General features: G+C 40.4%; 1 protein-coding gene across 1 annotated transcript; it reads right to left on the bottom strand.

Annotated features, from left to right (window-relative positions):
- Positions 1-22,423: 22,423 nt before the first annotated feature.
- sdc4 (syndecan 4) lies at positions 22,424-40,022 on the bottom strand. Its single transcript, XM_085776768.1, has 5 exons — positions 39,716-40,022; positions 25,441-25,627; positions 25,282-25,325; positions 24,977-25,175; positions 22,424-24,842 (listed from the first exon to the last, which is right to left on the bottom strand). The coding sequence occupies exons 1-5, from the start codon at positions 39,767-39,769 to the stop codon at positions 24,691-24,693; spliced, it is 636 nt and encodes a 211-aa protein (XP_085632894.1). The 5' UTR covers positions 39,770-40,022; the 3' UTR covers positions 22,424-24,690.
- Positions 40,023-59,667: the final 19,645 nt, after the last annotated feature.

Genomic DNA, 59,667 nt, shown 5'->3' with positions numbered 1-59,667 from the left:
CTCTGCCCTGGTTCACAGCCCTCTGAAGGAGGTGTTCGGGGGGTGACAGAGGACACGGTGATTTGGGGCTCCTGCCTCTAAACGCTTCCACATGCTTCCGCTTTAACGTCTGCTGGTGGTTGGACATGTGAGAACCAAAGTCTGTGGGAAACCAGTCCTGGACAAGTTTGACCCTGTGGTGCCACCACAGTATCTGTGTATTAAACACGTTTGTGGCTGGCAGTGAAAGACAAATGGACAAAATTATAGCAACAAAAACTGTAACTGACATAATTTTGGTACAATTTGTGTTTTTGGTCAAACTGTGTAAACCTGACAAGTTAAACTGTGAATCAAGAATGTGAAACTAGCCTGAATCAGTGCAAGGTGAAGATGCGTTCAGGGGCTGGAGGTAAAAAACATAAACACACTGTTTTAATGATGGACTCTAAATCTGTTGTGACGGAGACTTGTTGACCTCGACTACTGAATGCCCCACCTCCCATAAGTCAATGCTGACGGGAAGACGCTCATTACCCAGACCTCTGTCCATGCAATGTGTCAGTGTCAAGACCACACACACAGCATTAGGCAAATCATCAAACAGGTACATAAAAAACATGTCTTCATTATAACTCAACTTAATTCATAATTTTAACTAAAATAAATTCATTATTTATAAGTAGGAGTGTGACTCTAATGTACCTGGTAGCAGTGCTGGGCATGTTACTGAAGATTTGTAATTGGTCACACTCTCTTATTAGGCTACATATCTCTCAAAAAGTTATTTAATAATTTCACAAATTATGGCTTCATGAAAGCAATGAACAACATCTTCTCTTTGGTTTTGTTATTAATGATCACACAGGCTATTGATTTGTTTCTGTGGCTCAGTGTGGGACAAGATGACTGTTCATCTATCGTTGCACCTGTTACCAGTGGAACAATAAAACACATACATAACACAGTATACTAACAGGGTTTGTCCTCAGGTGGTCACAAATGTCTCTACCATATTTAATGTAAATTAAGACACAAGTTATTGAGAAAAGTGCAGATTAGACTGTTTCTAATTAAATAAATGTATCCCCAGTTGTAAAAAATCCAGCCTCTGTTCAATGATTTAGGCTCTGATAAACTTTTTTAAACTCTGGTCTCAGATCTGTGTTTCATCCTGTGTTTTATAAGCTCAGAGCTGTTTCTGGGCCTCAGATCTGCTGCTCACACAGGAACTGAGCGGACGCGCCCTTTAATCCACGGCCTCATTAGAAGTAAATATTATGATGGAAGCTGCCAGGAATCAGACAGACTCCTGCTGTGCTGTGAATGGATCCAGTGTGTGGTCGCTCTGTTCTCCTTCTTTTCTTATGAGAGCAGAGGAATGTTTTATTTAATGAGTTAATTCAACTCTTTAGCCTCTGAAATGACCGTCCTGAGAAACTTGCGATGTCAACTAACGTCTTTAGCTAATGGACAAAACACATTGGACTTTTTTGTAGTGTTTCAAATTTTTTCATGCGCAAGCGAACACACGAAACACAAGAAATGTATCAGTAATTAAAATAAGCATTAGCTACAATTGCGTGTGTTTGTTCAGGTGTAAATATTACAAACCATCATTGGCTCATATGAAATATTTTACTGTCCACTCCCAGTTCAGGGGTTGCATCAGTCTCCATGAAGGCATTGCCTCCAGAGACCATGTGGACTGAGACATGTGGATGAGACATCTGGTCTACACAGGCCGAGTCCACATTACTCATTCTGAAAAGTGATTGATCGCTGACATGCGATGAATCCTGTGAGGATGGGCGATGCTGTAAAATCTCTTTTATAGTCATATACCATGTCACAGAGGTGTGGACTTGGTCTTAACAAAATATAAAAAAGAAGGTGTAACACTGATGATTCGAGGATTCACTGACTGACACTGATTATTTGCATTCATTCCCAGAGAGAAGACGCCTTTCCCCCAAGAGTCCATTAGTTAAACTCACTCACTCACTAGTTAAATCACTGAAAACTATGTTGCTGAAGTTAAGGGGAAAGTTAACTAAAATGTAATTAATGTTACCTCTTAAGGGAACTTGTTTAGGACTCCAAATTCAAAGTTTCAAACTTTGGACTTTCCTGTCTTTACTTGGGACTTTAGAGCAAAGATTTGAGACTTAACTGAGACTTGCAAAATTATAATTTTGTCCTATGTTAGTATGATACCAACAAAAAATTATTCAAATACAATTTATAATTTTGCCACAGGTTAGCAATCAGTAAGTGTTGCCAATGAGACTGATAACCAACACATTCACAACAACTACTCTGAAATGAGTCCATCATAAGAGAAACTGAAACATGTACTGATCCTATTGATGCTACAATCAGAATTAAAGAATTAGATGCAGTATCTGTGGTAATGGTATTTAGGATTGACTCACTAATGTTCATGGCAAAGACCTGAATGTGAATCTGACATAACTGTACAATTAAATTAGTTGTCTCTGCTGTGAAGGGACAACAATTAGTACGACATACTACAATCATAAAGATCTCACTCATTTGTCTTATTCTACACAAGCATGAACAGGAGACACACAATGAGACTCTCTCACAGTTTGACCCAGTTGGGAGGAATTTGCTGTATTCAGGGGAAAAGCAAGGAAAGGTCTTCCACACGTCACCAATGTCTGAAGCCACTTCCTGTCGGTGCGGCTGGATTTTCTCCCTGGCACTGGCGGCTGTTTGCTCAGGCTCTGAGGAGGGTTTCAACGGGCTCTTTAAAGAGGCAGGTCTGCATGAGGTGGGAGCATGGAGCTCAGAGATCAGACTAATCCTCGTCCTCTCACCACCTGAAGCTTCCACTGAAATACTGTACATGTGGAGTTAAGAGCAGGGCAGAGAGCAAGCTGAGCTGTTTCAATGTTTCTCTGTGATTTACCTTCGAGCTGCATTTCAGCAGATTTCACTGCACAATACAGAAACCAGTTAATTTTAAAACCTGGAAAAAATTACGACACAAGAAATAGTAGAAATAGAAACAAACTTTAAAACAGTCATTTACAAGGGGAGGGGGTGACAGAGCTGTTTACTTGTCAGGAAACCTCATTTCTGAATCTGTCACTGCTCCTCATGATGTTCTACTTTTTTCCATGAGTTGCTTTCCTGCAGGTGGATGATGTCTCACTGCTGAACAGGCTGAACCTCTCAGTGTCAGCGTCTGAAGCTTTTAGTTTGTTTTTCTGTTTAGTCACACGGAGTCAACACTGCAAACTCCATCGACCTCCACTGCGCAACTGGAAGTGAAGGAACAATGAGAGACACACTGTTAAATTTCACTCATTATCTACTCACCCTCATGTCGACTAAGGGCTGGGAGAAGTTTCAGAGTCCTCCGTGCCTTCTCTGGGTTACAGCGGGGCTCCGTGCAGCACTGCATGGCCATATGACGGTTGCGAATGGGCCTCACTTTTCTTCGTCCAAAAAGACACACCAAAAAACCATCCAAATACCTCCATAGTGCTCGTCTGTAATGTCCCTTTTGTATTGAAGCCCCATCATGAGAAATTGTTCCGAAAAAAATTAAATAAGTCTATATTTCAAGCTTGTTTGTAGCGGAAGCTCCCAGTGTTGCTCTGCCGGAATCTTGCGCGATTTGCGGAGCCGTGAACTGGGTGTCAATGCAAATCGCGCGATATTTGCACTGACACAGGAAGAGCAGTGAACTGAGACACTGGGAGCTTCCACTACAAACAAGCTTGAAATATAGACTTATTTAATTTTTTTCTGAACAATTTCTCATGTCGGGGCTTCAATACAAGAGGGACATTACAGACGAGCAGTATGGAGGTATTTGGATGTTTTTTTGGTGTGTCTTTTTGGACAAAGAAAAGTGAGGCCCATTCGCAACCGTCATATGGACATGCAGTGCTGCGCCGAACCCCGCTGTAACTCAGAGAAGGCACGGAGGACTGTGAAACTTCTCCCAGCCCTTAGTCGACATGAGGGTGAGTAGATAATGAGTGAAATTTGAATTTTGGGTGAACTATCCCTTTAAATTGTCCTTTTATTTTCAGTTTTATAAATTAATGTGTCTTTTTGTCACAGTAAATGTCCATTCAAAGACAGCTCATCGTTTGTGACTTCTAAAAACGACCGTAGACCTTTGAAATATGTTTCACATACTGTACGTTTTGTTAAATGTTTCCATCAATTGTCAAATCAGACAAATCTGTGACTTTCATTAAGGTAATGGTGCTTTTTTTTGGTGGCCTATCAATGAAGTCATATCTCGTATGCAAATGCACCAAATAGGCTAAAGTTTTAAGAAGTCTACCACATATCCAGAGATCTGAGAAATCCTGTTTTCACTGAACCGCATCGGTGACTCACTGAATTTTGAAACTTGAACCTGAATTCCTGAAATTTCTGAATTTCCATCCTGAACTGTGTTTTCACTGGATTTAATCGCCTGCTCCATTTGTTATGGAGAAGAGGAGACATCTGTGGATGATATGGCTGACGATAAAAACAACTCGAGAAGAAATCAGTCAAAACAAAGTGACTTTAAATGTGAAACTGTTTTATTCTGTTTTTACTGAAGAAATAAAACTGAGGCTGACTATAATAGTGGTGGAGAAGACAACAACTCCCATGATCCCACACTAGTACGTAATGACATCACCCAACACCCTCTACACCGTGTTTTGACTGAAAGACCCCTGGAGGCTGAAGTTACAGTCTGAGAGAGCAAAATACACAACATTCAACACACACAGACACACAGTGTCCAACTTCTTGGCAGTGATGACTGCTGCTAAACTGGACTAAGCTTTTATAAAGACCTCCACCCACAATTACACAGACACGCACACACATAGACACACACAAACGCTAAGATCCATGCAGTTCCGTGTTCACACATAACACACGATGACAGGGAGGGAGGGAGTCATGTTACTTTGACTCCATACATGAAGTATGCTGACTTTACCGCTTGATGTCTCCCCTGAGGGCGGGGACTCCTGAACAGCCTTTAGTCAGCTTTCGCGTTGATCCCACCCTCCCTAAAACGAGCCCGGGGGGCAGGGTGCTGGATTTACTGTACCTTCAAACACATGGAGCTGGTTTAGTTTGACTCGTACAGAAAATAAAACGTCTGAATCCTTCTCCACAAAACAACATCTCAGAGTCTCGATGGTTTGTCAAATCACCTCCACTGATTAACAATATCGTCATTAGTAAAGTAATTTAGTCCTGATGTCAGGATGAGTGTGTATTTCTGTATTTCTGTGTATCTTTCGGTTAAAACATAACAACAAGAGTCATATTCGTAGAAATAGACAGTTCCACATCTTTAAACATCTTCACTGGTTTTACACATACAAACATAAGAGACGTGATGCCAAGCTGCTCAGATGAGCTTAATCTGAGCACTTTATAAGGCAGAGAGCACATCACAATGTTCCATTCATTATTACAACTGAAAAGAGAAAACAAAAAAGAAAAATGAGGAGGAAAAAACGAATATATAATCCATAAGGACACATTGCAAAGACAAAAACAAACCTTTAACAGTTCTCTGTGTAGGTGTCTAATTTGAAAAATTAGATGACAAAGTATCGCTGAACCTCTGAGGAATATACCAAACTGTAACAGAGATGCTCGACAGATAGGAATTTATTGTAGTTATTTCACTTGGAAAATCATTTACAAAATAGAACAGTTTGGGTGAAATGATGTTTTAAATAATGTTTTTTTTTTAAAACTTAATAATGAAATATTAAAAATCTTGAAAAACATTATCTTTTTTTTTTTTTTTTACCTATTACTTTGATAAGCCAATGATGGTAACTTTTATGTTGTTGCTCCCCATTGAAAACAAATGTAAATGAAAATAATGTTAATTGTAACAGTGTGAATGAGAATTGAAATATTGCTCCCCTGTGTGTCCTAGACCACAACAATGTGAAAAAATAACATGATATAAAATATTGATCAGACACAGTTTAAAAATATCTATAGAGGAACTTTTAGGGAAACATTTTATACACCTGACCTTTACTCAGTTGTGCATGGCACAACACATAGCATAGCACACACAATACGTATAGTATTGTTTTGGTGAGAACGAGGGTGTAGCTGTGTATCAGGGTGTGTGTGTGTGTGTGTGTGTGTGTGTGTGTGTGTGACTGTGTGTGTTTGGCAGGTCACACCACTATGTAACAAGACCCTCCCAGGGCTCAGGCTGATCTGGAGTCTGAACAATGCAGGAGGTGTAACGCGTCCATGTTGTTGTTTAACAGCCTGCTCCGGTGCCTCAGTGAAATGATGATATGATCCTTATGAACCAGCTCACATGGACTTACTCTCAGCTGGACCTCACAGTTTCAGGTGCGAGATGAATGAGAGCCCTTCGGGAATTCAAAGAAGAGCCATACTATAGGCAAAAATAAAAACTTAAAATATTAATTTACAATGATTAATTTAAATTGGACAGTTCCTTGAAATTATTAATTCACCTGTTCACCTGTAAAAGTAGGCCTAAAGTTCATGAGCACCAAAAACTGCAGCCACACAAGCTGATTGTAAGCTTGTACGTTAAGTTAGCATCAACAGCTGTTTACAACCAGTCATGAGAAACGTTGTGAGTTCAGCATCAAATTTCTTCCTTTGTCCCCAGAGGTTGAAATCAACCCTATTGTCTTCTTTTCTTTCACTGATGTTAGCATGCTAACCAGCCAGCCCCGGCCTGGTCAGCCACCACATCGCTTTCACTGAGTCATCAGAAGCTACCTCGAATGAAAATAAATCCCGAATTTGATGCTAACATTAGCTACATAGTAATAAGAAAAGCAGCTCCCTTAAATCATCAAGTTTATGACAGGACTCCACTGTATCAGTCTGAGCTAAGTACTTTATCTGCTTTCATCTATTATGTGTCTTCTATCTGTTTGTACCATTACTCACTACACCAAAGAGACAGAGAGAGACTCCATCATTGCCATTCAGGAAATTCCAGGCATTCTTCAGTAATTCCTCCTGTCATTGCCTCTGTCTCTCTCTCTCTCTTTCTCTCTCTCCAGTTCCTGCTCTCTCACACTCACGCTCTCTTTTCATCCCCTCCTCCCTGTCAACACTGCGTCTGTCTTCCACCTCTCACCCTTGACCTCTGGCCCTCAGCCAGACTTAATAACAGGAAGCGATCGGCTCTCTGCTGCTGCAGTGGGAGGAGAGTGTGTGTGGGGGGGGGGGGGGTAAGGATAGCGACATCGCTGCTCAGCAACTCGACAGGTTTATGACCCTGTGTGATGATGCTGGACTGAAGTCTTAATACCTTAGTTTGGTAATAAGTTTAACATCTGATCAGTTCAACTATTCACAACACAAGGCGATGAGTTAATCTGGGATTTTACATTTTGTCTCCAGTTTTTGGAAAAAGCGAATTCACTTTGTCTTGTGATACTTAAATCCAGAATTTTAATTTTATTCTTAGTAGGCTAATATCTTTTAATCTTCAATCTTTAATTTCTAATGGCTTAAAAGTTTTAATTTAATTAAAGACAGGAGGAGCCCCAGAGCTTCAGTTCAGTATGAGGAGTAAGTCTGTTCCATAAGACAAAGGTGATGAGAGAGGGGTCAGGAGGTCATGTGACAGGCTGGTTAGATCTGAATCATCACCGTCTTGAACCCATACAATCACATGATTTGTTGCCTGGAGTGTCACTTAAACTCAGCATTTAAGGCAAGATCATTTAAAACTCAAAACACAACAGAAGCCACACAAAAAGTGAAGACTAATGCAAACAGTTCATATTGTAATAATAAATATCTGAATCATGTATAACAGGCAGCCGTCTTCAGAGCTGAAATACCTCAACTGGGTCAGTCACATTTTTTTGTGTCCTCAGAGACTCTGATGTTGTGTTGTGAGGTTTTGCAGCATGGATGTTGTTTCGTGGATGAGGTTGTTTTGAATTTGAAACACATTTGTTTTTTTTGCATGTGTGAGTTGCAGTGAGTCAAGCTCTCATGCAGGGCCTCTGTGACACATCGCTATTCTGGACAATACCCGAGTATCATCACCAATCTCACCACCTGTTTAGTTCATGGAGAATTTGCGCTGTTGCTTATCAGTAAGCTGCTATATGGCAAAGTTGTTTGAAAGTGGCTTGTTGTTCTGGGGTATGATTTTCACTTTGGGTGTGAGAGGTCCTGGGTTCGAATGCCGGATGAGCTCATCATTAGTGATGTTTTTTATTATCCTAAAATGTGCCCCAATGAGTAGCTATGCAGATAGTGTTATCAAAAGAAACCTCTACAGACTCAGGTCATGTCTTCTATGTTGTGTTGCCTGACACAGATGGCTGATAGTATTTTAGTTCTTAGCTTTAGTTCCTTTTTCCTTTTTTTTTTGAATACACTGTTCTTCTCTTTGTATATTTTCTAGGGCTGTCAGAGTTAACGCGTTAATCGCGATTAGATTAATTAAAAAAATTAACGCGATTAAATTTTTTAATCGCGGTTAATCGCGGCCCATTTTGTCCTCTGTGGAGGACTGGAGTGTGGGACCTCCAGTCCAGTAGGTGGCGGTAAGGCACCTTCAAGTTGGTTGCTACACAAATATACACAGTCTAACATATATCCACAGCTCTATCCATTGATTTTTTGACGGCTTTGTTGTCAACAAATGCACATGGCCAGGCAGAGGTGTAGCAAAGTAAAGGGCAATTTCCACTGGATGCAATTCGTTTCAATTCTGTGTGAGTTTCATGCATCATGTGTTATGATTATGTACTAGGCCTGCTAGGTCTGGTCTAAAAGTTGTTTGTCTAGAGATTATAACACTTTGGAGGGTTGAAAGTCCAAAGCGCCATATATAATATTTTTAATAGAGATTAATCGTGAGTTAACTATGGAAAAAATGCGATTAATCGCGATTAAAAAAATTAATCGTTTGACAGCCCTAATATTTTCTACTATTGATTCTGTATGTTATTGTTTTTATTTGGAGAGAAGCCACACCAAAGTTCAAGTGTATAATGACTATAAAGTTCATTCATTCATTCCAGTTCGGTCTCACCCTGTTGTCTTTGCTGCAGCAGGTGTCTGGACTGTGACTCTGTGACTGTGGTTGCTTTTCAGCTCAGATGAAGAACTGGTTCATGTGCTGCTGCACCAAACTCACCACAACCTTGCAGAGGCCAGAGATGTTCGACTCACTGTGCGGCTTGACCAGTAACTGGAGATATAGAAAACGTGAGCGGCGTGTTAGTTCATCCAGGAGTTAGAGTCTTTCCAGCTGCCGATGTTTATAGCCACACCCTGATTGGTGATGTCACCAATGTCACCACAGATGTTTTGCTTCTTCCAGGGAAAAATTAAACAACATTGTGTTAGCACTGAGGACGGAGATGAACAACTGATCTTTTTATATGTACGATAATTTCTCTATTTAAATGAAACAATATCAGTGTGTGCGTGCGTGCGAATGTCAGTGTTATTCATGCTTACATGTTTGTCTAGCACACTGGAGAAAAAATGTTGAAGAGGGAGGATGGGGTGAGTGTGTGGGCTGAGCAAGTCCAAAGTTCAGGTGGGTGTGACATTCAACCCCCCACCACCTCCTCCCATTAGTCAGTGACTGACTCAGTGAGGTGGAGAGAGGAGGAGGAGGAGGAGGAGGAGGAGTTACGGGAAAGAGGTGGATGAGACAAAAGAGACGATGAAGTGGAAAAGAACTGAAAAAAAAAACATGACAGCTCCACAGACCAAAACGGATGTTCATTATTATTAAAAGTTAAACATCTGAAACTTTAAACTCAGCAACAAACTAATTACTCCTGCTTTTAAAAAATAACTATATAAAATAAACATATTTTAGCTGACTGATCATCCAGTGTTAATAAAGTCTGACTATATGATTTTCTTTCACAGTTTGTTGGTTAAAGCACATGTTAGTTTATCAGTAAGAACGAGGACAATTATTCAACACTGTCTTCAGTTTCGGTTGAAACTTTGTTTTTTATAATGATGGATGAAAAAATCAACTTCCACGACCAAAGGTGTAATAAAGCAGAAGAAGAAGAAGAGGCAGATGTGGAGTAACTCAGGTGTAACAGAAGAAGACAAACACTGGTGCTTTCACCGTCGCAGCAGACGCCTCATCATTCTTTCCACTGTCGTGAAGCTCAACCGCTGAAGAGCCCGTTACTACAGAAACACCTTCACACACACACACACACACACACAGATTGGCACACGCTCTGTCTCAGACAATCACGTGCGCACGCACATCTTCTTATATAGGCTACACACTTTCACTAAACACACACACACACACTAACAGAGAGGTCGTCCTACTCTCGTCCTTTTAATCAGCTCAGCAGCTTTACCGTCTCAGAGAAGTCGTCCAAGTGTCTTTGTCTGAGTGTGTGTGTATGTGTACCATAGGCTACAGGTGTGTACCTACCTACCTACCCACACTACATACGTAACACTTTTATTACCACATGCCTACACTACTACACATACAATACTACACTTCTACATCTACTACACATTCCTGCACTTCTACTAACTATACGTCTATGGAGCCTTCAGACTGCAGCTTTTCTTGTGTCTACACCTGGAGTGAGAAACTTGACAGCTTCATTCACTCATCTCTTGAGTTCAAAGACTAGTCTGAACCATAAAAGTCTTTGTCACTGAAGCTCCACAGCTCCATAAAGGCCGATATCACTGAGACTCCACAGCCGGAGGCGCAGTGGAGCTAGAGCTCACACAGGTATGTAGCTCTGCAGCTCTGCCACTCAGAAACTGGGTTAACTGCCTGCCTGACTGACTGTGCACTCGTCCCTCCAGCAGCTTTTTTGTTTGAGTAGATGCTAAAATTTCAAACGCTTTACAGGTGTCCTGTCATCAAAATACCTGACTTTGTTCAGAGGGGACGTGTGAGAGCTGATGGGGATTTTATGAAGGCTCTGGTTTATGTAAACAGGTGGAGGCATATGTCATTGTGGCAGACATTTTTTGGGTTAATGAAAGAAACGTCAATAAACATCTAATCTATAAAAGGAGAAAAATCTTGCTTAAAAATTTAAAAAAAACATTTAAAAGCTCAATGGTAGGCTACTTTAAAGCAGAAGTAAGCGATCTGGTTGTTTTGGCTAACTTCTTGTCAGCCGATGGAGTTAGCAGTCCCCGCCCTCGTCATGGATCTATTGGTCCTCGTCCCTACGTCACCACATTCACACGCATCCCTTGGCTGCACACACAGAGAGGACCGCCCCTTCATGCCGTTCTCTCTCCTCATTGGATAAAGGTTGTAGGATACAAGGAAAGTTTTCTCCTCGGCTTACAGCAGAGCAGAGTGACTGACAGACCCGTGTTTCAGACCAAACACTCTATGTAAGTGATTGCTGTCGGAAGATATAACTATTTAAGACTTATATTAACACAAAAATTCCGCTTACTTCTGCTTTAAAGAAATGCCCGACACAAAAAAAAGAAGCTTAGTTTAGTTTCAAAGTGCAACTCTAGAAATTCCCCCCAACTTAATAACTCTAAATTTCACTGTTGACACAAGAGACATTGTGGTAAGCTAAGATCATTAGGCTACCTCCCAGGTTTCAGGTCATGTCTAACTAAAGCAGCTAATTTCCCAGAATGTGGGACTATGCCTTTAATCAAAGCATCTTCCCATCTTTTATGTTTAGTTGTTTCCCCCTCTCGTTATTTTCTCTCCCCTGTCTCTTCCCACATTTGTCTCAATTCTCTCCCTCCAAGTGTCACTCTGTAAACTCTCTGAACACTGATGATAAGAACTGAAACACAAACAAAAGTAAAGTCAGGTGCCTTCGTAACATGTAGCCCTTTTGTCCTTGAATCAAGTGTGTGTGTGCGTGTGTGTGTGTTGGTGGGTTATGGGAAACACACACCGCAGCTGCCGGCCTCCCTGACGACCAGCCATCAAACAAAAAAAATTCTTTTCAAAACCAACCTCAGGAACCAGCGGAGAGATGATTAAATTCTCCATGCGAGGAGTTCAAAAGCAATAAAAAATGAAATGAAAACACGGGCGGTGTGCGACACAAAGGCCTCATTGTCGGAGGGCAGAGGAATGTGTGTGTGTGTGTGTGTGTGTGTGTGTGTGTAGCTGTGGGCAGAGGCCGGGGAGGAATTTGAGTTTTTGCATGGAGACAAAAGGCAGCCTATGACAAGGAGAGAGGAGAGAAAGGGAGGCAGAGCGAGGATGAGGCACAGAGAGGGAGAGAGAGACACACACAGACATTTTCATTCATCTGTCTCTGTGCTAACACTTTAGGTAGTGACATGTTTGCATCTGCCACAAGACAGACTTGATTATTTCTTCTACCTGCCTACTATCTACCTGTTGTAACATTAGAAGAGAACGACTCAGACTGTACAGTATTTTAACCTGAGGCCTCTTTATTTGGGCTAAGAGTAAATTACATAAAGTGCTTAAGTCCAGCTTTCAACACATCCTACTTGAAAGCGATACTTGAGTAAAAGTATTTTACCAGAAAATGACTTTAGTACAAGTTAAAGGAGAACTATGCAAGTCACTCGCTTTTCCGCTGTTTTGGTTACGCTCCTCTCGCCCATGTGCATCTGTTTACAATGAAGCCGGCGGAAAATCAATGAATGGAGCAGTGGATAACGTTACATAACATATACGATGTTACGGCGTGTGTGTTTGTGTAGTCAAAAACAAAAGATTACGGGTTACGGAGCAATTCAAGGAAATGAATTCAATGAAGTAAAGTATAGATACTTAAGTAACTAAGTATTTGTACTTTGTTACACTACAACACTGCCAATAATGCACTTTAACTATAACTGGCAAGCCACAGCTTCGCACATCACATTGTCAATCTAACTTAATGTTGAATTTTCTTCCAACTAAAAATAAAGGCATGACATATTTTAAATTTTTATTAAGAAACTACTTGGTTAACATTAGACAAAATAATCTGCAGTGTACAAATCAGATTAACCGCAATAAGATGTGAAAAGCTATGGTTGGACTTTAACGCTGATTTAAGCTTGTTAACCTTCCACGGACCGATTCTGCTTTTCAACAGGAAACTGTCTAAACTTGGTGGTTGGTTGACTTTCATCAAGGTAAAAAATAATTTCTTCTTTCCATTTTGGGTAAAAAACAAAGTTCTCCTCTTAATTCATGGGGTTCTCCTCCATGATTGTTGGGCATGGACTTCCAGGCCATTTTGTTTATTTAATAGACTTTTTCATCTGCCCTTGGAGTCAACGTGTAGAAAACACAGGCAGTGCCAGTGAGATCAGAAGAGAAAGAAAAACAAATCTACATCTACGGAAACAGAAGTTTGATAAACTGATTGTCATTACCCATTAAGTGGTGAGTGGATTAAATAAAGTTTTGAGTTGAAAAGAAAGATAAATGAAGATCTGAGGGTTGATGTTAAAAGGGCAGTGATCCAGTAATGTATATAAACATAAACACACTTTATCCACAGCTCTCTCTCTCTCTCTCACACACACACACACACACACACACACACACACACACACACACACACACAATGAGAACCTCATTTCCCGTAATCCCTTGTCACCTGACCTCTGACCTCTGTGAGGGCGCTGACAGATTTAAGACCACCAATTTCCTACGTGTCTGTGATCTGCTTTGTGAACGAGGCTCAGTCAAACCCTGTGTGCACACATTTGAAAAACAATTATACAATTATACAATTATACAACTATAACAATACACATGCTCACATTATTTAATATGAGAGCAGTCTGATGTATTGAAAGTGTCAATGAAAAGGACTCAGATGTATATTAAATCAGATTAATGATCATGTGTTCTCTAATTATTCTTCAGACAGGAACTTGATAATCCAGAATCAGGTAGAATATGAATATGATAAGATCACGCTGACCCTACGGCCTTCAACCTTTGGCCACCATCTAATCAGTTCATCCTTGAGTCCAAATGAATGTATGTGCTGAATCTAATTTAATTCCATCAAAGTGTTAATGAGATATTGTGTCCAAGAGAATGGGACAGCAGTGCGTGTCCTGTTATTGAGGCAGAAAACAACAAAAGCTTGAATCTGCTTTGAATTCATTGCTGCTAAAGTGTGACTGGACGACCTGTTCGGTGCAGTAAATAGTTATTTCCTTTATGATTTACACTGAAAGTTTCCTGATCTAAAGAAGAAAAATACAATAAAAGTGTTCATGTTGTGATTAGGTTTCATAGCTATGCAGATGATACACCGCTGGATCCGTCTGTCAAACTCTTTAACAGCAGCAAAATAATCTCTCTACACAGCTATGGTGGTGACATAAAAATCATAGTTTGTCCCAGAATTTACTTAAAATTCAACCTCGACAAGACTGATCCCCCTGTTAGCAATTATATCTAGATCCGTTGTGATAATAAAAAAATAAAGTGCCCCAGCCGAGTCCATCACTTTTTACAGGTATTAATCCTTTTAGGTTTGTGCAGGGTATGTATTGTCGAATTGATGAAGTTGTTTTCTGAATAAGAAACATGTTTGGGTCGACAGAGAAAGAGAGAGAGAGAGACTTTTGCCTCCACAAAGACATTAATTCATTAAACCTTGCAGGAGGAGTACTCTGGGGTGAAGTGTCAAGAAACACAAACACGATAAAATCATGAAAGTGACAAAACAAAATTTCAACATCTGGAAGTGAAGTGTGACATGTTGTTCCATGAGATGAGGAAAAGCTAATAATAAAACCCAAGACAAGATCATTTGATGTCAGTGAGTGGATCGACTTAGCTGATGCAAACCAGCATCAGTTATCAGTAGAAGCACCAGAGTGCGATAACGGCAGTGTGACAACCTCAGTTTTCCCCTAACACAAAAATGTGGCCGTCACTTGACAGGCTGTTACCTTTACCTGCAACCGTCACTTCCTCCATCGTCCCCGCAGTCAAATCAACAGCAGGAAGGAGGAAGTCACTCAGTCAAATTGATGCCAGGTACATTCAGATGCTGCTGAGGTCAAATGGCTTTTTACTGTCAACGAACGTCCCCAACACGACTCAACACGTCTGATCAGGAGCACCGGGTTCATTTGTAGGTGTCAGAGAGAGAGGAGGTGGGGGTGAAGGTGTGTTTACGCTGAGCTGATGCAAATCTCGGAGATGGACCTGAAAAGACTCGGTGTGAGCTGGGGTGAACACACAACTGTTTGCAAAGACGATAAGCTCTTAACATCTATCAGCTGCTGGTGCGGTATTCAAAACACTGAAAATCTAAATTAGGAACCTTAATTCTTTTTTATCTGTTTCTATTGTTATTTCATTCTGTTTGCTCACTGCTCTGAACTGTTTCTTACTGAATTTACCTCTTTATTTGTTTTAAGTCTTATTCTGTGTACATTTTATATTGGTACTTGTACCTCCTCTGTATTACTTTCATCTGCTTTAATTGTTCACATCACCTCACTGTGTTTCTTTCTGGTCTCACTCTTTGTTGTTGGGTTCATATGGGTTAATTTTGCCTGCCATTGTTCTTGTTTAGTTTAGCTTTTATGACAAAGCACCTTGTAAACCCTTATCTTTAAACCCACTATATGAATAAATAAATCATCATTGTTATTAAATAAGTGAAGTTAGAAGTTACTAAATCTGAAACCAGTATAAATCCACTGGTGAACTGTCAAACACTGAAAAGCTCTGAACTGAACGAGCTCCAGGTAATGATGTGAAGAACTTTGACTCACCTGAGTCTCTGCCCTGTTGAACGCCACATCACAGTTCATTGGAAGTCGTATGTCAATGATCGATGTGACTTTACTCACAAACAGTCTTTGGCAGAGTCACACACTGGTTGTTACACAATCAGTATTAATTAGCTGCAGCTGGTATCATCTACCACCACTGATTTATTCACTGTAACAGCAGGTGTGAGGTTCAGCAAGAGCTTCTATGTAATCATGGTGCACCCACAGACTCTGACTAGGAGCAGTTGTACGCTGCTAAACATTTAATAATCTCATGTGCGAGTGATTTTGCTTTTTTCACCGTATATAAACCCTATTTTTACTTAAACACTTCACCAGTGTATTTATTATCTTTTTTTGTTTGTGTGTGTGCGTGCGTGCCTATTGCATTTCAGATGCTCCTAATTTTGTTTTGTTTCATATTATTTGCTTTTTTTTAAAGTTTCAGTGACAATGAAGGAATCTTGAATGTTGGGTTATCACAGCTTTTTTGGTTTGTTTGCTTGTTTTTGTTTTGTTAAAAAAGAAGCTGCCACCTATATAATGTCTGTTTTGGTCTTTTCAAATTTAAAGCAGAAGTAAGCGATCCGGCGTTTTGGCTTATGCTGCATTCCAGGCAGGCTTTTGAAACCGTAAGTTACGGCTTCAAGTCACGACTTACGACTTTGTAGCGTTCCAGGCAACCCGCAACTCATGTTTTTCCGACCTGTTACCTGTGAAAGTCACTATAACGGCCACTCGTAACTTCCGACCCGTGAACTCGTACCAGATCGAACTGGTACGACTTCACAGGTCGGAAAAACACGAGTTACGGGTTGCCTTGAACGCACCATAACTTCTTGTCAGCCAACGGAGTTAGCAGCCCCCGCCCTCGTCATGGATCTATTGGTAGGGACGAGGGCACACACAACCCTTCATGCCGTTCTCTCTCCTCATTGGATAAAACTTGTAGGATACAAGAAAAGTTTTCTCCTCGGCTCAGAGCAGAGCAGAGGGACTGAGAGACCCGTGTTTCGGTCCAAACACTGTAAGTGATTGCTGTCGGAAGATAGAACTATTTAAGACTTATATTAACACAAAAATATCGCTTACTCCTGCTTTAAAGAAATGCCCAGGACAGACAAAAAAAAAGAAGCTTAGTTTAGTTTCAAAGTGACAACTCACTAAATGAGCAAAATAATAAGTTGTTAGTTTATTCAAGAGTAATATTGACTCTGTCTTTGTTTGTTGAACATATTTAGGACTAAACCTCAAACCGAAGTTGAACTTTATGTGACAGATTTAATTGATTGCAGTGATTCAGTCGAATTTAATTGATGCAGCTGGTGTGATGAGGCCTTTAGGGAACAGTTAGCACTAACCCCACCCAACTCAGTCTGCAGGGAAGAGAAGTTCAAAGCAAAAAATAATAATAATTTGATGTGAGTTTTTTTCTATATATTTCTGTTTGAATTAAGCCCCTGGAGCTGAGGTGCAGGGTCACAACAGACTGTGTTTCCCTTTCTATAGAAGCAGCAGCAGCAGAGATGGAGACAGATAAAGAGGCAGATGGTGAAAGGGTCTTTTGCAATCACTGGTTCCCCAGACTGAGATGCTCAGTGGATAAAAGGAAGAGCTCATAGAAAAACTATTCTGCCTGGTGCAACATGTTCTGGAAATTCCCATAAATGTTCCTAATGACATGATGAAGGTGTGTGTGTGTGCGTGTGTGTGTGTGTGGTGAGAATATGTGCATAGTGTAAGCCAAAGATTGTCAAAACAAACCCAGATAAGAGAAGAATGTTGACTTCATGTGTGGAGAGTTGACAAGTTCAAAACAACAAACACAGACACAGACACACACACACACACATACACAAGTTGAGTCTGAATTATTTCAGCTAGTATTTAGCAATAGGTTGTCATATGTTGACCCCGCGACTTTTCATCCATTTGATATTAACAATTTTGAGTGAAAATTCTTTTGACACATGTTGTTTGGTTTTAGAATTCATTCATATTCCCTTCTTTTGATGGTATCTTTCATTATCAGGTTAAAATTTAAGTTTGTCAAATTTTGAAAATCCGGGAGCTGTGAATGTTAAACTAAAAAGGGTTCCTTGTAAACTGCAATAACCATACAAGATAGAAGAAATGCAATGGAAAATGGAAATGGAAAACTTGCCCCTGGGTGTTGGATTTAACAGGTAAAGCAATAAACAAACAAACAAGCAAACAAAAAACAAACAATAAATACATGAATACATATAATAAGTATTAAAAAGTCATATTCTTACTTACATTCAACAAATGTTGGTTAAAAAAATGTTTTCTTTATAGGTAAAATGAAGTGTTAATAGATAACATTTACAGTTTTTTTCAATTGCTAACAAGCTGTGGTCTAAACTGAAGTCACATTTTCAAAACTCCCTAACACAGTCTGCATGGGGAATTTCTGTTGCAGGAACATTTGAAATCAAAAATAATTGATGGAATAAATGAAAATATTATGCAACTCCAAACACAGGTGAGGTTAGTTTCCAGCTCAAAACCGATCCAGGTGATCTGTGTTTGGCCTCATTAGAAAAAAAAAGGGGGGACCAGAGTTGTGTTGTGTTGTTGTTGTTGTTGTTTTTACTTACATTATTCTACCTCTGGAGATTTTGCATTTTTTTGTTTACAGTAAACTTTTTATTTTTTGTAAGGTCCCTTAGTACCTATGCAAGGGCACAGAGAAAATACTTTTTTTGACGTAAATTGCCGCATTCCTGATTCATTCTTGTTGCAATATATTATCTAGAACACTCAAAGTGCAAAGATATTGCAGTATTTATTTTATAATAAAACTGATGTACTGATTTTGAAAAAAAAAAAAAACATTCAAACTTCCAAGATCAAATTTATTTTAAGTAGGCTAATGTTCTTTGTTGTTAGCGTTTTGTAGTACAGCGTGCTAAGAGTGACAGTGTTTGTTTCCAAAGTGATACTATGTGCTAGTGTTGTGGTTGAATGAGCTTATTTTGAGACATGTATGAAGTGTTTTGTTGGTGAGGCACCGTTTTGGGGAAGAGATGAACTGTTTAGCTGAGATGCCTGATGGAAATGCTGGCTGTGTTAAGAATTTTGAACATGTGACTTCAGTTTCGACCACTGCTTGTTAGCAATCGAAAAAAACTGTAAAACAAAAATTAAATGCAAAGTGCTGATAATTTAAAGTAGGGGTTTATAATCAAATTATAGGCTATAGGTCAAATTATTTTAAAAAGTCATAGCGTATCTCATTGCATTGCATGTGCAGCCTCATAGAGCTGCTAACATGACTTGAGACTTTTAGCTGCTTTAAATTTAGTGTGGAATATTTTGATTGAATTGATCCCCTGGATACTTTAGCTCGGCATTGACCACAAATCTTTTTCTTCACTTCATTTAAACTGAACTTTCTCAGGTCCTCAGATAACTGGAAGACACTTTGATCCCCACAATGTTACTATCTTCTCGTCTTATTCTAGTCAGCAGCCGACAGCAGCATGGCGGACGTGAGTTGGTGGAGCTGCATGAAAGAGAATCAGAAAATAAGAAAGACGAAGAAGTTTAGATAAATGTTTTTTTTCTTCACCTTTGTCTGTGTTTTATTCTGACCAAACAACATAGTGAAGTGTGTTTTTCTTTCTCTGCCCCTTTGACCTGTGTTATTCAACCTTTGTTTGCCTGTGTTTGAAATGGGAGTAAAAGATGATGATGTATGAGCAGTGTTTGTGATGGAGTGTGTGTGTGTGTGTGTGCATGTGTGTGCATGTGTGTGCGTGTGCTGTACTCATCAGTGTTTTGGCGTCACCTGTGAGTGTGTTTTCCCTGCAGCTCCGAGCCCGACAGGCAGCAGCTTGTCTGTTGGCTCTGTATGAATGTCAACAACACACACACACACACACACACACACACACACACGCTGCTTTTAACTTTACACTCATGGAGGCATCACACTGTTAAGTTAGAGTTTGTGTTTTCAAAAATGTAAGGTCATCTCCTATCCCTGTCACCTGTTTTAAAGCAGCAGTATGTAACTATTTTACCTTGATGATAAAATCCAAAATCATTTTGATGTTTCATGATTCAACAGGGACACAGCACCTCTGGCTCGGCTGGTATTGTAATTTTCACGTTGTAACTGTAACTGTGACTTTGCGTGCCCGCCCAGCACCCTCTTGACAGAACATTCTCTTCACCAGTGACCCGTTTTCAGGTTTTAAATGCATACAAGTAGCCTACCACATAAATTTGTTTATAGCATCAAGGCTTTTTGACTTTGTCAGGAACCTCTATCTAAACAAAAACAAAAAACACACAACTCACAACTTGTATTTATAAGGGAATTACACTCTGCAAAGATAGAGGGACCTGGATGCCAAAAGGTTTCCTAAACTGGAATAAAACTGATCTTTAATCCTGTAGACAGCTCTAGAAATACTGTGTTTCTGTCACCTCATGTGAAATTCCGGACCAAAGATCTCAGTGGCATTTTCTAATTCTCTCATTGTACAAAGCTATTTTCATACATGTTTTTATGACCTGGTCATTCTCTTTAGAAACCTATAACTTTCAGGACTGATTTCTTTGTTGTGTTCTCTTGTGCAGAGAGGTCAGAGGTCAGAGTTGGTTTCAGAGCGGCGACCCCGAAGGGAACAGGGATTCAATATCATCCTCAAGAGACTGTTTCATATCACGTGTGTTTGTGTGTGTATGTGTGTCTGTGTGTAATCCAAAACCACTGTGATAACTTGACTTGATAACCTCCCTCCGAGCTTCGTCTATCTCAACTTTCCTCTTCTGAGACTCACAGCTGATGCGTCTTCACTGTTTCACCACGTCCAGCTCCATCTTCTCGTCCATCCTTTGTCCATGACAACAAAAGGCAGACAAAGAAGACACAGGTAAGAGATGATGGAAATAATACAATACCTAGTTTAAAAATGGGCACAAGATATTATTTATATAGTGCTGATTCCCAACAAAAGTAAAGTAAAGGCTTTACTGAAATAGATCGGGTCTAGACTGTCTTTTGATAACAGTATTTACAGAGGGCGAACAGTTCCCATAATACTCTTCAACTGTGGCAGTAAACACTAACATGAAGCAGGATATCAAAATGTAGGCTGAGCAAATTTTTGATACAACAGAATCGAAACAAAGATAGCTAAGCATCAGCAATTTCAGTGAGCGAATTAGCACGCAGTATACTATATATATATGACTAATCTATTAACGCTTGGTATACATTGCAAACATGTTTTAACATGTTAGCATCATGATGCTGACACTCTATTGATTTCTGATCATTTGATGATTTTACCATCTGTAATTAACCTGCTTTCACCTGCAGGACAGACCATCAGGAAACTGAGCCGTGACTCTAATCCAGAGTCGAGAGTTAAAGCTGAGATGTTTGAGATACATGAGCCTGCATGTGTTTACTCCTCAGTCCTCACTCTCCTGCAGCTGGATTAGGTTACTCTTCCACTTCCTTTTCTTACTGTTAAAGTAGGAAAACAAACAAACAGCCACTGCTGTGACTCAGAGTGAGACAGTAACAGCATTGTTACTGTCAGCATTGTCTGTGTGAGAAAATGTGATGTAATGTGATGTTTCTCCTCATGAAATTACTGGTTAATGTGACTTCTAAACTATAGAAGAGGCAGCACGGAAAATAAAAGAACAGGACAAAGACAGCATTTTAAAATGTTAATGTGCATAAAAATAGCTTTATTTCCGAAAAATCAGAACCTGCATGCAGAAGCCAATGATTCATTGGCTTCTTCACTCCATTGGTGATTCACATGTGATGTTTGTGACATTAAGCAGCAGAACATACGAATCTCTCCCATGTTCACCAGCCAGACCTGGGCCGACCACCCGTTCCATATCCAACACGCTGGAAGGAAACATGTAGCAGTGTGTCCATGATTAAATGTTTGTTTTTGTGGGAGGTGAAGGACAAGATGTTTCTCTCTCACGTGAATTTTTCCAAAAACACAAATGCTCATTTGTGTTTATCGCCCTCCCTTTTGGCTACAAAGCAACAAAATCCTACGAGTAACCGTCCCAGGTCTGCGACTGACAACATGGCTCATCGGTACCACATCCCCTGAACAACGAGATGAACACCAACCACATAAGCAATCCTTCTACAAACAAAACAAACAAAATAAAAGAAAAAAAAAACATAAATACAAAAGCAAAAAACAAAAAAAAAGTCTAAAAGATAAGAGAAACTCTTATCACTTAAGTTTCAAAACTATTTGCTTCTGAAAATCTCAAACTAGTGTATATAAAACTTTTAAAATCACATATACAACAGCTTAAAAAGGGGGAAACACCCCAACCTGAAAGAAGGCAATAAAATAATTTGACAGTTAAATTAATACAAAAAAAAAAGAAACAAGTTGATCTACTGGAGATAAAAAATAAAAACAAAAACACTGGAGAACAATGAGAGGAGGTGAGTTAGTATTAGCATTGGTAGTATCAAAACTCATTTACATTTACAGTAAATCACAGAACGTTACTGCTCAGGGGGAAAACAAAAATAAAACAAGAAAAAAAAAAAGACAATTTGGCATTTAAATATTTGGTAGATATTGTTTGTTGCCAGGATGTGGCTAAGTACCAAGTTAATATTTATTCTTTTTTTTTTTAGTTTTTTTAATGTTTATTTTCTTATGTAATGACTATATACAAATCCTTGGTAGACCAGTCTGTGTGCTTCCAGCTTCAGCTAAGAAATGTGAGCATTGAACCTTTTTCATCATGGCTTCAGCGATTTGCTCAAAGACCTCAGAGTGAGAATAAAATATCAAACTAACAGCAACTTGTTGGTGTAGCTTATTGAGAAAGCATCAGCCCCTCAAATTAAAAAAAAAAAAAAAAAAAAAAAAGGAACTACCAGTTTCTCAGATCAAAGAGCTTAACGTTTCTCATCACTGGATAAGTGATCGATAGAATTTATTGGATCCATGATTGATGAATAAAATGTTTCTAGAATATGAGAGAGAAGCTTCACTGATGGAAAGAGGCCGAGTTAAAGGAGCAGGCCCAGGTTTGTTTGCAGAGGAGGAGGCCGATACCAGGCCAACTGAGGCTACAGTTAGCCTAGCTTAGCACAATGACTGGAAAGAGGTGGAAACTTCTGGTCTGGTTCTGACTCGTTTTCTTTTCAAAGTCTGCAGTGAGTGTAAAAAATAATATTATGTTGGAAACCACTGTATGTAAAACTGTAAAATGATTGTAAATCCAGTGTGTTGTTAACAGCTGCATTAACGTCGTACTGAGGTATTGTAAATTCACTGTGATGTAAAGTTATTCTAAAGGTCATGTGCAGTGTTTTTGTCTTTAACCATCATTAACACAGAGACAGTAGCATCAGGAGGTGCTGGTCCGTTCCGGGCAGAGCCAGGGTAGCAGTTTCCACCCGCTTCCAGTGTTTGTGCTAAGCTAAGCTAAGTAGCAGCTGGCTGTAGCTTCAATTTGATCTAACTCAGTTAAAAAAAACAAACAAGAGAATGAGAATGTGTGTTTCCTTTTAAACCAGAGTGTTGGTGTGAAAGAGCAGCTCGGCATGGTGTCGAGTCTTCACTGCCTTCACAGATGACTAAGCTGTGTGTGTGTGTATGAGGAATGTAGGTGTGTCACCCTGCAGGAGCTTGCTGGTTCGCCTTCACCATAATAACAGAAAACAAGCCCCAGAGGCACGGTGGTAATTATTACAGTGGTAAAACATCTTCCTTTTTGAACTTCTCTTCCAACCTGGCAACGCTGCATTCACCTGCATGACCCGGGTCATACAGTATTTGCAAATTTTTTTCCGGATTAGTTTAGCTTAGTTATCTGGTGCTACGTGCCAGATGGGGTGGGACTTTCCCTCCTTGAGGAGATAAAGAATATGCCAGACGCTTTAAAGGAAAAGTCTGCTTTTTTCTTTGTTTTTTTTGTTTTTTTAAAAAAGGTTGTTTTAATGAAGTTTGAAGAACATGAGCTGAATCATTTGTCAGTGCTCACTCAGCCATTTGTGCAGATTTTCATTAAAAACAAAAAACAAACCTAGTTTGGCCCTCTCTTATGTTTTAGGATGAAAATAAAATCAGTTCTAATGGATGACAGCATCAAACCAGCTTTCTGAAAACTCTTTTCTTTCTTTAATAGAAAAAACTGAAATGTCTTAAATCTCTCTGCATTACAAGGAGTTTGTTTAAAAAAAAAAAAAAAAAATTAAAAATCAAATATAAATGTTCACTTAACAGTCATTTTCTTCAGTCGTGTGAAAGGCTTCAGTCCAAAAGAAAAAAAAAACAGGTGAGGAGGAGGAAGAGGAGGAGGGGAAATAAATAACTGGACTGTTAATGTGTACCATACAGAGACAAATATCATTGCACAGTGTTAGTGTTTCTAAACTGGAAATTGGAGGAAGAGAAGAAGAGGAACAGAGAGGAAGAAGAGAAGGAGGAGTTTGAGTCCTCAGTTTCCAAGTTGTGTCATTTTTTTTTTCCAACATTGGGATGAATGATAAAAACAAAAACGATGCACTGCAGCTGAAGTCGTCCACTCCTGTTGCTCCTTTTTCCTTGTTTGGTAAAAAAACGCCGAAGAGGGACAGGAGTGGCAACGGAGCCTCTGATTGGTTAAGAGAGCACCAGTAATATTAGCACACATCAGGTAGGAGGAGGAGGAGTCAATCGATTGTGTTGTGTTGTCGGGGCTTCTCTCCTGATTGGTCAGAGCGTCACTCCGCTGCACGGTCAGAGGAACAGTTACAAGGAGGAGGGGGAGGTATCATGATGATGATGAGGCACTGTGAGGCCAGAACTGGCCTTGATTGGGTTTTTAAGAGGTTTAAAAAGGGGAGTGAGGTGTGTGTTTGTGTGTGTGTGAGGTCAGGGTGGGGCTCAGAGGGCGGGGGGTCAGGGGGTCAACGGAGGTAAGGGTCTATGCATAGATCTCTGTGGTGGGGGCCTTCTTGTAGATGGGCTTCTTCCCCAAGTCGTAGCTGCCCTCGTCCTTCTTCTTCATGCGGTAGATGAGCAGTAGGATGAGGAGGACAGCAAACATCAGGCAGACGGCTCCGCCCACGATCAGAGCTGCAAGAGACAGGAGGGGGACAACCAGACGTTAGAGTGGAAGAGTGGAAGAAGACTCTACCTCTGTGTTTACTTTGGTCGACTGAATCTTCTCTCTCAGTCCGACATGTTCACCATATCTAGTTCGTACTGACCTGCCAGGACCTCCGTCTTGTTCAAGATGCTGTCTTCACTGGTGTGGGACATGAGGACGTTGATGGGGTATTCATCGTTGGTCTTCGCCTCGTTGCCCAGCTGGGGGATTTCGTTACTGTTCTTAACGATGTCCACCTCGTTGATGGTCGGTCGCACCGGCAGCTCCATCTCTGGGATCTTGTTGTCGCTGGCGTCAGGCTGAGGGTGAAGAGAGGAGGAAGATTAAAACACCACCTTGATAAACTGACGTGTAAATGGACGCTAAGCTTCAGTAAATGTTCATTAACAGCTAGAGACAACTCACCATCACTGACGTCTTGGAGTCCATCTCAGGAGACTCAGTTGTTGCTATGGAGAGAGGCAGATTCTTAATTTAATCTCTTGAAAATAACAATTTTGAATGTAAGATCCATAGTCACACAATAAAACAACTCATTTTAAAAAGGTTTTTGTAGGGACTGACCTCCATCTCCAGACCCAGAGAGCTCCTCGTCTTCGTACTCGTAGTAGTCGCTGTCGTCGTCTTCATCATCTGTGAAGCCAAAGTCGGAGCCGTTTGAGTCTCCTGACGACTCCAGGTCGTCCCGGTGCGTCGACATGCCGACCGTCTGTGTGGTTTTCATGGGCATCCATGTCTCCGTCTCCCTGACCTGATGGGACATCAACACAGGACCAGGGGTCAGAGGGACGCAATACGGAGCAGCTTCTCAGAGGGAAAACAGTGTCGACATTTAACAGGCCAGCACTGCTAACGTTTGCTAAAGCGGACGGGAATATGTTTAGTGCAAACTATGGTAAAAGTCAGGGGTTAGAAAAATAAGACTTGACCCTCTGGTGCCATTAGAGGATTATGACAATAACAGAATTCCTGCAAACACTTTCCATGGCGATCCAGTCCATAACTGCGGCGATACTTTAGTTCACAGTGTGGAGACCTGGTCTGACCAATCAGAAACACCTCCATCCTCCAAAAGAGAAGAACTCACGATTCATTTATTTCTGTAGCTCCACCCTCAGCTTCACCAACAAACCAAAAGTAGCTGCTGATCAGCAAGCAGCCAAATCACTGCAGCTCCACATGCTGCTAAGAGAATAAAGACTAAGACAACAACACGGGATCATGATAAAGTTACTTGCCAACTCATCACTGTCACTGTAATCACCATGAAGCTTAACACAATGTAGACACATCCACCTCCTTTAATCACATTAGCACACTTAATTTCATTGACCATTTGCTCAGTAAGCAGTGTAAATGGGATTAAAGCAACCACACACACACACACACACACACACACACACACACAGGCGTGCACAAGCACACCCATCAGCCTAATTATCATTACAGCACAGCACATGCATACGATTAATCAGCATTAAGGAGGCCGTGGAGGTAAAACGAGGTGAGAAAAGTTTAAAACCAGCTCATTTAAAAGTCTTTTCATTCCATTAAGACACCACAGACATGGTGTCTTCAGTTGATGTCCCAAGTCTGTGTGAGTGTATATAGTAATAGGCTATATCTTGTTTTCAAAGTGGTTTAAACTAATGGAGCTAAAAAAAAGCCAAGATGGTGGAAAAAAACAATAAAAAATAGATGGTTAAAAAAACCAATGTAGTGAAGGAAGAACCCGTTTTGCCATAACAAAAGAAATGGGCAATTCATTGATTAGCCGATTATTTGAAAACTTGTTCAACTGAATATTTCAGGGCTGGTGTTTGACAAGATTAAACATTTAAAGATGGATTTGGAAAATAATGGGAGTTTTTCCGTTGACAAAAAACACAAAAAAAACGTTTATTAAACTAATAAGTGACAGATAAAGTGATTTTAAATAATTGTTACTTGGCTCTAAACATGAGCACCTATTCGTATGTTTTCTACTGGTGTGACTGCAGGCCGTTACCTCGAGGCCTCGTCACAGCTACTGAAGCCTGATTGATAACAGAGAGGATCACATGGAGACAGATGGTGATTTGTCTTAAACAGAAAAGTAGAGAGACGCTGCAGAGAAGAGAGGAAGAAAGAGAAACAAAGATTTTTCTTTCTTCTGCTCCTCCAATGAAAACTTCCATTTACGGAGGAGAGAAGCCACAAACCACAATGGGAACATGCCTGGGCATCCCACAACATCCTCATTTGCAGACACACACACACACACAGATTGAGTTGTGTTGACATCATGAGTTCCCCTCATAATTACTTCCATCTGAGTCTTGTTGGAGGGAGTGGGGGGGGGGGTCTTCATTTTAAAGGGTTAACTTGTGGTAAAGCCTGCTCGGGGCCCCCCAGTATTATGTGTGTGTGCTCAAGTGCTTGGCATAGTAACCGTGTGTGTGTGTGTGTGTGTGTGTGTAGGTAATCCTCCCTGCCTTTACAATGTAACCTATATGAGTAGGGGAGGGGGGTTTCATTGTGACTGCACAGCACCTTGAAACAACGGCAACCATTTTATACTGTGACTCCTCTTCTTTACTTTACCCAGAATCCTTTTCATTTCTGTCTCAGTGTGTGTCTGTGTCCATTTCCAAAGACCTAATTATGATATAAACAGGCTCCCTAAAGTGGACGTTGTTCAACACTGTAACATATTTCTACAGATTTACATATTACTTGAATCTTTAGACAGTTATTTCAACTATTTATTCATAACTACTTTCAGCAACTTATCCATCAGTCCAGTCATAAATATTCACGTATGTTCACTTGTTGACGACTTTTCGTGTTCTACTTTTATTTCCCTGACAAATAAAAATATGTCATTAATTTAATATTTCATAGAACTTTAATTTCTTATTAATGAGTTGTCTAACAGGGGAGCAAGTATTCCTGGTTGTGGATCACTGCTCCATTATGTCCTCATTTAAACCCACAGGGGAGCTGTGTGTGTGTGCGCGTGAATGTGAGTATGAGTGTGTGTCTCTCTGTAAAATGGTGACCGCCAGCTCTTCGTTTCCTCGCTACTGTGCAGATGAAAGTGGACTGCTGCCGTGGCGAGTTGGGACAAGCCCGCTGAGTCACATTAGAGAGAATCACACTCATTCACACAATAATGTGGATTCATCAGAGTCACTCACGTACAGCCAGCATGACTCATTCAAAAACCTCTCAAATCTTTCCCGTAACACTAATATTTCACTCCAGCAGCCCCTGAGGCCATGTTCTTCTCTCGGTCTGAGACAAAACAGATTTAAAGAGCCTGAAAACATGTTGTTTACTGTAGCTGCGTGTGGCTGTTTGCTCATTCAAGTAACTGCAATACACACTCCGGTTGAAGCAGATTATGTGTCTAAAGTTTACAATAGCAGAAAACAAAGTGTTTCCTGCTTTCCTAGTAAATATTAATTCCTCACTTCAACGTCACATGTCCCGCTCACCTGAAACAACTCACTCCATTTGAATAAGAGGAAATGTTCCACCTGAGCAGTCCTAAATGTTCCATATTATGAGTAACATATTTCTTAAGCTTCAAAAGGAAATTGTCAAGAAATGATGGACCTGTAAAAATTTAAGTTTGTTCTTCATTAATCATGGATATTATTAAGTTACAGTCAAAAAGAAAGACAACGTCAGACAGCAGAGAAGCCACTGTGTTCATCCCCGTCAGCGTCCTGTATTGTCAATAACCCTTCTCCTGGTCTTGACCTTTTCACCCCCCCATCGTGGTAAAATGTGGCTGTACATCTATACCCAGGAGAGCTGTGCTCAAACAGACTGGTGGCTGAACAGCATCATAATGTGCTGCAGGCCTGTCCCAACAGGCCAAAACAGGGGAGGGGAAAAATGTACATCAAACACTGAGGGACTTCTGGTATGTTTTTGTCATGTTAGTGTCAAGCCATGACGGCAGCTGCTGATTTTACTATCAGATGTTTCTATATTCTCCCAAGAAGCAAAGACAGAGTGGGACACAGGCCAAGTTTCACTCAGTCCACAGGACAAAAAGTTCACTCTGCTCTGACCCTACGATGTGTTCAGGGATATCAGGGCCACGACTGAACAGAAGATGAGACCAGATGTCGAAGCCGAGTATCGCAAACTCTTACGGTTTATTGAAACCCTGCAGGAGGGAGGCGGCCTTACTGTACAAATAAAAGAAATATGTGCTGCACAGAGTGGCAAAGAGAAAGCAGAGAAAGTGTCTGAGCTGTGGTTATGTAACCAGGAGAACATGAAACTCAGCTCTCACATGGTGATTTTACAGCTCGTCTGATTTGTTACACTCAGGTCTGTTCGGTCGTGACGGCCTGCTGCTCAGGTACTGGACTCCGGTGAAGCTTTGGACAACTTTCCCACCACGAGATACTCAAGAAAACATGAAAATTTGTTCGGTTGCAGAAGCGTGATGGAGAACGAACTTGAAGTGCGTTGCGACAGTACACTTGCACTCACACTAGCCAAATAATCCGTACTTTAGGGGGCAAACGTGCTTGGGCACAGTACGATTGCCTAGTGTGAGTACACCCTAAGAGTCGGAGTCACTGCCACACATGATCTCAGAGGAGAAATATTCTGTTCAAAGCCTTAATGGACTCAAACTGTGGCTACGTGTTTCACAGCAGAGCAGTGTGGTTCAGAAAAAGCCACAAAAGTCAGACCAAACATCCTGGAGGAGAGATTACTGAACAACAACAAGAAATACTTCATGTGCAATACATGCACAAGAATAGGCGGCAGTGATTAGTGCTGCTAAAAGCTCATGATTAATGTGTTGCAACCAAATACACGTCACCATCCTGTCGTCCATCAGTGGCTGAATATTTCTGCCTAATGTGGCGGATGTGGACTGGAGCCAGTGACTCTGAGAAAAACAAATGGTTCTTAAAGGAGTCATCACGTATCCAGTCCCCCTTGAATTGCTTTGAATTAGGCTAATACTTAAAACTTATTAGAAACATTTTAAAAAAACAAAAAAATCAAACATAGAGCTTGTTCTGACACTTTTTCATACGGCAACTTTCTCTCGTGAGAGTAAGCGTGAGGTTTTGACTGGTCTGGATGTTCATTGTATTAATATGTAATGAGGTGCGCATTGATTGGACGCAGGAAGGACAGAGCCGGAATGGTGGCTGGTTCAGTAGGCTACATGCAGGCTGTATTGGAAACCACATACTGAGAACCATATTTCCGTTGCCGGCGTTGTACAACAACAACGAAGCTCATCGCCTTCAATTTCCAGGGTACGAAGGATTCAAGCCTTCATTTGATCCGAACTGCTGATTTTAATTTAATCCCACATCAGACAATGACACATGCTCTTAAGACAGTGATTATCGGTTTGGATCAGCTTTTATCTGCAACTCATGCTGCACCACAAAGCTCCGAGTCATCTCACGGCCAAACAAAGCTCCTCTTTGTTTCTTTTAATGAAAGCCTCTTAATTACAGAGCTCATTTCAACTTGCTGTGTCAAACAGCCACCAATGCGACACACATCAACCCTAGGAAACAGTTTGCCTCAGGACTAATTATGAAGATAGTAAAGGAAAAGGGTTTTTTCTTAAAAAGAAAACAAAGCAGATGCCTCCAAAAATTAAGCCAGAAATAGATCATGTTAGGCTCTGATAGAATTAATCATTAGACTAATTGATTTATGGTTGCAAATATTTTATGTGATGATAGAAAAAATGGCTGCTTTCTTGGTTATTATTATCGCTGAGTAGTAGCTAACTGATGTAGCTCCTAACGGATTTAACAGCTTTTATCGGATAAAAAAATGCTAATTTTGTGCTTCACTCATGCTTGTGTGGTTACATGTAATAAACTAATATTACAATAGTGACACTGACTTTAAGATGCAGACTCAACATTCAAAGCCTCCCTGCAGCTGGTAAAACCTGAAATCCTGACACTCTTTACACCTCCGTCCAGGCTCTCGACCTTGTTTATCCTGCCAATCTCAGCATGGAGGTCCTAAACTTTCCAGTTCCCCCAATTGTCCACATTCACTGAAAGGCAGTCTGTCAAGACACCCGCCACCCGGCCTTTGGGTCTGTCCCTTCCATTGACGCCGAACAATGCGGGTGGACGCCTCGAGAGCATATCAATGACCAAGGTAACTGGGGATAAGCCTCCAACAGCCTCCCTTCATTAAACTGGGGAAACAATCCCTCCATCTGCCGACACAGAGAGAGGCATCTGTTCCATTCACACAGCGGCGTGGAGGTGACGCGGAGTATGAAAAGACAGAAAAGAAACACCAGCATGGAGGAATGTGCTTCCTTATTCTTTGTCATGTCCAACGTCTCCTGACCTTTTTCAAGAAGAGACAATTATTGTTGTTTTCTAACCTCGTTTCTTCTTTCTTCTTGGCAGCAGCCAAAATACACTAGGAACGGAGTCTGGGTCTAAAGTGCTACTCTTCCCTTTACCTCCCCACTTTTCACTCCCTCTTCCCATCCTGTTTTTCAACTCCCCCCTCCCCCTCCTGCTGCTGCTGCTGGGTGATACTTGAACCAGCAGGATTTGCACCGTGTATTGTGTCGCCTGATCTGCTTGTAAGATGCACTTCTGACCCCCTGACGTAACTCTGCAAAAGGGGACACACACACACACACACACACTTGAGTATAAGGCCTTTGGTTTATGGATCCAAAGGGCCCCATGAGGCATGATCTATAATGGGATCATTGCTTAGTTAAAATCATAAAGTTGATCCTCTGCACAGTCACAAACCGTCGCTCACCAGGCCAGAACATGACCGACTGACACCTTCCTTCCTGGGCTTGTCCTTTGATAAACACCCACAGCATTGCATAGACATTTACCTTTACTCTGACAGTGGCGCTCTGGATTCCTTCTACCTATGCCCCCATCTATCTATCGCAAAGTTTCCACCTACGTACGACATATGACACGCAGAGAGAAGTCACAACATGCAGATGTAGGACAGGCTTCAGATCAGTGTGTCAGAGGCACCAAGTAGAGTAGGGTTTTCAGTGTGTATAAACATTGGTTTCATTTCTGACCCTGAGAACAAAACGCCAGTGATAAAATACTGTACAGTTGAAGTTCACTTTACCCAATTGCAGATACTGTACTATAAGAACCAGGAAGTTACATGGTTCAAAGTCATTTAGAAGCACCATCACAATTGCAGTGTTTGCTCAGTAAAACAATTGAACATTTGTATTAAATTTGAGTGTTTGTATCAAAAACTAATTCTGATCAGGTTGAAAATTCTCAAAAATGGAAAGTGAAGCTTGCTTCTCATGCAGTGGTTAAGCTCTCACATCCATCCTAGTGACACAATTTTTCAAAAACAAAACAGCTTAAATAATTGAAATTATATCACACTACATTTTTAAGATTGTTAGATTGTGCATTAGATTCTGGGGTTAAATGTAAAGTAACATGGAGACTAAAATCTGGCAGCTGAACAGATATAAAGCAGACATCTGATCTGAGTCAGTCTGAGCTGTTTTTCTTTATCACAAAGTCAAATATTACTGAGTGGAGTGAGTAATGTTGCAGTGTTTCACTTTGACAGTGACCCGGACCACTCGCCTCCTGTTTGACTGTTCATTTCCTGACCATGTCAGATAAGACGGAGGCTGTTCAGACCGGCCAGCTGTGCAACAGACAGCAGTTATTCAGCCTCTGCTGATAAGCCTAATTGAGTTTTGATGAGCACCACCTGAGGGACAGTCCTCGGTTTTATCGTTAATGGCCTTTTATTGGTCACTCCCTCCCGGCAAACGAAGCCGCGCTGCCACGTCGATCGGACAGTTCCCGTTGTTATTACCAAACCCATGACTGACGGAGAAATAAGCCAGACGCCTGAAGCAAGACGAACTTGTACAGAAACCGTGCCTCTCTAATGTCTTCACTACTCCTCCGACTTCAAAACTCTTTGATGTCACTCCCTCAGGCGGGCATATCACTGCCTTGGATCAAAGACATTACAGCCCAATAGACTAAATGTAAGCTGCTGAGGAGTTATTATCAGCCCAGGGATCGGCTTCAGGCCTTAAATGGCAGGAAGTAATAAGAAAAAGGCAGGAAAACAGGAAATATCCATCTAAGACAAATAACTTGTGTGTTTAATAATAGAAGCATGAATGTGAACCATTCCAGTAAACAACTGACGTATTTATGCTTTTTAAGGTTGAGAATGTCCATTTATTAACAGTGGAGGATTAGTCACAATAACCGCCATTCATTTCCAACAAGGGGTGCTTAAGTCCACTCTTTAGCTCACATGGCTGTGGGTCACTTCCACTTCTAGTTCATGGTTCCAGTCAACAACCTTCAATTTAGCTTCATTCATACTGGTACGTTCATTATTTATTTTTAAAAAAAGACAACATGAACAAGTCTCATCTCGGTTTAAATTACAGCTCGGCTTCTCTGACGGCCGTTAACATGGTGTCAATGTTTAATCAGACATGATTAGCCTTTCTGTCTGTGTTGTTGGTTAATCTTCAACTTCATCCAGTAGATATCAATGCTTGAGTTGTCTGGCTCACAACATGAGCAACCATGTGCTCTTTAGAGTTTATTTTACACTGCTAGTAAATAGCAAATTAGACTTAGCTCACAGTTTGCCATATTGTGCTCACTCTAAGCTGGGTTAACTCACTGCTGCTTCATATTTGATTGCATCAATCTTCTCAAGTAACTACTCCTTTTGTGTGTACGTGTCCGTCCAAAGTTGCGCAAACCCAGGAATGTGCCTCTCCATTTGTGTCGGATAAGAAGCCAAGGCCCTGGCCACACGGTCGGCCACTACATTCTTGTCCTGTATACAACGCAGCCGAGGCGCTCGACGCATAGAGAGAGACGCAATTAAAAGGTTTGGGCCAAGCCACCATGAACTCCTGTTATGGTGCTTCTAGGTTCGGGGTATGAAACCAGCTGCTGCAATCACAGCACCAAGCATGAAGAGGAAAACAAACATTATCAACTCGTTTTCCCTTTAACTTACTTCAAGTTTACATAGCTGGGTACTTATGGGAGAAGATTAGGCATTTTTATCCGTTTCACAACATGTGGCATCTCTTTGCTAAATCCAACTAAAAATGTAATCCTCTCAAAGATAACAGCAGCGCCATCACTTCATGACTGACGGAAACATGTGGTGCAGACACACACAAAGGCCTAACACTAGCACAAGTTAATCAGAGCTGAATTATGTGGATTTGAAATGGACAAGGCCGCCTCTGTTGTTGACAATAGGTTTAGTGACTGTGGTGGCCACATGGGCCGGCTGAGTGAGCCACTGGTGGTCCGATGTAGAGAGGTAAGACCTCACACACTCTGATACACACAAGTGCAAAGACAGAAAGTGACACAGGGACACGTACAAACACACACACACACACATTACTGCTGAGCCACACTTGCATGCGCACGCACACACACACACCACATCAAAGACATACTGTATTATTGAGACACGTTTGTCAGGAAGGATGTCTGAATAAGGGGAAGCCCTCATACCACCCAAAAGCCCTTTAAAAGCCGCTATTATCTCTGGTGGCTTTGTGTATGTGTGACACGCTAGGTCAATTTGGTTTTGTTTGGTTGTGTATGTTTCCAGAGAACATCAGAGGAGTTCTACTTGATGCAGTCAGCCTATACCAAGGAAAAGCTGCAGAAACCACAGCAATGAAACAAACCTCAAGTCGTCAACTAACAGTTCCTCGCAGAACAAAAACACCTCAACATCACACACAGACACACACACCCCGAGATGCACAAAACTTTCAGCCGTAGGGCGTCACGTTTTGATTATTAGATTTCATACTCACCCCCCTTTATCTTTTTTTTGAAAAGTCACATACAGGAAAAGAACCACAAAGTGCATCGGTGCTGATAGTTGTTAACAGTCTGGCTCCAGGCCTGGAATAACCATCTGTCAGGAGTATGACAGTGCGTTGGGGGACCTATTTCAAACCGCCACCCTCCAGGCTTGGTGATACATTTCCCAATGGAAACACAGTGAGGATCATATTCCATGTTCTGCCGTGGGTCTCTGGAGTTTTGCTATTCCATCACAAAGCCGCAACAGAAACTGGTGCTAGTTTCCCAGGCTGTCGATGTCAACAATGCATGGTAGGTCACATTATGTTGTTAGGAGGGTTGAAAATCTGATTATAGCAACACAGGTTGAAATGAAAAAATCAGTTACAGGTGGAAAAAGCTGAAAAGATGTTCAAAAAAAAAAAAAAGAATACTCCTAGACAGCAGGAAAGTGGATGGGTGAAACTAGTCATCAGTTCCTGCTTCAAATCACACACAATCTGAAATCAGTGCTTTGTCTGTCTTTAAAAACTCGCAAACAGCCTGTGTGTTTAGCTATAAGCAGAGCCAACACAAAGAGTCAAAAAAAAGAGTTGGTTGAAAGTGATATAACCAGAAAAGGAGGGGTTTTATGGTCGACTTCTGCCCTGAACGTATTCATATAGTTCCCGTTACAACTGCCAGAATATGTAGTGGTTGAAAGGGGGTGGAGGGAGAGGCCGGGCAGAGGGGGGGAATCAGATTCTCGACTGCTCTCCATCAGAGGCAGGAAAGACAAAAACCTCCTCTCTCTGTGCCAACATTCCTCGGCCCAAAGGGATTTTATAGACCAGCGGACAGCAATGCAGGAACCATTATTACATCCTAGTGATACTATTTATCATGCTCCCTCTTTCTCTCCCTGCTTTCCCCACGTTCTTTTCACCACACAGGCTTTCAGTGCACCCCATCATGCAAAAGAGACAAAAAAAAAACTTCCTTAAAAAAAAAAAACCTGGCTCATTCGCGTGCAAATGATTTGGGGGGGTCTAAATGCAAAACCAGTGACATTCCAACAAGATATAACAAATGGATTCAGCTCAGGGGCTCCAAAGGCAACAAGCTGGGGTTTGGTGGTGCAACATGGATTAACTCCAGGCCAAAGAGGATTTTTTTTTTCCCTGATTAACCACCAAAGTTGTTTCCACAGGCACATTTGGTAAATGAAGCTGCTCTGACGCTGCCAATTGAAATAAAAGCCAAACTGTTTGTAGATATTTTTTTTTGCCCCTTCCATCTAGGCCTTCCACTAAAGTTATGCAAAGATTAGTAGATGGAATTTGAGAGGTGGTTCAAGGAGATAAAACAGCTGGTGATGCTAATTTACCAGTCAAGTGCCATTAAACCATCCGGCACGTCAAAATGATGTCACTATTTGCGTCGCATCTTTCACACAGAATTAGATTCAGAGGATTCTGTGCATCATGAATGATAGGCACACAGAGATAGACAGGGATGGGCCATAATTGTGCTCAATGCACTTTTACAGCTTTACAATGACATAATAGTTTACCCATTTGTCAATGGTCAATGTTGAGCTATCAATATGAAACATAGTCTGCATCCTCCTTCATTTACCATGTCTGTTCCCATTGCACTTTATCAATACACAGCACATAACAGGTATGTAATTAATCAATCCAAGAGCTCTGTCCTTCCTTTGTGCACTCTCAACATACAAAAACTTGCTTTTCCATCTTTAACCTTCAGCCGATACTTTGTCCTCAAGGACCTGCAGTGACTTGTGTTCCCATAAGTGGCCAAACATGGGCAGAAAATGCTGAGGCCAGTGGAAAAATACCACGAAGAACAGGATTTGTTTGTCCTGGTCTATCTTGGACAAACTGATAAAACTGTGTGGAGCTCAGCTGGCCAGAGCTCAGCAAATCAAAGTGGTCAACTTATTAAAAAAAACACTGTGGGTAGAGACTTTGTTAAATGAAGCAATAACTTCCCAGAATTAGAAAATGATAAGTCTCCTGGCATCTAGAAGGCTGACTCAATCCATTGATAAAAAACATTCCAATCATGCCTGTGGTTCCACAGAGAAGATCCCTTTTTTTGCATTCAGAGCACGCACCATTGTCAGGTATTGGAAACATTGTTATCGATTAGCTGGGAACGCCAAACCCACATACCAATAATGACCTCAGTGGGTAGAGAGAAGAAAGGGCTGGAAGGAGGGAGAGGAAGGTGGAGGGAAGGATTGTCATAGCTCAGAGGCTAAGTATCCATCAAAGGAAAGTTCAGAAAAGAGAGAGAAAAGGGGGAGAAGGGCTGCCAAGGCCTACCTAGGAATGAGAATTGATCACATGGATAGCAAAGGACAGATTAGGCAAAGGCCAAAAAAGAAAAAAGAAAAATTCACTTGGGGAGCAAAAAGAACAAGAAAAGACTTGAAAAATCATAATTTTGTGGGAAATCTGTGTACGTATCCATGCTGGGTTAGCCTAGAGCAGAGTAGTGTCCCTTATGAAAAGGCCCCTGGGCCCTATTGAGATCCCTCCAAGTGTGCAAAATCCCAAGGAGGGCTGGTCAAGGTCACCAGAGGTCACATTCCAGAAGGGAAATCAAAAAAAGAAAGAAGAGAGGGTAGAAGGGAACGGGAGGGGACAACAAGATGAGGCAGAGTGAGCAAGCAGAAGCTACATGGCTTTGAGGAATGTAACAGATTGTAAAGGCGAGGTGGAGCCAAGCGACCAGCGTGTCGTGCCTGAAGACCGCTGAAGTTCACCCCCTCATTTGGGGATTAGTGTCCCCAGCACTGCTGGCTTCATCGTGGGAAATTTCCATGCGTCACAATATGTCACACTGAAGCATGCAACACTCAGATCTCTGAAATGTTCCTTCTCTGTTTAACCACTTTTTAAAAAAGGCAACGCTGACTTTATACCAGAGACATGAACTCAATCCTAGAGTGACTGGTGAAGTTAGATATTTACTGCCGTTTCACACCATCTGCACTGACCAACTGCGCTGACTGGGAGGGCAGGGTGCATGTGTTTGAGTGTGGGTGGCATCCAGTAGAGCTTTTACTAGCGCCCCAGACATCACAATTACAAATCAGTATTCAAAAGCTGCAGGGCCAAATGGCTGCCATCAGACCAACAGAATAAAGTCTGCTCAACTAACACTCTCAAAAATAATAACGTACTCTCAGTTACTTTGCTTTATATTGAGTGGATTGATTCCGACTGTAAATATTGATTCAGGCCCATGTATTGAGTACTCAAAGGTTTAAACTAAATGTAATATTAACCTATGCAATGTGAATAATGCACGTACACACAGTTAGTAAACACTAAGTTTCTACGACTATTCTTCAAAGATGTGTTGCATGCAGACTTCAAAATAGAAAAAAGGGTTAACAGAAACTATAAAACTATAGTTCCTGATCCTTTCAGCTCATCAATACCAGAAAAGAAAGAACACCCATCCTCATGCCTTATATAATCCACAGAAAAACAGAAAATATTTACATTTAAGAAGATGGGAGGAGGACTCTTTTTAATTGATAATCAACTATAACAATCAACTGATTGTCACTATAGTTACCAATGTATTGTTGCAGCTCTGTTATTCATCTCTCCATATTTGCATATGCCATGTAAGTGGTTACAGGCACTGTGGGACAGTGAATGACTGTTATAACCAGGAACCCACAAATTTCAACTGTGTTTTGTACCAAACTGCCCACCAACACCACACAGGCCACACACACACACACACACACACACACACACACATCACATGGCTGCAGCATGGGGTCAAAGCATGACTTCTTTTGTAAACTGGTAATGGAGAAACAAAGCTTGGGTACAGAGGAACAGAGGTGCCAGTGCTATGTGAGCAGGAGAGAAGTGATATAAAATGGAAAGGCCCACACAAACAGAAAACTGTAAACTGCCAAAATGAGGATAGGGCGCACCCTGAAAATAATTACAGTGCATAACTCTCCAAAGTCAGGAAAACGACTGGGAAAATCTCCAGTGCCTTGTGAAATAACATCAGTCAGCCATCTCCAACACAGTGACGCTCCTCCACACACAAATTCTTCTGGTGTTAAGTCAGCCCTTTTGCTTTTCACAACACAGCAAGACACTATTTTACTTATCCCCAAGCTATCAGTGGTTCCCAATGAAGCACTCTCAGTAGGGCATCTACCATACCAAACATTTACTTCTACTACTAAGTCTCATTTGAAAGTGATACTTACTGTAAACTAAGCATTAATGTTGTTAGTATCCACACCATGATTATATGGGCCATAACACTTGGCAATAATCTTCAATCATTTTGTAAACCAAATAAACTGTGAGAACTGATCTTAACTGTGATTTACCATTCTTTTCTGATACTAAATTGGCTGCATTTGGGGGAAAATAAGGCATTAAAACCTTATGAACATTCACAAACTTGTATGGATCTACATTTAGGCTATGTGTTGAGGGTGTATGGCAACTTTCGCTCAGGATAATTGATCAAAAGGAGCAAGTAGAGCAGAAAAAGCAGCCCCAGATGTCCCAGCAATTGGCCCATCAGAGGCAGGAAAAGTGACTTGCCAGCTTCCCCCATCGGGGCCTCATACTGGATAATAGCAGCGGTCTACAGATGCCTCAGTGCGACCCTCTCTCCCCCGGCAAACACTCTCTCACTGGACTGGAGCTCTTGCCATGAAGCTAAGCAGCTAACAACACCGGGGCTTTGTGGACCATCCAACTTATCAACTTTGTACAAAACCAGACACGTTTTCCCGTTGGTCTGATCTCCAGTAAAAAAACCTTCAAAACTCAGCGTCCACTTTCCCTTTGAAGCTAAATCAAAGCTAACTCAGTAGCCTAACTGCTAGCCTAGCATAGCTGGCGCTGCCCAAATGGGGGAAAAAAACAAAAACACAAGTTTTCCCAATTAAATTTTAGCTCATTTGTTCAGAAACGTGTAGTGAGACAACTTACCGACTCTGAGAAAACGGAGGCAGACAGCATCAACACAAGGCAGAGGTGCAGCATGGTTGTCCTTTTAGTTAGCGTTAAAGTTTGTTTCTTTTAAAAAAACAAAAGTAAAGTCTTGATATAAAAGCTGCGTTAGCTTAACGGGGATTTAAAAACGAGACAAAGTGGTGCCAGTAACCGAATCTTCAGGTTCAGTTTGTTTTCGTGTCTCCGTCCCAAAATATAGTCCAACGGAACAGCTCAGGTTGTACACCTTCTTATCACCTTGTTCGTTTATCTTCTGAGCTCTCTCTCCGGTGTCTCGTTCACTTAACCGGGACTCCGCAAGCTCCGCCGCTTTATATAGACCCTCAACTGTCAGCCAATCGGCGTCGAGAGGCGGCGTTTTACGCTCCAGCCTTCTACCTAACTTACGGTAAATCCGCTCAACAAGTGGCCACGCCCCTAGCGACGGCACTAAGGGGAGGGCCTTTCAAAATAAAGGCTCATACCATTTTACACAACTTCAATGACGTGATGACTTTAATTACTCAATGTGCTAAACTGAGGTATTTCCATTCGATTCTACTTGGTATATTTACTTTTACTTTTAAGTTTTACCAACTCTTTTGAAAATTCAATTAATGTAATAGAAATTGAAACAACACATATGGTAAAATGAATAAAAGCTACTACTTTTAAATCTTTCACTTTTACTAGGCTACATCCTACATTAGGGATCACAGTGTCTATCCGTATGTGTCTATGAATGTATGTATGTAGCTATGTATGTATGTAGGATCTATCTATCTATCTATCTATCTATCTATCTATCTATCTATCTATCTATCTATCTATCTATCTATCTATCTATCTAGCCTGTCTGTCTAAAGATCTGAAGTTGCCACCATTTTACTGGTTTGTCTGCACATTAACCTACAAAATAACAAGTTAGTAGCCTAATGATACAGTAGAATTTGACACTCATTCACAGGGTGTTAGATTAATTATCACTGCCTGTGATGGTGCAATGGACTTTAATTGAAAAGTGTCTTGATTATTCTCGCCTCAAAAGGATAAATGAACAATAACATTATTTTGAGTGTCCACATAATTTTTGTCCACACCAGGCACGGTAGAATATCAAGAAAGTAGCCTATATAGAAAATGTGTTAGAGTTCGTCTGATATTGATGCCACAGCGGTGAAATCATGGAGTGGGGTGATAATTAGGCTACTATCAGAACTGTCTTTGCATTGGGTAGCGTGTAGGCTTTCGTTTTCCGCATGTTTTTCCCGTAAAAGGGAAGCTGCATGGTGCCTCTGGGCTTCTGCTGCTTCATGGAAATTCTTCGACTGACGACATCTTCCGGTAAAAAGTCCCTCCCCCCTTTCGCTCTTTCCCCTTTTTCACTTTCCCCACATCTGTTCCCCTCTCTCGCTCTCCCTCCTCTCTGGACTCTTCCAGACTAAAGCAGCTGATTTTATTGTGGAAACCACGTCTGTCACTGTCACCTGTGTTTACCTGCTTATCATCTCCACTTCGTTTCATCACCTCTTGCATCATAGACGTTTCGCTTTTCTTCCGCAGCTCAACGGGACACATTGTTATGGTTTTGATTTAGGTGTCGATCATGTGACCATTTACAGTGACATCACCTGAGATGCTGTTTGTTAAGTATCCTACTGTGTTATTAGCGAGTGATCGTTGCTATAAATAGCATTGCAACTACAATTCTATTAATAGTCACACTATATTATCCGTTTTTATTTGGTGTTTTCCTTATTTTAAAATGATTTTTAATTTAATTAATTATATTTAATTAATTAATTTCAAATACATTTTTAGTCAGTAGGGTTCTTGAGTAACAATGTATACAAGTTATAGGCCCTAACCTTATGTATGTAACTGTATCCTAACAGATAATAATCAATCAATCAAATATACAAATGATGAAGATTCACACACTGTACAGACAATAAGAGAACAATCCTCATCTTAATTCTTTAAGAATTTTGAACATACAATTAGCCTATTCTCACCTAACAATAATAATTATAGTTGAAAATAATTAAATATTAGTCAAATTTTGTTTTTCAAACATGGTTTATCAAGAAAGAAAAAAGAAGGCAATAAAATGACTTATAATTGCCTTTGTTTATTTTGTATTTGTCAGCATGTGTTTGAACCAAAGATATAATTTAGGCCAAATTATTTCATCTTAATTGGTTATCTATAATAGAAACAAAACATTTTTAAGAAATCAATATTTGAGCCCATAAGCTCAAATATTGAGCAACAGTGTATGCATTTGCATACAAAAAATAAAGTATAGTTGTTTTTTTCTCCCAGCGTAACCTTTATAGGTATAATCACTTGATTTACTATGTCCCCCTCCTATAATTAAAATGCTCAGTTATTTCTGCACATTATGATTAAATTAGGAGCATTCAGTTACTCTCATTAGATGATAATGACGATGACTATTAAAAATGATTACTTAAAGCAGAAGTAAGCGGAATGTTTGTGTTAATATAAGTTTTAAATAGTTATATCTTCCGACAGCAATCACTTATATAGAGTGTTTGGTCTGAAACACGGGTCTGTCAGTCACTCTGCTCTGTTGTAAGCCGAGGAGAAAACTTTCCTTGTATCCTACAACCTTTATCCAATGAGGAGAGAGAACGGCATAAAGGGGCGGTCCTCTCTGTGTGTGCAGCCATGGGATGCACGTGCATGTGGTGACGTAGGGACGAGGGCGGGGGCTGCTAACTCCATCGGCTGACAGGAAGTTAGCCAAAACGACCGGATCGCTTACTTCTGCTTTAAGTATTTAGATAAAAGAGGAGGACAGAAAAATATATTTTTGGATGATGACCACTGATCAGAATCAGTAGATGTACATGTACATATGTACAAATGTACAAATATCATACCCTTACATGTTTCATGGCAACATCCTCCTTAATATAGAGCCATGTGTTATACTTTTCAGGTTAGGTTAAATGAAAAGAACCGTTTTGAGCTTTTACCAGTGTCTTTTGTTTGCATTTCTGAGCGACACCACTGAGTTGTGAACCTGAACCTAGTGAATTCAGCTGTGTGTCAGCTCTCCAGCGATTCACCAGTTTACAATTAAGTTACCACTGGCACAAAACATGAGCAATTTGCCCTTTCAGTTATTTTGCTGTCACTATTTGACTGAGTATCAGACGATGAAGCAACACAAGCATAGATAAGAACTTATAAAACACACACACACACACACACACACACACACCAGACATGCCCAATTACAACATGCCTTTGTCTTGGGTTTTGTGTGCGTGCGTGCGTGCGTGTGTGCGTGCGTGCGTGCGTGCGTGCAGCACACCTCAGGGTTAGACAAATAAGTAAATGTGGCACACCTTGTGAAGTTGAGCTCCAAAATAGTTTTGTTGTGGGTGGATTGTGTGCCAGTTTAAAAGAGGAAGTTGGAGCTTTCAGCTTTTTCTCACCTGGTTGGTTACACCTGCTCCACAGACACAAATGTGGACTTTCCCTAGTCACTATGCTGTATAAAGGAAAATGTCACGCCATTGTTTTCCCACTGACATCAACATCCCTGTCACAGTGTGATTAATGGCCGTGTTTACTAATGTTACAGTGACGCAAATCTCGTCATGGTGATCTGATAAGGAAGAACCAACATAATTAATTTAGCTCAGGATGTATTTACAATGTCTACAATAAAGTAGCCTATGTGAGGCTGTGGGTCAGTGTGATGTATGGCTGTGTGTTGGCATCCAGCTGTTCATTTTATATAGATCATCCAACTTTATTGTCCGTATGCAGGGAACAGGTACAAAGCTTTTTAGATGGAATGCAAAAGTAGATACTTAAGTAAAAATGATCACACAGGATGATAAGAGAATCAGATTTACCATCAAAGCTCTGAGCCTCTCTGAAACAATGGCTCCTTGATTACCAACAGAAGCAGCTTCTCCTTTTTCCAGCTGGAGGCAGTGGATTTTCTGTTCCCTGAAATGAGAACTGTGAGATCTGTATTTAAGATGACGTTAAATTCATGGGCTGATTTACAGTACAGTGTTTTACAGTAAAACACTGTTTCCAGGTAACGGTTTAATGATCTCAGATTAGGGCTTTTTAATACAAGAGCCCTGTAGATGAGGTTATGTGGTCACTTTATGATTAAGCTTTCTTCCTGTTAATTTAACACACACGAACTGGAAGCTCCACTCGCTTTCACCCTGCAACATATCAGATTAACAGCTGGATAAACAAGATAATGCAGGTAAATTCCCCTTTCAGACAGAGGAGGGAAAAACCAGGAACGTGTGTAAGTGTGTGAACATGTGTGTGCGTGTGTGGCTGATTTAGAGAAAGAGTTGGATTCTCAGGTGACAGGTAAAGTTCCAATTGAGGTAAAACTGAAGTAAAGTGTGTGTATATGATGGGAAATTAAAATCATAAGGGTTGATAACATAAATGAACTGCAAGAACAAATAGGTGTACCATATTGTACCATGAATCACCATGTTTCATGGTTTCCTTATTTTCTATTTTTCATCTATTACGTAACAAAAACAGGGCTCAAAGTGGAACAACGTACATAGTGGCACCAAGGGCTCAGCACGCTACAAAGTAAGACAAAATATAAATACACAAATTCAGAAAACAGTTTTGAAGCATGGCAGAAGTGTTTCTGGAAACACAAAAAAGTGACTGACCCAGCTAAAGACTATAGTACATGTTCTGAATCTGTGATACTAATGTAATAATAAATCACACAAACTCAGTTTATTTTCAAACACCAAAAGCTGGTAGCTGTCTTCACAACTTCTAAGTATTGAACAAAAGCACTCCAGCCACGTCCATTTTCCTGAGTGAAACACACTTCTGTTGTTTCCTTAATTTAGATTTATGTCTCTGCATGTGTTTTTTCTCAAGTTGCAGTGCACTGAGCTCGAGCCAGAAACAGCTAGCCTGGAGTCATTTTCAAACCACTTAGATAACCAGTTAAAATAAAATACAAAAAAAACACAATATTAGAAAAAAGTCAGTCGCAGAAATTGAGCAAATACGGAAAAGAATGAAAAGATAAGAGTGAGTTTAATGTCCATGTTTTGTCTCAGTTCTGTATGAAAACTGAAGAGTAACATCAACAGTCTTCATTTTTCTGGGAGGGCGAGTTGGGCTGTTCCTTATCAAACAGCAGTAGAGTCCAGGGAGTTGTTGAAAACAGAGAGAGACTTGGGGAAAAAATGAAATATAAAGTGTGTGTGTGTGTGTGGGGGGGGGGGTCTTGAGTTTGAATCAGTGCTTTTATTTGTTTTCTTAAGTTTCAGTACATTGAGCCTTCAGGGCCACCGGGGAAAACAGCACCTGTTGCTCACACTTGGTTTGTTGTGTAATGGACAGTCCACTCGAACCTGTAAGGAAAAAATGATCATAGAAATACAAAGTGAACGAAAGTGTGTGGGTTTGTTTGTGTTGTTGTGTACATTTTGCATCTGACATTTTAGGAAAGGTCTATTGGTATCATAGGGAAAGGAATAAGAGAAGTGAAGAAGCCATTGCAGATATGTCATCTCAGAAGAGGAGGAAGCCCCAAAGGTCAAAACATATTTTACAACTGAATATTCAAATGGTGTGGAACGTGAAACTCATAGGGATTTCAATTGCTGAGTAATGGTCAGTGTCCGAAACAGGAACTGAGTCATGTGGGCAGCGACTGAAAGATAAGGGGCAGTTTCATCAAGGCACAGAGGGATTTTGAAACTGGTCTGATCAAGGAGTTGGCTCTTGAACTAAAATAAGAGGCAAATACACACCCACCTTTACCTGTAAATACATCCTTTTTTTTATTGATGTTTGAGTTGTTATTTTTCTACTTTATGCTGTTATGTAGGCTACTTCCTTTGCGTTAACAGGTAAATATCCCCCAGCATGGGAAAAACAAAGGTTTGATCTTGTCTCAACTATTGATCTGCAGATTTCCACGGGAGTAAAAGTTAAGACATGTGAAACCGGAACATGTCATATGAGTCTGCTTCCACACTATAGTAACTATGTAGCACTGAGGTTAACGTTAACATTAACATGCTACATAAATATCAGGCTGTTAGCAGCATTCAGCTGACACAGGAGTCTTTTTTCTTTTCCTGTTTTGTTGTGGCTGAGGCTTCTCTACTGACGCTGTAGCTCCCTCTGCTGCTCACTCACTGAGTCAACAGGTGATTTCCCAGAAAAGTTAATGCAAAGACTATACAGTGGAAAAAAGTTTAGTTTATCTCACATTCAGAGGCCCGACAGATCCACACACCTGGTTCAGTTTAAGTTAACCTTTTCTCTTTTCGTATTATCGTATTATTAACTAATTCATCATTTAAAAAAAAGTATAATTCACAATAATTCACTCACTTATAACTCAATAAAGTAATTATTAGCCTACTAATACTGCTTTTCCCCCCACCTTTCGTTCTCCTTGTCTCATGTTTGTTGAGTCCTCTCTGATATGATTGTTATATGTTTGATCCAACTGGTTCACTTATCTTCACTTGATTCGTTAGCACTTAAACTGTTTCATATGAGCAACTGCAAAGCTGTTTGACATTTATTAAAGTCTTATTTGATCAACTGTAATAAGACTTGACATGATCTCCAGTGACAAAATGAGCAAACAGCAGTTTGTTTGTTAGTCTATCTACAGATTCATTTCATTTCATTCAGCTTTTTTGGTGTCAAAATGAAAATAATATTGTGTCCATCAGTCCTCTCATCAAAGCAAATCAGCAGTTAAAAACCTCAACTTTAAATTACAGTAATTCATTAAACAGAGGGTGGACCGTGGCACTGGTACTAGGACGACTACGAAGCAAACTGTGCTGTGAAGCTGATATTGGAATAACTTACAACTTACAATAAGTCTCCTACATATCCAACATTCAAGACTCATCTAAAGCAAAATGTAGGCTATTGTTTTATATTGTGTGTGTGTGTGTGTGTGTGTGTGTGTGTGTGTGTGTGTGTGTGTGTGTGTGTTTATTATTTTATTTTGTGTTCCTCATACTTTATCTGTTGTAGTGTGTTATAACCCTTTATTTTGCCTTTATTGGATAGCACACAGTGAGATAGACAGGAAAGGGGGAGACAGAGAGAGGGGGAATGGCATGCAGGAAAGGTCTGCCCGACGCGGGATTCGAATTGGGGGCACCTGCGTTGAGGACTGTAGCCTTAATTATGGGGCGGCCGCTTTACCACTGCGCCACGCACCGCCCTGTTATGACTTGTTTTGTGTTACCTCAGGGACTGTTGATGTAAATTTGCTTTTTGTTTGTTTGTTTTGTTTTTTAAATTGTCAGTTTACATTGTGTATTTTACTGATGTTCATTAACACATAATGATTTCTACCAAATAAACAAATAAAACACATCACTATGGGGACAGCAGGAGGTCCATGTGTTTTATATCAGCATGAATCTCAGTGTATGCATTAGGCTTATATTTTCTATGCTGCGCATTCAGCTTAATAATATCTGGCATTTTAATGCCAAATATTTATGTTTTATTTTAACTCAAATTTAGGTTATTAGAGAAAAATGCACTCCCGCTGCAGTTTTTGCACTCAGACCCATTGAATTACCCATCACTGCCTTTAGGTGGGGCTGTGCCCCTACAGTCACTGCTGCAGGTCTATCTGTCATGTAATTTACAGCTTATTAGCCTCAGAGATGCTGAGAAAACACATTTTATCTCTTTACATACAAAGTATTACAATGTAAACTAATGCAGATATCAGGTTATCTTTATCCAAAACAAATACATAATAATTAACAAATGGAAAACAGACATGTTCATGACACACACTCTTTTCAAGACACTAACAAAAAATAAGTATTTTATTTACATAGCACCTTTAATAACAGGTGTTTATAAAATGCTTTGACTTAAAAGCAAAAACACACAAGAGAACAATCACAGAAGAACCAAAGACATGCTCTAAATTCCAAAATCTCTACCTATACACTGCACTTTAGTATATTCTATTTATTATTTATTAGTCACTTGTTGAATGGGTTAGGGCCTGTCTAGTATGTAGTTTGTATGTATTTTAGTGTAAGTATAAGGAGTTGCACTTCTAATTTGGTTGTTAGCCTATACCGTACAATGAGAATAAAGGATTTCTGAAATAAACCCATACACAAGGACTCAAAACTTAGAGTGAGACCAGGAGGAGCCACTGTAAGATGTGGATGATACAGTAAACAAATAAAAGCGAAGTGATTGAGAAAAGTGGTATGAGCACTGGAACATGAAACACAGTATCTGATAAAAAAGAATTAAAGCCAACAAAGGCACAAACATGTTAAAGCAGTAAGAAACAGATAAGACATAAAAACAACAGAAATTGGCATGGAAATTACGAGGAAATTAAAGCAATACAAAGAAATTCAGGATTTTTGGGAACTGAAGCAATTTAGACAGATCATAAAAATAAAGAATGAAAGACAATAAACCTAAATATGAAGATGATATCATTAATAAACAAAAGTGTGAAAGTAACTTTAAAGTTGTCACATTCTGCATGTCTTAGATAAGCTACCGTGAGTTTTACTGCACACTTCATCATCATTATTATCATCAGCATCATTAACATCATGAAGCTGTAAAAATATCAGAGCACCTTGTGGTATTTTTACAGCTTCAGCTGCAGTCTGACAGCAACAGTGTGAAGTAAGGTCAACTGAAGGATGTGTGATGGCTCTGTTGTTGTGAGAGGTCAAAGGTCACAAGGCTGATGGTTTTGTTGCTGATATGTCAGACCAGTGGCATGTCACTCTTATTTCCATGTTATATGTTGTTGGTTGATTCTTGGTGATCTGCCTTTGAACTGTTTGATGCAGCTGGTCCCTTAATGCTTTCCAACAGTTCAGCAGCTTTGAAGGGAGAGGTCTGCAGTGTTTCACATTTTTGATTGGTTGAGTAATCACAGCATGTTATTTCACAACTGTTTTTTCATCATGATTTAAGATGTGAGTAGGATGAGATGAGAAAGAATGTGAAAGATGCCCTGCTCTGCATTTGAGTGGAAGATGATATCCAGTTATCCAGTGGGACTTGGAATTGGTGACCTGCGACAAAAAGATCAATCAATGAGGTTGTGTGAGCCCAACATCATCCACAGGGCCAAAGAGGTCCGGGAGAAGTAAAAAATGTTTCTTTTCCATATTCCATTAGAATAATTTGCATAATCTTCCAGGGACGTGGAAACACAGGTAACAATGAGCCAAAGGAACCTGTAGTGCCTGAACAAATGCACCATTAAAGCAGGAGTACCTGGTTGCACTTTATACTTGAACGTAAGAGTTTAGCCGCAGTAAAAGCGCTTGGACCATTTTTTAAATTAATAGTTTACCAAAAGCAGTAATTAACTCTTAATTAACTGTCCAGCAATTAATCTTGTCATACTTTTTAACCCACTGTGTGCAACAACAGATCTGCAGTCAGAGCCTGAGTGTGACCACATGCAGCCGCTCCTGCGTAACTCAACCCCGAAGTTTGCCAGAACAGATCCATCATCATTTACATCCTGCTGAGCGCTGTTTGTCTCAGCAGCTCGCCGCCCGCTAAAGGTCAGAGCATAAGAGACTGTTTAGTGGCTCTGAGCTGCGCATGAAAGGCCAGCCTTCACAGCCTCAGCAGCAGCCGAGCGAGAGGCTGAGAGGAAATGAGCGTGAAATGAATGTCACATTGAAATCAAAGGCAGGGAAGATAAATGAGAGAGCTGGTTGGAAATCACCTGGACCGGGGGCGAGGGAGACACAGGGAGAGTGGTGGACGGATGGATGGATGGAGGGATGGAGGGAGGAGTAATTATTAGTGATTGAGCAGCTTCCCCCTCATGTGTTTCATTAGGAGTGGGCTGTTCACACACAATCTCCTCTCTGTTGGGCCGAGCCAGAGCCCGGCAACTTTGGTTTATTTGACCATCTGAAATCTTAACAGTTAATACCTGTATATTTCCAGCATAATATTGTCTCTGGCAGAGATCGCCAGAAAACGTATCCCCGTGAAAATAAACGGCCACATTCGCATGCCAGGTAATACAAGGACCATGTGCTGAAGAAGGAGGGGTTGGGGGGTGGGGGCGGGTGGAGAGGTCAGACAGGTGAGGTGAACATGGCTGCATCTGTGAGGACGACCAGGGTTACTGACTAAAACTAATGTCACAGATTAGATCGATATGTTTGTCAGGCCTGAAATTAAGGATGCTGAATGAGGCTCCTCCCACACACTAAGGAAATCTTCTTTTAAAGGTGTTCAGAAATGGCCGTTTGTCCTGTTTGTTGCGCCGAGTTTTCACGAGTTTACCCGTGTAAGGAAAACGAATTTGATTGGTCATTATCGAGCGGGCGGGATATTCAAAGCTTGGGGCAAGACCGAGCTCGGTGTGTGTGTGTGTGTGTCTCACACGTTTGACTGACAGATGGCGGATCCAATATCAGTGGCTGATGAATCGTGTGCAGCGTGACGTATAATCCGTGCGCCTGCATTATCCAATGCGAAAAAGAAATACCACACTTTCATCCCGGATTTACTCGAAAATAGAATTTTGCACAAAGTTTGGCCTACATCGTCTGATAGATGAGTTATTACACTAATGTTAAGACCCACAGTGGGCTCAAATTCAATTTTCTTTTCTATACAGCTTTAAAAGTCCAGACAAGCTTTGTTGCTCTGTATCTGAAATAATCTACATTCACACAAACGCACCTAAAAATGAATAGCTCAAGACAGCAAAGCCAAATGTAGTGTTAAAATGTAGAATTTAAAGCAGAAGTAACTGGTCCGGTCGTTTTCGCTAATGCTGCGTTCCAGGCAGGCTTTTGAAATCGTAAATTACAGCTTCAAGTCACAACTTACGACTTTGTAGCGTTCCAGGCAACCCACTCGTGTTTTTCCGACCTGTTTTACCGGTGAAAGTCACTATAACGGCCACTCGTAACTTCCGACCGGTGAACTCGTACCCGATCGAACTGGTACCACTTCACGGTCGGAAAAACACGAGTTTCCTTGAACGCACCATAACAGTCCTCATCCCTACGTCGCCACATTCACGGCGTTCCTTGGCTGCACACACAGCCCTGCATGCCGTTCTCTCTCCTCATTGGATAAAAACTGTAGGATACGATAAATGTTTTCTCTTCGGCTCAGAGCAGAGCAGAGGGACTGACAGACCCGTGTTTCAGTCCAAACACTCTATGTAAGTGATTGCTGTCGGAAGATATAACTATTTAAGACTTATATTAACACAAATATATCACTTACTTCTGCTTTAACTGCAAAAACAAAAATGTCAATCAAAACTGGCCCTCAACCCCATTTTTGACATCACAAATTTCTGGCGACCCTGCCATCATGTCACTACGGCCATCAATCAAGATGAGCCAGCTCAGATATTTCTATATGCTGCATTTGAACTGAATTTATATTTGAGAAAGTGAAAGTATAGAATACAGTTGTTTAAGATAGAGTGTGATGTTTTTAATCATAACAATAATTCGTTTTTTAAAAAGAACCAGTAATTTTTTTTAATCAATTAGCCTACTAGACATTTCAGGCAACCCCATTTGATTTCCAGGTGACCCCACATGGGTCCCGACCCCAAGGTTGAAAAACACTGCTATACGGTCTGGGTAGAAGTGGACGATAAGATCCTTAGGTTGCCATTTTTTCCTGTCCTAAAACACAACCCCAGGGTTTTCAAACTAAAATGGGTTCTAAAAAAAGTCTCAGCTTCAGAGGTCAGAAAACACCAGAAAAACTTGCATACAAATAAACATGGCAAAACTGACATGTTTAAGTAGCATGGACACGGTGAATATGTATACCTCCTTACAATTAGTAGCATGAATGTCCATGACCTGGACCAGGCTGGGCGGATTATGTTCAATACTTCTTGACTTAAGAAATAGCCAACTGAAGATAGCTACCAGATGCTAGTTATATTTACAGTACAGATATGAGTGGTATCAATCAAAATAGCTATTTCTTAGCTCTTAGCTAGCTTTTAGGTTTATTTTCCAAAATGTCAAACTCTTCCTCTTAATGAAAAGCTCAGCATTTCTCCACACAGAAGCAGAAACAAAGTGTGTGTTTCACCTCGACGCTGTGACAGACCTGCTCTCACTTCTCCCCTGTGAAAACACAGAAACACCTGCGCACACGCTGCCATTTTTCATCATCATGTTACCGAGCTGTGCTGCCTGCAGTCATTTCCACAGCCACACGTTTCCACAGTGCGTCAAAGGAAAGGGCGGCCGTGGAAGGTGATAGGCCACAATCATCACCACCAGCATCGGCACCATCATCATCATCATAACACACACATACGGGGGCAATGTTTACACACACAGTTTATCGGGAGCCAGAGTGGGTTTTTCTTTTCCCCTGGGCTGGCAGCTTCAGGGAGGAGCAGAGGTAAAAGTCAACATTTCCAGGGTGATGGTAAATGACGGAGCTGCAGCCGCTCAAACCACAGGCACGTTAAGCAAACACCTGTGGCTCAGGTGGAAAAGCAAGGCCTCTCTGGCCAAGAGAAGGAGCCCTTTCTCTCAGGATCAACCCTCTCAGCATATGGCCACTTGACACTACTGCAGCTTAAGGGTGAAAGCCATAATTTTATTACAGCCTTTAATGAATGCCATCAGCTTTCTGATGTCGAAACCAAAATAAATGTAATGATTATTTTGGATTTATACTATACTATACATCCCCTCGATCTGATATAGTAGCTTTATGGTGCATCTTTTCATTTGTTTCCTTCTCAAAGTGTATCCCTCTGAATGTGTGACAAAACACATAAACCCTAACCTTTTTCTGATGTTCATCTATGGTCAAAACCGGAAGCCGGTTTTGCATTTCCGTTGGAATTGTACATTTCCATGGTTTTCAGTTGTTGTCATAGTTGCGGTAAACACGTGGATCTATTAACGCTGGCTCTTAACATGGATGTCAATTTGTGTGATATCCATTGTTAAAAGCTGGTGTGATGATCCATGTGTTCTACAGATTTTCATTGAAAAAAAAATCCATGCATTTACCGCGACTACCGAAATCATGGAAATGTAAACATAAAATTCCACCGGAAGAGCGAAACCGGCTTACGTTTTTGACGTTCGGAAAAAGGTGGTAGTCACCACCTAAAGAAACCACATTGGCAAACAAGAGCTCAGCAGCAGTAGACAGCATTGTTAAAACCTAGGATAAAACAATAGTAAATGAATAAAGTAGAAAAAAAGACAGTTTGCCCCCATGGATAGGCAGACAATCACCTGACAGAAAAGTACAGGAGTATAAAATAAAATATAAAGTGTCTAACACTATCAGGTGACGGTCACCTGACCAAGTAGGCTACAGAAGTATAATCCATACTCCATACATCCGGGAGCTTGCAGTGGAGAGGATGAGCAGCTTTAAATACCTGGGCGTCCACATCAGTGCGGACCTCACCTGGATATTCAACACCACACAGTTGGACAAAAAGGCCCAACAATGGCTCGGAAGAGCTAATCCATTCTCAAAGACCCCACCCACCCTCAGCGCGGGCTGTTCACACTTAGGTACAGAAGTGTGAAATGCAGGACTTCCATCCTGAGAACACTTTCTTTCCCTCTGCCATCAGACTCCCAAACAGCTGATACCAGTTAATAACCACAGGCTACCTCATTAGTGCACTCTCGGTCTGCACATGTGCAATTGCATATTTCATTGCTGCAACTTAAAGGGACATTGTGTAACTTCTCCTATTATCTATTCATGAAAATCTATTATTTCATTTAAAAGTATGTTTTTCATTAATCAGTAATCCCCCCCATCAACAAACTGAAGTGTTCCGGTAAGCTCTGAATTTGCCGTTCATATCATTCATAATTATTTACATAGAGCGGGTAAGCTCGGTGCTGGCTGCCATGTCGTGTCGCCATGTTTTTACGTTTGTGGCAGCGTGACGGAAGGAAACCACGGAAACTCACCGGAGACACCGGAGCTGTCGGCTCAGGTCGAGGTGGCGTCTGTGAAAAGTCACCGCGGTAACGCAGTGAGGAGGAATGGAGCGTTACACTGATGCTGCATTCACCTGCAGTCGGGCAGACGGCCGTCGGTAACAAACCAGACATCATTTTAGTCACAGAAGTCCATAGAAAGCCGGTAAAACGTGGGTCAGGTAAACAATACGACATCGCCATGACAACATATTGTCACGTGTATTGTTTTGCCTCGTGCTGACGGACCACTTGTTTACATAGAGGCTTGTTTATGCCGTTACGTGCAGCGGCTGTCGTCCATCTGCCGTCTGCCCAATTTCACGTGAATGCAGCATGAAATATACAACCACAACGCTAGATGGGAGTAATTCCTACACAATGTACCTTTAACTTTTATTTGTTGTTTGTCTATAATCTTGTATTTAAATGTATTTAAATGCTTCTTTTTGTATCTATTTTTATACTAAAATTCAAGAATTTCATTGTACAGAGAAACATTGCTTCCTACTGTGCATACGATAATAAACACTTTGAATGCTTAATTTATAAGGTATTTCCTACACTTGTACTAATTTAGTAATACATGTCTAGGATTTAAGCTCATCTATAATGTTTGCAGTGATTGTGTTTTTATCTTAATAAATTATGGATTTATAAATTAAACATTATATCAATTACAAACCAATTATTTAGAAGATGTCTGTGGTTCAGAAGATCATTTATAAAGTGCCAGAAAGTGATTGGCAAACTATTCCCATGAACATCGCTGCTGTACATACTGTACATAGCCTATGTAATTCTGCAATTCATGATTAATTTAGTTACCACTTGTTTTACAAAACATCCATCAACACAGTTTGTTAATCATTTTTCTCCATTTTATAAATGATCTCATGAACCACTGATGTCTCCCAAATAATTGGATTGTCATTCATATAATATTGATTTAAAAATGCTGAATCAATTGTTTATTAGCTATGAAAATACAAAAAAGGAATATTTAATGATGAACTTACTAGTGTGTAGTTAAGTGTTACCACATTCGTAAAAGAAGCTTAGTGAAATCAACTTGTTTGACAGACGTGTTCCAGGACACAGGTGGGTCATACTGTATATAACCAACATATTGTTTCTTATAACAGCAATTAAACACACTGACGTGAATGCAGTGGGTCTTTGTTTCTCCCTCTGCATTTTAACCCTCAATCTTTTTTTTTTCCTGCCCCTGAGTAACGTAGCACCCTATGAGGGTCTCCACAAAAGGTTTACAGTTCACCCACCATGTCCAGACTTGTCACAGTTTCCATGTTTGGGTCTCTCCTCTCTTTGTCTCTATATGTCTCTCTGCCATGTCAGAGGATCCGTGGGCCCTGAGCGGCAGTCATTCTCCTGCCCCCTCTCCACCTCCTCCTCCACCTCCACTCCACCTCCAGGGAGAGTTTTCAGTGAGCAATGAAGAAACTAATAAACAGACTCGCGCAGTGATCCATGTCACATTGTTTGGCCCACCTGCAACCTGTAAACTCCTCACCAAGGACTGGATGTTCTCAATTTGTTCCATGAGGAGGCCCTGGCTTATATTAGCCTAAAGGGGGCACTGGAAGAGCATCTGGTCTGAGTGGCATTCAGTTTCAAGTCAATTACAGAGCTCCAGAAACCACAAGACGGGGAGCAGAGCCTCCGTCAGGGAGCAGGGCACATCAGGGCATGATGAAGGATTAAGTGCTGCAGTGAAAAGCAAAAGGAGTCTTGATGGAGTCATTTCCAAGAAGCCGAGGTAAAAGGTTCTTTTTTAAATAAATGGAAATGAAAACAAACATCTGATAACAAGAAGAAAAACGTGTGAAGAAGAAGAGCATTGAGTTTAACACAAGAGGAAGTATTCAGACCCTCTACTGAAGTTTAAGTAGCAACATAACACTACTACAGCACATGTAAAAGTAATGCATTTAAATCCTTCCTCAGTACAAGCACAGAAGTATTAGCAACAAAACGTATAAAAAGTAAAGGTGTGTCCAATATTGTATAAGATCAGTTGCCACTTGATTTGATTTTAGATTTTACTTTTTATTTTAATTTACTTACAGTTATTCAGTTTTGTCCAGTTGTTTCAAACCTTGGGGTCAGATCAGAGGGGTCAAGGGTCACGGGAAAAATGTAAAGTGGCTTCAGGTGATTCATATGAGAGGAATGAAAAAACAAAAATGTTCTGATAACTCAAATGTGTTTTTGGACTTGTCCTTAAAGTTTCTGCTTTTGGGGTGCAATATTAGATTAAAAATGTTCTTTCGGCGTTAAACAGTCGAGATGAAGCCATGGGAGACGTTCAGAGGGGAAATGTCTCTGTGGTAGAGCTGCTAACAATCCACAGACTCTGTTTTGTAAGAGGTGAACAATGTGCTGTGTTTTATAAGCTTCTCATTTTTTTGAAATTAATATAAAATATTATTGCAAAGTAGCTAAGCTTTTTTGGCTATATAAGAAGGCCGACCTAGCCTATATACAGCCATGCCATGCTACGTGATTGACAGTGAACTGTAAACAGTACAGGGTTGCTACAATATTTAAATCATTTATAAATATAACTGATTCCTATGAACAATGGATTATAAGTGATAAGACTTAATTTTCTATGAATGTACCTTTTTGTTTATGGTTAACTTACGTATTGTTTATTTCAGCCCAGTCATTGTAAAATGGTCAAAATAATAAGAATTTGGGAAATAGAAAGTACAATATTTTTGTCTGTTATGTGTAACACTGAGTTGTAAACACAAAGCAGAAGATTAAGTTATTTTTCTGAACAGGGAATACCTTTATATGAATTTAATGTTCTCATATTTTGAGGAAACACAAGGATTACCATCTCAGTTTATTTACAGTATGCTAATAAACAAAGTATGACAGGGATTCAAACCTGTAGTTCATTGTTTATTGTTTATGTGATGGATTCAACCACCTGGTGACACACTGTCACGCAGCGCACACACACCCACATCCTGACGTACTAATCCCCCCCTTCCTTTTGATCAAAGCGAGAAGTTTAACCGTGTGACGCCTGGTGAACATGCACAGGATTACATTTACACAAACACACACGCATGCATGCGTGCGCACACACTGAGTCCTAACTCGGAGCAGATGAAGTCGGGGCAGTGAAGTAACCAGGGACTATTATTATTCTGGTCCTAAAGGGACATTTCACCAAAACAAGCTGTAAACGAGCTGTAAACAAGGAAATCTGTCAGAAACTTTCTTAAGGCGGCACAGAGAAGAAACACATGAAAGGCTTTATTTTAATTTATTGTTTCTTGGAGAAAGTGAAACGTTCAGCCAATGATGACAGCAACATGAAGAGTGAGAATCACCAAAGACACTAATATCCCTCATCTGGAATCCATGAGTGTCTGAACCGGATTTCATAGCAACCCGACCAGTAGTTGTTGGGATATTTCTACTAAAAACCACAAATGTCGACCTCGTGGTGGCACCGGATCACCAGAGACATTAACAGTCCTCGTCTGGGAACCAGTGTCAGGCCTGAAGATCTCACTGGCACTCACTGAGGGGGTGTCAACACTTTTTATAGGCACTGTATATATGTGAAGGCAGCTCCTGTGTCGGAGGTAAACATTAAGGACACACCGGATGCAGACATATGCACTCCAATGATTTCAGTGTAGAAAATGTTGAGCACAGCAGATTGTGAGGCCAGCTGTCTACAAAGAAGAGGAAGAAGGAGAAAGGTTTGGAGGAAATGTGGTTTCCCTTATGCGGCTCTGGCTCGTGTGGCATGCAGGAGCCGGGAAACATTACCTTTGGGTCACAGGACCATGAGTTCAGAAATATTTCTGACTGATAACTTGTTGACATTTTTGGAGCTGGAGACATGCAACAAAGGATCTCGGGTGGGCCAGAGTCAAACCCGGGACATCAAGAACACATGACGGCGGTCAGATGCAGCCAACTGACAAACAACCGTCTCTCAACACGTACAGCTGCTTTAGAGGCAAAGATGGTCCCTGAGTTTAACCTTAATGGGACAAACATTTCACTCCAGTTAATGTCAACAGCGCATTTAGAAAAATTTAGCATGACACAGTTGTCAACAATCTGTCATGAATCATAACTTTCAGCGCAAAAGAGCTTCACATTATTACAATATGTGAGAGTCAGAGTCCAGACACACAGGGCAGGGAAGCTCCATCGGTCTCCTCGTTTAAAATGTATGATGGTTATTCATGAAATGTACATGGCGCACAGGAGTATGTGTTTTTTCTATCAAAGGTTAGACATAAACAAAAGGCAAATAAGTTAATTGATTAAGGAGGAGCTAGGGAGATCAGACAAACTATAGGGCTGGTGCCGCACCCGAAAATAACGAGGATAAACAGAAATAGACATATTACTAAACAAAATTGAACATGCGTATGAAAAGGTTAGGGAAATTAATAAAATATTCTTTAAACGGGTAAGGGGTTAAATTTAGGTAAGGGATAGGTAACATTAAATGTGTCATCAAATGCACAGGCAAGTAGAAACAGAAATTAGGAAAGGTGTTTGCTGAGAAGATTCTGTATATTCTGTATAATGTATAATATAAGTAGTACTACATTTATAAGTAACTATTAGTTTATATAAATTATAGTATTATGCAATTTTATCATTTAAACTATTTTCATTCTGTCTCCATAGGCTAAATAGGATTACAATATATCTATCAAAATTAATGACCTTATCTCCCTTTAAAGTGAGATATCAGACTATAGGCCTTTAATTAAGAGTCTGAAGTTAGACATAGGTCTTTATTTTGATTTATATCAACTCTTCTTGTTTGGTTATAGCTCCCATGCCAAAATTAAGATAAGAAAATAAAGCAAACTGAAATTAAACAAAGAAGGCTCATGGATGTAACATTTTATTTAGAAAAATAAAGAAAAAGGGTTAGATTACTGATTGTGATTTTAAAACAATAAACAGTACAAGAACGGATCAATTTAAAGTAGTATTTATTCAATTCCAACCCTACAGTATTGTCAAAAAAGACAAAGTAAATAAAAAAAAATTGAAATTTGAAATACAAAAACTAAAAGAAAATAAGGCTTAAACTAAAAAGACAAAGAAAAACAAAAAGTCATATCAGGTTGAAAATATCAAACTTAATGTCCAAAAATATTAAGGAAAGATTAAAGAGCAGGGAGTGACTTATTAGTGAGTAACTGAGGAACTTTTACTTATTTATTTTGAACACATTAGGGAAGCAAGACAAAGAACATTTTGTAAAATTAATATGGAACAATGTTTGTGGAAGGTCATTATGGTTTTTGTTTGCAAAATACCCATCTTACCTGGAATTCTTAGTCACACTCCCAAAGTAACATCAATTGCCCATTTCCCTCATGCTTACTGTATATCAGACAGTTTGAACTACATTTCATGCTCAGACCATTCTCTAGATATACAGTAGGCTACCTTTTGTTTTTACATTACTTTCACTTTGTTTAAGTAACTGCAGAATTTAAGTAAAATATACTTACACTGTACAATCTTAGAAAGGAACATAATGTGTTTTACAACATTGTATTTATGGTCAAATCTGATTACAGTCAGTCTTTGCTTTAATCAGGTGGAGCTGCACCTGAAGCTAAAACATAAGTGGTAAAACATTTAACAGATTTTATGACAACAATACTATTTTAGCTATCATAAGCTATAGGTAGCAATTAAAAATGTTATGCATTAGCCCAATGCCTAACACTGAAAGAGGCCACATCTACAATTCTCCATTCAGTTGTTAATTATGTTAACAGGTGAGTTCTTTAAACAGTCATGGCACCAGGCTGTAAACATATCTGCTGTTAAAGGGACAACGAGGAGTTTCTATTTGGTTATAAAAAAGTCTCACGTTAATGTGGATGAATCTCCGCT

This window comes from Trachurus japonicus, chromosome 5 (assembly GCF_045865225.1).
Source record: "Trachurus japonicus isolate A0001 chromosome 5, Traja_1.0".
In the NCBI taxonomy this organism is placed as follows: domain Eukaryota; kingdom Metazoa; phylum Chordata; class Actinopteri; order Carangiformes; family Carangidae; genus Trachurus; species Trachurus japonicus.
Note: the sequence above shows the minus strand (reverse complement) of the source record. Positions and strands in the feature narration are given on the sequence as shown.

Coding starts and splice junctions, on each gene's coding strand:
- sdc4 (XM_085776768.1), bottom strand. CDS start 39,769: ATGCTGCACCTCTGCCTTGTGTTGATGCTGTCTGCCTCCGTTTTCTCA. Junction 25,176..25,281: donor ACTCCAAGACGTCAGTGATG/GTGAGTTGTCTC, acceptor CTTCACCCTCAG/CCTGACGCCAGCGACAACAA. Junction 24,843..24,976: donor CAAGACGGAGGTCCTGGCAG/GTCAGTACGAAC, acceptor TGTCTCTTGCAG/CTCTGATCGTGGGCGGAGCC.